The sequence below is a fragment of the Pongo abelii genome, chromosome 21 (assembly GCF_028885655.2).
Source record: "Pongo abelii isolate AG06213 chromosome 21, NHGRI_mPonAbe1-v2.0_pri, whole genome shotgun sequence".
Lineage (NCBI taxonomy): Eukaryota > Metazoa > Chordata > Mammalia > Primates > Hominidae > Pongo > Pongo abelii.
This window is the reverse complement of record NC_072006.2, coordinates 67,901,045-67,969,343: the sequence shown is the minus strand read 5'-3', so window position 1 is coordinate 67,969,343 and position 68,299 is coordinate 67,901,045. Positions and strand designations below refer to the sequence as shown.

The following is a 68,299-nucleotide window of genomic DNA, read 5'->3' as shown; positions in this document are numbered from 1 at the left end:
GCCATGTTAATTTATACATTTAATGCAATTCCAATACAAATCTCAGCCACATTTTCTGAAGATATAGACAAGGAGTTCCCACGATTAAAATGGAAAGATGAACTAGAACAACTACAACAATTCTGAAAAATAACGATACAGAGGCCGGACGCGGAGGCTCACGCCTATAATCCTAGCACTTTGGGAGGCCGAGGCAGGTGGATCACTTGAAGTCAGGAGTTCAAGACCAGCCTGGGCAACATGGTGAAATCCCGTCTCTACAAAAAATACAAAAATTAGCCAGGCCTGGTGGTGCACACCTGTAATCCCAGCTACTCAGGAGGCTGAGGCAGAAGAATTGCTTGAACCTGGGAGGTGGAGGTTGCGGTGAGCAGAGATCACACCACTGCACTCCAGCCTGGGTGACAGAGTGAGACTCTACCTCAAAGATAATGATATAGAGGAATTAATGCTACCTCAATAATTTTTGTTGAGGTAAAATTCCCATATCATAAAATTAAGCATTTTAAAATATGCAATTCAGTAGCATCATGGAACACTCACAATGCAGTGCACCCATCACCTCTGACTAGTTCCAAAACATTTCATCTCCCCAAAAGGAAACCACACCCATTAAACAGTCTCTTCCCCTGTCCCCGTCCCCAGCCCCTGGCAACCACTAATATGTTTTCTGTGTCTCTGAATTTACCTATTCTGAACATATCATACAAATGGAATCATACGAGTTGTGCCTTTTGTTTCTGTTTTTTCACCCAGTTTTCTAGATTCATTTTTTGTGGCTGAATAGCATTCCTTTGTGTGGATAGACCACATTTCTCTCTCCATCCATTGATGGACGTCGGTTGTTTCCACCTTTTGGATATTATAATTAGTGCCATTGCAAACATTCCATGTATAAGTTTTTGTTTGAATACGTGTTTTCAACTTTTTTGGGTCTGTACTTAGGAGTGGAATTGCTGGCTGACACATTGCTGTCTATGTTTAACTTACTGAGGAACTGCCAGACTGTTTTCCGCAGTGGCTGGAACATTTTATGTTGCTACCAGCAGTGGAAGAGGCTTCCCATGTCTCCACATTTTTGCCAACCTTGATATTTTTCATATTTCTGATTATAGCCACCTTAGAGAGTGTGAAGTGGTGTCTTACTGTGGTTTTGATTTGCATTTTCCTAATGACTAATGATATTGAGTATCTTTGTATCTGCTTATCGACTATTTGGGCATCTTCCTTGGATAAATGTTTATTCGGACCCTTTGCCCATTTTACTTTGGGTTTTTGTCTTTCTGTTGTTGAGTTGTAAGAGTCCTTTGAATATTCGGAACGCTGGACCCTTATCTGCTGTGATTCGCAAATATTTTCCCCCATTCTGTAGATTCTCTTTTCATTCTCTTGACAGTGTCCTTTGATGCTCAAAAGTTTTTAATTTTGGCAAAGTCCAGTTACCTGCTTTTTCTTACTTTGCTTGTGGTTTTAGTGTCTTATCTAAGAAGGTCATGAACAATTTACCTATTTTTTGAGACAGGGTCTTCCTCTGTTGCCCACGCTGGAAGGCAATGGCACATTCTCAGCTGACTGCAGCCTTGACCTCCAACGCTCAAGGGATCCTTCCATATCAGCCTCCCTGGTAGCTGGGACTACAGGGGCACACAACCACTCTCAGCTAATTTCTTACTTTGTTGTAGAGATGTGATCTTTCTATGTTGCCCAAGCTGGTCTTGAACTCCTGGGCTCAAGTGATCCTCCCACCTTAGCCTCCCAAACTGCTGGGGGATTACAGGCATGAGCCACTGCATCCAGCCTACACCTATGGTTTCTTCAAATGGTATTATATTTTTATTAGATCACATATTGATATATAGGTGAGAGAAGAACCCGGCTTCATTATATTGATTGACAGGTGAGGGAAGAACCCGGCTTCATTATATTGATTGACAGGTGAGGGAAGAGCAGGCTTCATTATATTGATTGACAGGTGAGGGAAGAGCCGGCTTCATCGTATTGATTGACAGGTGAGGGAAGAGCCGGCTTCATCGTATTGATTGACAGGTGAGGGAAGAGCCGGCTTCATCGTATTGATTGACAGGTGAGGGAAGAGCCGGCTTCATTATATCGATAGACAGGTGAGGGGAGAGCCGGCTTCATCGATTGACAGGTGAGGGGAGAGCCGGCTTCATCGTATCGATTGACAGGTGAGGGAAGAGCCGGCTTCATTATATTGATTGACAGGTGAGGGAAGAGCCAGCTTTATTATATTGATTGACAGGTGAGGAAAGAGCTGGCTTCATCATATTGATTGACAGGTGAGGGAAGAGCCGGCTTCATCATATTGATTGACAGGTGAGGAAGAGCCGGCTTCATCATATTGATTGACAGGTGAGGGAAGAGCCTGCTTCATTGTATTGATAGACAGGTGAGGGGAGAGCCGGCTTCATTATATCGATATACAGGTGAGGGAAGAGCCGGCTTCATCATATTGATTGACAGATGAGGGAAGAGCCGGCTTCATCGTATTGATTGACAGATGAGGGAAGAGCCAGCTTCATCATATTGATTGACAGGTGAGGGAGGAGCCGGTTTCGTTATAGTCCAGGTGGATATGCAGATTTCCCAACATCATTTGTTGAAAAGACTATTCTTTCCATATAGGACCTCATTTTATTTTATTTTACTTTTTATTTTATTTTTTTGAGATGGAGTCTCACTCTGTTGCCCAGGCTGGAGTGCGGTGGTGCAATCTTGGCTCACTGCAGCCTCCTGGGTTCAAGCGATTCTCATGCCTCAGCCTCCCGAGTAGCCGGGATTACAGGCATGTACCACCACGCCCCGCTAATTTTTGTAGTTTTAGTAGAGATGGGGTTTCACCATGTTGGCCAGGCTGGTCTCGAACTCCTGGGCTCAGGGATCTGCCCGCCTCAGGCTCCCAAAGTGCTGGGATTCTGGGCGTGAGCCACTGCACCCGGCCATGATCTCATTTTAGAAATTGCTACAAAATCGCAATATTCAAGACAGTGTGCGATAACAAGATGTCTTAGACAAACAAAAATAACAGAATAAAACAAAACAAGACAGTGAGGGCCGGACACCTGCCCAACATGGTGAAACCCCATCTCTACTAAAAATACAAAAATTAGCTGGGCGTGGTGGTGCGTGCCTGTAATCCCAGCTACTTGGGAGGCTGAGGCGGGAGAATTGCTTGAACCCAGGAGGCGGAGGTTGCAGTGAGCTGAGATCATGCCACTGCACTCCAGCCTGGCGACATAGCGAGACTCTGTCTCAAAAAAAAAAAAAAAAAAACAAGACAGTGAGGTGTTGGTGAGGAGACAGACACAGACATCAGTGTAACAGGTTGGAGTCCAGAGACAGCCTCACACAAATGCGACCAAATGTTCTCTGAGGAAGGCACTATAGTGATTTGACAGAGCAAGTATAATCTTTTTTGCCAGGCACAGTGGCTCACGCCTGCAATCCCAGCACTTTGGGAAGCTGAGGCGGGCAGATCACTTGAGCCCAGGGGTTAGAGACCAGCAGGGGTAACATGGCGAGAACTTGTCTCTACAAAAAATAGCTGGGCTTCGTGGCACGTGCCTATAGTCCCGGCTACTCAGGAGGCTGAAGTGGGAGGATCGCTTGAGCCCAAGAGGCAGAGGTTGCAGTGAGCTGAGATCATGCCACTGCACTCCACCCTGGGCAACAGAGTGAGTCCTTGTTTCAAAAAAAAAGAGTATAATCTTTTCAACAAATGGTGCTGGAAGAATTTGACATTCACATGCAAAAATAAAAATAAAAATAAAAAAACCAACCAACCAAACAAAAACCTTGACCTAAATCTCACATATTATACAAAGATTAACTATACAAATGGATAATGTATCTAAATATAAAATGTAAACTATAAACATTTAGAAGAAAGTACAAGAGATAATCTTTGTGACCTGAGTAGCCAATATTAAAAGCATGATCCATTTAAGAAAAATGTGGATAAACTGGACTTCACTGAAATAAAAAACTTGTATTGTGAATGACCCTGACAATGAGATTAGAAAGACAAGCCACAGACTTCGAGAAAATATGTGCAAATCACAGAACTGACAAAGGACTTGTATCCACAATACATAGAAAACTCTCAAGACTCAACACCAAAAAATAAAAATAAACAATTCAATTTAAAACTTGGCCAAGGGGCTGGGCGCCGTGGCTCACGCCTGTAATCCCAGCACTTTGGGAGGCCGAGGCGGGCGGATCAGGAGGTCAGGAATTCGAAACCAGCCTGACCAACATGGCAAAACCCCGTCTCTACAAAAAATACAAAATTTAGCCGGGTGTGGTGGCGTGTGCCTGTAGTCCCAGCTACTCAGGAGGCTGAGGCAGGAGAATCACTTGAACCTGGGAGGCAGAGGTTGCAGTGAGCCGAGATTGCGCCACTGCACTCCAGCCTGGACAACAGAGTGAGACTCCATCTCAAAAAAAAAAAAAAAAAAAAGGGTCAAGGATTTGAATAGACATTTCTGCAAAGAAGACATGCAAATGGCTAAAAGTTACACGAAAAGATCCATAGGGTTAGTCGTTAGGAAAATGCAAATCCAAACCCCAGTGAGACAGCACTTCACACCCAGCAGAGCGCTGATAAAAAGACACACAATAATAAAAGCAGAGGAATGGAAACCCTGCTACACAGCTGCTGGGACTGTGAAATGGTGTAACCACTTTGGAAAACATTTTGGCAGTTCCTCAAAAGGTTAAATGTAGTCACAGGATTTTGCTCTTCAATATCTACCCGGGATAAGTGAAAACATGTGTCCACACACAAAAAACTTGTACGCCCATAGAGCATTATTCATATTAGCTAAAAAGTGGAAACAGGCTGGGTGCGGTGGCTCATGCCTGTAATCCCAGCACTTTGGGAGGCCAAGGTGGGCGGATCACCTGAGGTCAGGAGTTCGAGACCAGCCTGGCTAACATGGCGAAACCCTGTCTCTACTAAAAATACAAAAATTAGTCGAGTGTGGTGGCAGGTGCCTGTAATCCCAGCTACTTGGGAGGCTGACTGAGGCAGGAGAATCGCTTGAACCCGGGAGGCAGAGGTTGCAGTGAGCCGAGATTGCACCACTGCACTCTAGCCTGGACCACAGAGCAAGACTCTGTCTCAAAAAAAAAAAAAAAAAAAAAAGTGGAAACAACCCAAATGTCCATCAACTGATGAATGATGAACGAAATGTGGCCCATCCCTACAGCAGAGGATTGTCTGGCAATAAGAAAGAAGAAAGCACTGACACAAGCTGTGACGCAGAGAAACCAAACCCGGAAGCAGCCAGTCAGCAAAGACCACACACTGCGCGCGGTTCCGTTCATACGAAACGCCCAGAACAGGCAAATGCATGGAGCCAGAAGGCAGATGAGTGGTTGCCCAGGGCTTGGTTAGAGGTGGAAGAGGAATGGGGACTGATTACTAAATGGTACAAGGTTTCTTTTCGGGGTGATGAAATGTTCTAAAATTAGATTATGGCGATGGTTGCTCAGCTCTGTAAATATGCTAAGAGCCATTGCATCATGCACTTTAAATGGGTGAATATTATGGCATGTAAATGATATCTCAATAAAGCTGTTTTTAAAAAAGGATAAAAGGCCGGGTGCAGTGGTTCATACCTATAATCCCAGCACTTTGGGAGGCCGAGGCAGGTGGATCACCTGAGGTCAGGAGTTCGAGACCAGCCTGGCCAACATGGAAAAACCCTGTCTCTACTAAAAAAAAAAAAAAAAAAAAAAAAAAATTAGCCGGGGTGGTGGCGCACGCCTGTAATCCCAGCTACTCAGGAGGCTGAGGCAGGAGAATCGCTTGAACCTGGGAGGCGGAGGTTACAGTGAGCCGAGATCACACCACTGCACTCCAGCCTGGGCAACAAGAGCAAAACTCCGTCTAAAAAAAAAAAAAAAAAAGGATAAAAGACTTAATGGGAGCTTCACCAAAGACCATGAAATGGTCTAACCAGCCCATGAAATGTTCTTCAACAACATTAGGGAAATGCAAATTAAAAGCACCATGAGAGGCCACCTATGAGAGCAGCTAAAAAAAAAAAAATTCCAAACACCAAGGACGCCAAGTGCTGCAGCGGCCGTGAGGCTCCGGGAACTCCCCTGGGGGTGCAGACGGTGCGGATTTCCCTCCCGAAGCCAGGTCGGTGGCTTCTGGTGAAGGGAAACCTGTGCCTGGCGTATGACCCAGCAATTCCGCTTCTGAGCATTTATCCAAGACAAATTCAAACAGGTTTACATTAAAAGACGGTACACAGATGTTTATGGGAGCTCTATTCATAGCTGCCCAACCTGGAAACATTGCAGGTGTCCTTCTGCAGGTGAACAGAGACTGTGGTGTGTTGTGTACGAGATACTGCTGAGTGACAGAAGGAACGAGCCGTCGATCTGTGAAACCCCCTGGGTGGGTCTCCACAGCGCTGTGCTGAGTCAGAAAAGCCAGACCTCAACGCAACCCGGTGCGTCTATGTCCTGGGCCTCGTCCAACATTCTTAGAACAAATGGGGTTTCCAGGGGGAAGAGGAGGGGTGACCGCAAACGGCGCGTCTAGGGAGATTTCCGAGTCGTGGGATGTCCTGCTCCCTGCGTGCGGCGGTGGCCACGTGTGTGTGAATATCCACAGAGTCGCACATCTTCCAAAAGAGTCAACTTACTGTGTGATAATTCAAAAAAATAACGACAGATAAAACAGTGGTTTAAAACGCACAGCCATCGTAGTAAACACTGATCCACGAATCATCCACGAATGTTAAGTCCAGAGATGGATTCTGATGAGGGACAGGACATTTACCTAACCCAAAGTGAGACAGGACTACGACAGGGTGGCCTCAGGAGAACAGACGATTCCAGGCAGCAGTTTCATGGCTATCAAAAGGGAGCTGTTGAAAAAGCTGCTGAGGCCAGGGGGTGACCAGACCCTGAAAACCAGGACATGGGCCAAGCTGGCCGAGACGACTGGACCCACTGGGCCGAGCTGGCCGAGATGACTGGACCCACTAGGCCGAGCTGGCCGAGACGACTGGACCCACTGGGCCATGCTGAGCCAAGACGACTGGACCCACATGGCAGTGGACTTGACATGGGTTTCACCGATGACCTAATTGTATGCTCATTAACACACAAATCACACTCAGCAGTGCCATGACAGTTCCAGGAACACACATATTTGGTGTAAAAATGGGTGGCACCACAGTTCCTAGAAATCTTCACCTTTTTCCAGAAATCTTTATGAATATTCCACTCCTTGGTTAAAGAAACCCATTAAAGGTAGGAGTCCCAAACCCTGCCTCACGACTCACTCTCTTGAGAACACCCGCAATCCCCTTTCTTCTTTGACTTTTTTTTCTATTTACTTGTTTATTTTTACAAGGCAGGGTCTCACTATGTTGCCCAGGCTGGTCTCGAACTCCTGCCTCAGCCTCCCAATGTGTTAGGATTACAGGCGTGAGCCTTCACACCTGGCCACACTCTGCTTTCTTGAGGGGGTACTTTTTGCTTTGCAATAAATCTCTACTTTCATTATTTTTTAACTCATCCTTGAATTCTTTTTGTGATGGTGTTAAGAGGCTGGACACTGGCCTGGGTGAAGGTCCCATTCGCATTTGGGGACCTCCCCTGGCCACCGGTATCAAAAATACTTCCTTGTTAATTTTCATTTTTTTTTTTTTGAGACAGATTCTCACTCACTCTGTCACCCAGGCTGGAGTGCAGCGGCATGATCTCGGCTACTGCAACCTCTGCCTCCTGGGATCCAGTGATTCTCGTGACTCAGCCTCCTGAGTAGCTGGGAACACCGGCATGCGCTACCACGGCTGGCTCATTTTTGAATTTTTAGTAGAGATGGGGTTTCACCATTTTGGCCGGGCTGGTCTCGAACTCCTGGGCTCAAGTGATCCACCCGCCTTGGCCTCCCAAAGTGCTGGGATTACAGGTGTCAGCCACCACGCCCGGCTTACTTATCAGTTACAGAGGGAAAAGTGGTAACTTTACTGTGAGAAATTTGTGGATGCCAGTTTAACCAGAGGATCAAAGGTACTGTTGCCGCTGGTGGGCAGCCAGCATCCTGAGCGCTGGGAAGGACGCCTGGCTCTTGTGCCGATCTGTTCATGCAGAAATGTCAGGAACACTCAACGCAGGGACAATCTACAAAACAACCGGTTTGCATTCTTCAAAAGTTTCAGTGTCATAAAAGATTTTTAAAAAGACAGGCCCAATGTATATACCGTGAAAATAGTAAAACAATAAAATATAAAAATAAAAAAACTGAACTAACCTTGTCTTTATATTGATGTGGAGTCAACCGCTGCTTCCAGTTGTGGAGGAGTAGCTGCTGCCAGGTACGTCTCCCTCCAGAAACGACTCTGAGACCAGACAAAATTCGTGCGCTGCTCTCTTTAGGCAGTGGGATGAGGACAGCACAAGACCGAGAGGGTGCTTGGAGGCGCCCACACTCCCAGCTCTCCTCGGCCATAACCCCACAAGCAGGGCTCCAGGCAGAGCACGGCGGTCCCCCTGGGATGAGAGGCAGAGACTGGGGTGAGGGGCTTAAGTGTGCCTGTTGCTGGTGGGGAGTGCTTGGGACCTCTGCAAGCCTGTGGCTGAGGGTGAGGAGGCGCTGGAGGCTCACCAGAGAGCGGTGACTATAGGCCCTGTGCTGTTATCCGTCACTGCATAACCAATCAACACCAATTTAGTAGCTTTAAAAAACATGCATTTATTCTCAGTTTTGGGGGGTCAGGAGCCCACAGACAATTCCGCTGGGTGGTTCAGGGTTTCAAGAGTGCCACCAAGGTGTTGGTGTTTCTTTCTGAAGCTTGAGGTCCTCTTTGAAGACCACGTGGTTGTTGGCAGAATTCAGTTCCCTGTGGCTGTAGGACTGAGGTCCCTGCTTTCTTGTTGGCTGGCAGCCTGGGGCCACTCACTGGTTCCCTGATACAAGGCCCCTCCCAGGCCTTCCAACAGCCATATCTTCACAGACAGCAGGGGTGTCTTGCTGCTCCATCCCCCAGGACAGAGCCTGGAATGATGCAGCCAATCACAGAGTGACTTATCACCTTTCTGTGTTCTACGGGCTGGACACAAACCATAGTGTTTCTCAGAGGAAAGTACTCAAGGCTGCGACTCACCAGGGATCACCTGAGGTTGTGTCCACCGAGGTTAGGGCAGAACAAAGATGGTAGAGGACAAGCTGTGTCGGGCAGTATTTTGGCATTTGGCATTTGGACCTGGCCAGAGTGGAGAGACCTTACTCTTTTTTTTTTTTTTTGAGGAGAAAGGACTACAATGTACAATAATGCCTACTCCACACTCATCTAACGAAAGTTCAGAGCAAGCCCCACAGAGATCTGCAGGGGAGACTGAGATTGAGGGTTGAATCTTACCAAGGTAGCAGGACTTGGGAAACACTTTGGGCTTTCAACATCAACACTGACAAAACATGAGAACAAGCCCACAAGGGCCTAGCAGTGAACCAACCTGCAAAGGAAACACCGACAGCTTCAGAGGGGGAAGCAGAATAGACTCTCCACACGATGTTCAGTATTCAGTCAAAAATCACTAGACACACGAAGAAACAGGACAATGCAACCCACGGTCAAGGGGTAAAAGCCAATTGTCAATGGATTTATTCTCAGCTGCAGATTCACCCTTTATTGCCTTCCTCAAAAAAGTGAATCTCAGCTGGGTGTGGTGGCTCGCGTCTGTAATCCCAGGGCTTTGGGAGACCAAGGCAGGTGGATCACTTGAGCCCATGTGTTGGAGACCAGCCTAGGCAACATGGCGAGACCCTATCTCTATAAAAAATACAAAAATTAGCTGGGCGTGGTGGTGTGTACCTGCAGTCCCAAATACTTGGGAGGCTGAGGTGGGAGGATCTCTTGAGCCTGGGAGGCCGAAGCTGTGGTGAACCATGATTGTGCCACTACTCTACAGCCTGGGGGACAGAGTGAGACCCTGTCTCAGAAAAAAAGAAAAGAAAAAAATGAATCTGCCTAGTGTAAAGGAGAAATGCTTAAAGTAATTCTGTCCACTGCTGTGGAGCAGGTATTGAAGGTTAAATTTCGAGCCGAGAGACAATAAACTAGTGGTTGGCATCATGCACTATCATGTGGCTGAAACATCCTGGGGTGTGTACTCAGCAGGTACACCCACACAAGAGACACGAACACAAGTGTTCATAGCAGCTTTATTTGTAGTCGTTCAGAACTGGAAGTGGAATGCGGTACAGTGATGAAAATGAACAAATGCCTACTGCACGGGACGGCATGGAGGCATCTCACAGACACCGTCGTGTGTGAAAGGAGCCACACAAAAGGACACACTGTGCATTGCGTTCCCTTTATATAAAGTTTAAAAACAGGCAAACGTGATCTGTGCTGTCAGAAGTCACCTGTACCAAGGGGCAGGAGGGAATGTTTCTTGGTCTGGGTGTGTTCTCCTGGTGGTAACTCATCAGGCACATTTGCAGAGTGTCACTTTTCTCTATGTATGCTCAAAATCACGTCTTTAAAAAGGCAGACGTCCCCTCTGTGTTCTCCCTGCCCTTCCGCCTGCCCTGGCCCAGCTGCTCGGTTCCTGGTGGTGTGGGGAGGTCCCTCCAGGGGTGGGGAGGCTGTGAATCTCTGTGGGAGGTGATGGTGGGCGGCGGCCCCTGGGAGGCTCATCCCCAAGGTGCAGGCAGGGTCCTCTTATTTCCTTCATAAGATTCCCAGCTGCCTAATTGAGGGAAGGGCTATTCAAAGAGGTGAAAACAGGGCCTCCAGAGCTGCTAATGAACTTCGGTTTCCCCAGGGCAATTTCCCACCTCGAGAGATCCCCCTTGAACCTGGTGCCGGCTACATAGGAGAGGAGATGGGACCTTGGGTGGGGCCCAGGGAGGGAGCTCTGCTTCAGTGGACCCTTGAGGGGGCCCTGACCACAGACACTGGATCCCCCCATTCTCTCCAGACCTGACCACAGACACTGGACCCCCCATTCTCTCCAGACCTGACCACAGACACGGGACCCCCATTCTCTCCAGACCTGACCACAGACGTTGGACCCCCCATTCTCTCCAGACCTGACCACAGACACTGGACCCCCCATCCTCTCCAGACCTGACCACAGCCACTGGACTCCCCCATTCTCTCCAGACCTGACCACAGACACTGGACCCCCCATCCTCTCCAGACCTGACCACAGACACGGGACCCCCCATTCTCTCCAGACCTGACCATAGACATGGGACCCCCCATTCTCTCCAGACCTGACCACAGACACTGGACCCCCTCATTCTCTCCAGACCTGATCACAGACACTGGACCCCCCATTCTCTCCAGACCTGACCACAGACACTGGACCCCCCATTCTCTCCAGACCTGACCACAGACACTGGACCCCCCATTATCTCCAGACCTGACCACAGACATTGGACCCCCCATTCTCTCCAGACCTGACCACACACGTTGGACCCCCCATTCTCTCTGGACCAGCTGCAGAATGAGACACAATTGATGGCCCCCTCTTCCTCTGGGGCCCAGAGGAGGCAGCTGTAGGGTCAATGGTCTGCAGACCCTACCCAGGCTCTCCCCTCTGCCTCCGGGCACTGGAGGGCACAGTGCCCCTGTGCCGGCACCAGGGTCTGCCCTTCTTGGGTCCAAGAGGTGACCCCACCTTGGTCGGTGACCCCGGCCTCCTGTTTAGCCTCCCAGCCTGCAATGGGCTGTAATGGCCAGGGGCCGGGAGGGGCTAGCGGGCACTGCAGCTGGAAGCCCAGAAGCCCAGAAAGTGCTGCTTGCGGCAGGAGCACGTGCTGTCTGCTCCCCACCAGGGTGGGTGCTGGGCTCCCGGGCAGCAGGGCCTGGAGGGAGGGGCATCCTGCTGCTGCTGCCTCTCACCATGGCAACGCTCCCTGCTGGGGCCTGCAGGTGGGGGTGGCAGGCCAGGCCGCCCTTCCCCCTGGCTGAGGGGCTGCATCCCTCCTGGGCCTCCCTGGTAGACTCAGGTCTGCCTCAGGCACACCCAGACACCGGGTTGGAGGGTGGGCTGTCGGGGCCGTAGCTGGCCCTGGTCTGTGGCCTGACCTGCAGGCATGTTTGCCCACTGCCAGCCCAGCCCCAGCTTCTCTGATCTGGGGGGACATGAGCTGCTCCTCTAAGGAAGGCTCCAGAGGCAGGAGTTCCTCTGCTGCCATGGAGACTGTTTAATTCGCTGCCTCAAGGGCATGCTCAGTCCCCTGGGAGCCAGCCCCAAGGCATGGCCGAGGGGGAGGGCCTTGTCCTGGTGGCCGTCCAGGGGGCCCAGGTGGGCCAGCAGATGAGATGCTCCGTGACCGGAAACTGAATCCACACCTGCTCTGGGGCCAGGCCAGGGCTGAGGTCATCCTGCCACACTGGGGGCCAGAGAGCCGCCTTGGCCTTACTCCCCACCCTGCCTTCAAGCCCTGTCTGCCTCTGGGCTGCCAGCCTCCACCTGCCTGCGGCGGTGGCCCCGGGGTGATGGCCTGGCTGTGCCCCATGCACAGGTGGTTCGTTAGGCACTCGGCGGCTATTATTAACCCGGCAGTGACGTCACCGGCAGCCAATGGGAGGCAGGTTTATTTCCGGGGCTGACAGCTTGATAGCGGTTAATTTTAGCTGCATCTTCTTTCCCGAGGCTCGTGAAACCCTAGCCAGCCAAAGAAGGGGTTGCCTGTGTCTCCCCAAACAGCTCAGGGATGGGTCCTGGGGGCTCTGGGAGGGGGCAAGGAGGGGCGGGGCCTGGGGGCTCTGGGAGGGGTCGAGGAGGGGCGGGGCCTGCCCCCAGGGGAGCCCTGATTGGCTGGTGCCCTCTTGACTCGCCATTCACCCTCCCACCCCCGCCCCCCAGGTTGTTGGTGAGGAGGGCACTGTGACCAGGGACTCAGATGCAAGAAAAGGGGCCCAAGTCCTGACCTGGGGGAGGGCAGGGAAAGCACAGGCCACAGGCCCCTCTACTTGCTGTGTGTCCTTGGACAGGAATCTTGGCCTTTCTGTGCCCAGTTGCCTCACGGGTTCTCAAGGTCCTCCAGGCAGCCCTGTGGGGCCTACCTTGTAGCCTCTGTCCCCGCAGCCCCCATCCCCGCACACTGTGCACGTGCACGGCCCCTGTCCCCCGTCCCCCACACTGTGAACTCACACAGCTGGGCGACTTGGCTGTGACTAATTAGGATGCTTGGTACTTGAAGTCATTTGGTGCTACCCGGCCATTGACAAGTGTTTTGCCTGCTTGTTGTGCTATGACAGAATACCTGAAACTGGGTAATTATACATTACTTTTAATTTTAAAAATTTACTTTATAAAGTTTGCTTTATAAATTTATAAATTATTATAAGTAAACGGAAGTTTATTTCTCAGTCTGGAGGCCGGGAAGTCCAGGATCAAGGTGCATCTGGTGGGGTCTTCTTGCTGCGTCCTCACGTGGGAGAAGGTGGAAGAGCAAGAGAGAACCCGCTGCCATGAGTTCTGTTTATAGGGCACAAATCCATTCGGAAGGGCAAACCCTTTATGACCCAGACTCCTTCCCGAAAGCCCCAGCCCCCAACACTGTTGCATCGGGGGTTAAGTTACAACTCGTGCACTTTGGGGACGTGGTCAGGCCACTGCCGTTATTCAGCAGTTAGCGTTCCGTAGTTAGTAGTCGTTCAGTCCTGTTCAGTCTCCGCGGTGTCTCGGAACCATCAGTGTGTTAGCGTTTAGCCTTGTGACCGCAGCGCCGTTAGCTGTGTGTTCCAAGTGTCTCCGGAGAATGAGTCAGTGGCTCCCAGGACCCCGAGGGGCCACACCGTGGACCAAACGTGTCCTGGCGTCTGGGAGACCCTTTGGAGCAGCCACCGACACCCTTGCCCAGAGTCAGCACACAGGTGCTTTGGGGAGGATGCCACATTCCATCTCTCAGGGGCCACTCCTGTGGGTGGCAAGGTCTCCCGGCACATGTGAGCCCCTGGCACTGCTGTGGGTGAGCCGGGAGCCGAGGGGGAAGGGGTGTCTGGAAAAGGTAGCCCAGAGTCCTGGTGATCCCTTGAGGGAGTGGGGTGGGTATCCCAGGGACCCTGGCCTGGGCCACTCGAGCACCTGCAGCAAGCCCACTTCCCAAATCCCTGCCTAACCTTCAGGCTGCAGGGGAGGCGTCAAATATAGAGACCAGCTGGGTGGGGTGGGGCGGGCCTTGCTTTCTCGCCAGGAGGTTATTTTTATTCCTGGCTCCTGTTTGACGGCATCAGCAGCACTCGGAAGTGCCGGGGCACCTAGCAGGCCCTCCCTGCCTCCTCTCCTGCCTGTGTCCCAGGAGCCCAAGGCCCTGGACTCCTATGGGGCAGGCGCAGCCACAGACCAGGGTCCTCCTGAGAGGCCCTCTCCACAGGCTGGGGAGAACTGTTCGGTCCCGACCCTGGGCCCCCACCTTTCCTTCCTCCTCACACCTGCCAGCGGGCCAGGTAGGGGTCCAGTCGCTGGGGATCCCCATGGATTTGCCCAGTGGCAGGTGCCGGGCCCGACCCGGGGCCTCCATGTCAACACCCAGTGGGCACTCAGGGCTGAGAGAACAGGTGCCAGGGCTCTGCCCCCACTCAGCACACACCTTCCGAGACCCCGCTGGCAGGAAGATCTGAGTGCGTGGGAGGGGGGCAGCGTGGGGGGGCAGCGTGGGGGGGCAGCGTGGGGGAGCAGCGTGGGGGAGCAGCGTGGGAGGGAAGACCTGAATACCTGGGTGAGACCACAGGATCTTGGGGTCTGGGAGAAAGCCCCTGACCTTGGTCTTCACACAATACATGGCCGCCACATCCCCTTCCTCACAACCCACGTTGGTCATTACCCGCGTGTGCCCAGGACCTCAGGGACTCCCCACTTCCTACAGAGCGTGGCCCGGTCTTTGGCTTGGCATCCTGACCCCATATGAGGACCAGCCTCAAGGCGCTGAGGTGTAGCGGGGTGGGGCGCTGGGCGGGGGGGCCTGGGTCTGTCTGGATCTGACTCGCCCTTGGCTGGCGCTGTTTCCCAGCAGCAGCCGGAGGTAGGCGCACCTGGAGGGGAGGGTCCCTGGAAGATGTCAGTGGGTCTGGGAGCGGGCTTTCGGCGTTCCCTGCACCGTGGGAGACCAGCCTCTCAGGGGGAGGGTGGTTCTGCGCTGGATCCTCGGGGCCTGTCATGGTGCGCCCAGGAGGGCAGGCACGTGAGGACAGGGACTGGAAACCAGCAGACTCCGGGGTTCCACCCTGAGGCCTGCACCCCCGGGCCTCATTAGGGAGAGCCCCTCAGAGCTGGGCTTCGTTGGTTCTTGGGCGTCCCCCATGAGCAGGGCCGGGGAGGGGCCGGTAGACCCAGGCTCTTCTCCCAGGCTGCAGCCCACCTGCTCCCCTCCCCCGCCTGCCGGCTCCGGTCCTCGGCGTCTGCCCTGTCCCAGGGGACCGCTTTTCGCGGCTCAAGCGTGTTCCTGCCCTGAGCCGGCTCTCGCCCCGTCTCCCGGGCCCGCCGCGCTCTCCCCGCGCCGTCTCCATCCCCGTCCCTCCCTCCCGCCGCCTCCCTGCCCTGCCCCCCGCCCCGCCCCCGCCCGCTGCGCGTTTCTCTCCCGCCTCCCGCGTCCGTCTTTGCAGCCCGCGCCTCCCGCATCCCCTCGCGTCCCCGTGGCGCCCGCCCGCGCGCGTCCGCGCCCCGCCCCCTCCCGCGCGGTTCCGCATTGGCGTGCTGCAGGGCGCGGTGCACTGCGCCGCCACCGTCAATAGGTGGACCCCCTCCCGGAGATAAAACCGCCGGCGCCGGCGCCGCCAGTCCCTCTGGCTGAGACCTCGGCTCCGGGTAAGGACGCTCGGCCCCCGGGCCTCCGCCCCCGCCCCCGTCTTCCGAAGAGGGACCCCGGGGGCCGGTCCTGGGGGGCAGAGGGCGGCCGGGCCCCGCACCCGCCCCCGCGCGCGCCCGGATTCCGGCTCCCGGGGGTCCCCGCGTCTGCCGGGCTGGGCCCGGGGTGGGGGGCGGCGCGGGGCGGCGGGGCCGGGTCCTGGGCGGCGATCGCCCCGTAGCCGTGACCTTGGGGCCGCGGGGACCCTGCGGGCTGGGGGCAGGGTCTTCAGTGCCGGGGGCTGGTGGGGGTCGGGCTTCGGGGCGCTGGGCCAGAGGACGCTGAGGGAGGTGGTGAGATCTGGGGGCCCTGGCCTCCCCACCCCCACCCGTGTTCCCACCCCAGAGTGGCTTCTGTCCTCCTTCCCTCCCCCAGTCGCCTGTCCCCGAGGAGCAGCGTGGGTTTCTCCACTGACCTCTGTGATGGGACGGGGCTGTGACCCAGGGCCCTGACCAGAGGGAAGGGGGGAGGGAGGGTGCCCCCTATACCCCCACGGGGCCGAGGGCATCTCCACCTGGCACTTGCTGGGCTCGGCAGGGCCGGGTCCTCCTTCCTCGGGCTGGAACAGGGACCCCCACCTCCCGGCCGCTGTCTGCCCCTGTGAGAGTCCGGGAGGGGGGTGCCTAGAGCTATTCTGGGTCCTTAATCTGGGCAGCGCATCTCCGTCGGGGCTCTGGCCCAGCCTGCCGGGCAGGGATGAGGGGAAGATGGCGCCGTCCCTGCCTGAGGAGGGGAGTGGGGAGCAGTGGCCATCTCTCCCTGGTGGCAGCGGGTGGGGGTGGGGCGCCGTGTCCCTGGCCCTGCCGCCGGGGAGGGGAGCGCGCATGCAGGACAGGGCCCTGGAGCGCTGGGCAGGTGACTCATCACCCCACTTTGCTGGTCACGGACGTACCCAGCCTGGCGCTGCGTGGTCTCTCCAAATGGTGGCTAACCCCTTCCCAAGGAGCAGCCCGCGGGCTCCAACGCCCAGTTATTTACAGCAGATGGGGCTGTTTGGGCTCAAGTGTGGGGTGGGGGCAGTGCACAGCCTCTGCTTGCCCTGGCCAGGCCCAGCTGTGGGTGGGGGCCCTTCCCTCCCGACCAAACATGGGGGCTTGGTTTGTGGGCAGGGATGCGTGCCCAGCCTGTGCCAGGACAGTCTCTGCTGGTCTCTCCCCCTGGGGCTCCCCATCACCGGTCTCCCCACCACCACTGGCCCCACAGAATCACTGCAGCCCCCCTCGCCCTGAGCCAGAGCACCCCGGGTCCCGCCAGCCCCTCACACTCCCAGCAAAATGGGCAAGGAGAAGACCCACATCAACATCGTGGTCATCGGCCACGTGGACTCCGGAAAGTCCACCACCACGGGCCACCTCATCTACAAATGCGGAGGTATCGACAAGAGGACCATTGAGAAGTTCGAGAAGGAGGCGGCTGAGGTGAGCTCCCCGGGCTATGGTCTTGGCCCCCTGAGAAGGAACCCCCAACTCCCGTGGTGGCCAGGCTTGGCATCTCCCAGCCCCAGGGCATGGGGCTCAGGTGACCTCCTCCAGGGCAGGAGGGACCCCTGCTGTGGGGCACTCAGGCCTCAGAGGGTCCGGTGGGGCAGCCTCTCTCTTGGGGGGAGCTTGGTGGGGGAGGGGTGGCCATCGAGCTGCCGGACTTGCCCTGTGGTGAGGGAGGTGGCCTGGGAGGGTCCGCAGAAGGCTCTGGAACTCTGCCATGTTGAGCGGGGCTGGAGGGCCCTGGAGCCTTGCCCCCTTCTCCCCAGGGCCAAGGCTGGGGCTGGAGATGGTACTGCCCTCACTTGTCCTAGGGCCCTGCCAGGGCGCATGCTACTATTAATAGCTGATTGATGGGCAGCCGGCCCGTCTGCTCCATTTTCTTGTGCTGGGCTGTGGAGGGCTGCTGTCCAGGGCAGCCCTGGGGTGGGGGTCCTGGATGAGGTGACCCCCTAGCTGACCTTTTGAAGCGATTCCTCTTTGGTGGCTGAGACGGTGGTGGGGAGCAGTCATGAGATGGGGTCTGCTCTCTGGTCCCCATCCCCCACCCAGGGCTCTGGGGAGAAGCCCACTTCTGGGAGGGCCTGTGGGAGCTCTCACCTGGTTGAGGGCGGAGGCCAGGGCCCGAGGTGGGGGCACTCGCTGTCCTGGGCTGAGCCTCTGCCCTGGCGGGGTTGGGGGGTGCGCTGAGCTGCACCCCTGAGTTTGGGCTGCATCACCCTTTACCTGGCCTTGTCGGGAGGAGGCGGGGGTTTCAGAGGGCCGCTGTTTCAGGCCCCAGCTGGGTCCTGTCTGGGTCTGCTCCAGACTGGACAGCCTCCTGGAGGGCAGTCCTGTCTGTGCGAGGCCCTGGCGGGGAGCTCTGCCCAGCTGGGTAGTGACCGCCGCTGCTGCCCTGACCGCAGCCCGTCCCCTTCTGTGGGGGTCTCACTGGCCGAGGCCCCCCAGCTTCCCGTGTCCGGCAGAGCGAGGAAGGGGAGGAGAAGCCTCAGAGGGATGGGGAGGCTGGAGCAGCGGGAAGGAGCTGCGCCAGGCCCTCCTCCTGACCTCATTCCGTTTTCCTTTCTCCTTACCTTAAAAACACACACACACACAGAGGGTTATTTATCTGACAGCCCCAAACACGGTGGTATTCTTGGCCTCTGGTTGAGGAAGGGATCTGGGGGCGTCCGCAGCTTCAGATAAAGGGGAGCCCTCGCCCGGGAGGGGCTTATCCCATCTGGCGGCTTCGCTCGGAGAGCGAGCGACTCCCAGGCCCTTGCGCCACCTGCTGGTGGACGTGCGTAGCCGCGCCCATTTCGGAGCAGGTGCGGGGGCCGGCCCGGGGGGGGGGGGGGGGCAGGGTCTGGGTGTGGAGTCCCGACGGAGGGGGCCGGCGTCCCACGACCCCGGCGGGGAGCAAGGGGGTGCTGGAGCCCATCTCCCGCCTCTCGCGGCCACTCTGCTGTAACAAGCAGCTCGCACCACCGGGGACTCCTGGGTCCCGGGTCCCGCCCTCAGTCGTGACCCTTACCCACTCCAGATGGGGAAGGGATCCTTCAAGTATGCCTGGGTGCTGGACAAGCTGAAGGCGGAGCGTGAGCGCGGCATCACCATCGACATCTCCCTCTGGAAGTTCGAGACCACCAAGTACTACATCACCATCATCGATGCCCCCGGCCACCGCGACTTCATCAAGAACATGATCACGGGCACATCCCAGGTGAGCAGGGCACAGCAGGTGGGGCTGGGGGAGAGGCTGCTGCACCCTTCAAGGGACACTGGGGGACCCTGGGGTCGCTGGGATGGTGGGGTCTCCTGTGCTTCCTGTGAGGGCAGGGGACCCCTCACCTGGGCCACCTTCACCCAGTCTGGGTCAGAGTCCCCCCCAAGGATGAATCCAGTGCTCTGGCATCTGAACTAGTGCCTGTGAAGACACCCAGCCAGTGTCAGAGTCCCCAGATACACGGGGGCGGATGGGGACATGGACACACCTTCATACATGGAGGGGTTAGAGGCCAGGATGGGGACAGTGGGCAGTGGGCAGAGATGCCACCGGCCAGGTCTAGACCGTATGACGTTTCAGGGCACTCACAGAGACACACGGACACCCCAGACACAGCACCCTGCAGACAGCAGGACACATGCCACCACCTCCAAACTGCTTTGATAACTGTGACTTCAATCTGTCCTCAAGTGAGGAACAGGAACAGAGAGGCTGAGTGACTTGTCCAGGGACACACAGCCCACTGGTGGTGGAGCCAGGGCTGAACCTCGGTCTCCTGACCCAGGGCCTGGCGATGAGCCCCCATGCTACCCTTGAAGTGGGGACTCCCATGCCTCCCTCCCCAAGGCCCCAGTGGGCTGCTCAGGCCCCAGCCCACTGCCTGGAGAGGCCTGGAAGTGAGCTGGGGCCGGGCTCGCTGTGTCCCCTGCCGGGCAGGTGGGGCAGGGCTCACTGTGTCCCCTGCCGGGCAGGCGGACTGCGCAGTGCTGATCGTGGCGGCAGGCGTGGGTGAGTTCGAGGCGGGCATCTCCAAGAATGGGCAGACGCGGGAGCATGCCTTGCTGGCCTACACGCTGGGTGTGAAGCAGCTCATCGTGGGCGTGAACAAAATGGACTCCACGGAGCCGGCCTACAGCGAGAAGCGCTACGACGAGATCGTCAAGGAAGTCAGCGCCTACATCAAGAAGATCGGCTACAACCCTGCCACCGTGCCCTTCGTGCCCATCTCCGGCTGGCACGGCGACAACATGCTGGAGCCCTCCCCCAATGTGAGGGGCGGCTAGGGCGGGGCGGGCCACGGGGGCTGGCTGGACCCCCTGGCCCAGAGGGAGGCACTGGCAGGTGGCAGGGGGAGGTCGAGGGCCTGTCCCCAGGAAATGCAGGTTCCCCTTGAAACCTGCTGGGTTTCCCTAACTGGCTCAGGGCCCGGCGGGGAGCCCCATCCCCCTCAGCACCGGGCTTTGCTTCTGCACTCAGCCTCCCACGCAGCTGGCCAGGGCCAGGCCCCATCCCCGATGTCAACACAGCAGGGGCAGCGGCCTCCAGTACCAGGCCCATGTGCTTGGTCTCCAGAGCCCTGCCATGAGGGGGCTGGTTTCATCTCTGCCAGGCCATTGTCCTGGCCCTGGACACCGTGCCGGCGCTGCAGGCTGGGCCGTGGGGGCCTCCTGGCTGCCTCCCCTGGGGTCTTGGAGCAGGGTTGAGCTTTGGGAAGTGTGCATGCTTCTGGGCTCGCTGGGAGGGCCAAGGGTTGGCTTTTGGCTGGTCACCTGGGAGCTCAACGTGCAAACAGTCTGTAGCCCGGGGACTCTGCCTTGGCTGGAGGTGACACGTGGAGACACTTGCAGAATCTGAGACTGTTCCCAGGGTTCTCCAAGCCAGAGGAGACCCCAGAATGGCCGCCACTGGGCTCTGCCAGCACTGTCGCTGCCCACAGTGAGGGTGCAGGTGTGGAGTCTAGAGACAGCAGGGAGACAGACCAGCAGCACTGAGCCTGGAGCTGAGGTCTGGGGACAGAGCTGAGAGGGACTCCCCAGCCCCGCCTCCATCTCATGAGACTGGGTGTTGTTTACCTGTGATGGCGTTTTCCTCACGGTGTATCATGTGGCGAACGCCATTCTCCCCCTCTCCAGGGAGGCCTCCAGTCATCAGGGACCCCGCACTCCCCTCTGGCCTGAGCTGCTACGTGGCCCGTGCTTACACAGGCCCTGGGGGGCTGGGGCACAGTGCTGCCGGCCCCCTCCCCTGCTCCCTGTTTGTGGCAGGTGGCCCAGAGGGAAGCTTCATGGGGTGGGAGCGGGAGCTGCATTAGGAGAAGCTCCGGACAAGGCTGGGCCAAGCTTGGAGGCAGCACAGTGTCCAGAAGCTAGGGTGGGGCGAGGCTCCTCCTCCAGCTCTGTCCCTGGCCTGGCCCTTGACCAGACTCAGCATCCTCCTAGTCAAGTCACCTGCCCTGCCTGGAGCTGATGGTCAGGGGCCCGGGGTTTCGGGGACTTGGGGCTGGACTGGGGGTTTGTTCACAGTGTCAGCAACTCCTGAGCAGCCCGGGCTGGGAAGGGTGCTTTCTCTCTTTGTCCTCCTCCTTTTAAGAGGGATCTCCTTCCCAGAGTCCCTGTGATGCTGGGGCTATGGGCTGGGGAGGAGCAGGGTGGGGAAATTCCTCATCTCAAAGGGCACGAGGCAAGTTTAGCCTGAACAGCAGTACTCCTGGAAGCACCCTGGGGAGGCCTGAGGGTCGGGAGGCCACCAATGTCTCTTAACGGATTGATTTTCTCCCTTCGGTCCAGATGCCGTGGTTCAAGGGCTGGAAGGTGGAGCGTAAGGAGGGCAATGCAAGCGGCGTGTCCCTGCTGGAGGCCCTGGACACCATCCTGCCCCCCACGCGCCCCACGGACAAGCCCCTGCGCCTGCCGCTGCAGGACGTGTACAAGATCGGCGGTGAGCAAGGGCACCGTGCTGGAGCTCCTGCCTGGCCAGCTCTGCCCGCCCTAGATCAGGGGCCTCTACGAGGCATCTCAAGACTGGGCTGTCTCCAATCTCTCCCCTTACCACACACTTTCTGGGGGACAGTCGATCCCACATCCATCCATCCATCCACCCACCTCCCCACCCATCCATCCTCTGTCCGTCCATCCATCCATCCATCCATCCATCCATCTATCTACCCATCCATCCTTCTGCCCATCCATCCATCCATCTCCCCACCCGTCCATCCTTCTCTCTATCCATCCATCCATCCATTGTCCCACCCATCCATCCTTCTCTCTATCCATCATCCATCTCCCCATCCATCCATCCATCCACTCACCTACCTCCCCACCCATCCATCCTTCTGTCCATCCACCCATCCACCCACCTCCTCATCCATCCATCCATCCACCCACCTCCCCCATCCATCCTTGTATCCATCCTTCTATCCATCCATCCATCCATCCATCCACCCATCTCCCCATCTAACCATCCATCCATCCACCTCCCCATCTATCCATCCATCCACCCACCCACCCACCTCCGCATCCATCCTTCTGTCCATCCACCCATCTACCCACCTCCCCATCCATCCATCCATCCACCCACCTTCCCACCCATCCATCCTTCATCCATCTGTCCATCCATCCACCTCCCCACCCATCCATCCTTCTGTCCATCCACCCATCCACCCACCTCTCCATCCATCCATCCATCCATCCATCCACCCACCCACCTCCCCACTCATCCATCCACCCACCCACCTCCCCACCCATCCATCCTTCTCTCCATCCATCCATCCATCCACTCACCTCTCCATCCATCCATCCATCCACCCACCCACCTCCCCACCCATCCATCCACCCACCCACCCACCTCCCCACCCATCCATCCTTCTCTCTATCCATCCATCCATCCACCCACCTCTCCATCCATCCATCCACCCATCCACCCACCCACCCACCTCCCCCACATCCACCCATCCATCCATCTATCCATCCCTCCCCATCCATCCATCCATCCATCCATCCATCTCCCTACCCATTCATCCTTCTGTCCATCCACCCATCCACCTATCCATCCATCCACCTCCCCATCCATCCACTTCCCCATCCATCCATCCATCTCCCCATCCACCCGTCCACCTCTCTATCCATCCATCTCCCCACCCAGCCATCCTTCCCTCCATCATCCATCCATCCATCCATCCATCCATCCATCCATCCATCCATCCATCCATCCCCCCATTCATCCATCTATCTATCCATCCATCCATCCATCCATCCATCCACCCACCTTGCTACCCATCCATCCTTCTGTCCATCCACTCATCTACCTCCTCATCCATCCATCCTTCCATCCACCAATCCATCCATCCATCTCCCTACTCATCCATCTCCCCACCCATCCTTCTGTCCATCCACCTCCCCATCCATCTACCACCCCATTCATCCATCCATCTATCCGTCCACCCACCTCCCCATCCATCCATCCATCCATCCATCCTGCCAAGAAGAGAAACCATAAACAAATCTGAGACCCCAGAGAAGGGGCACTGATAGGAGACCCCCAGCCAGTGGGCTGTAGCCAAAGATGTTGCAGGCATATCTGTGTGCACAGTGGGGGTGTCATGCTCACCCCAGCACAGAGCACAGACACCAGCCTCAGTGAAGTCGGCTGGAGGCTACAACGGGCCTCCCTCACAGCCCTGGGAGGTGAGGGTGGAGACCCAGTAGCCTGGGGGAGACAAGACCCCCATGTGGCAGCTGCACAGTTGGTATAAGCAGATCCACAAGAAATGCCAGGGATGCTCAGGTGCCGCTGTGCCTGTGCTGCGTCCGGCTGAGAGGCCCCTTTAATGATAGAGACCTGTAGCATCCAAGTGGGGCCCAGAGAGCCTGCAGGGAGCAGGGAGCAGGGCCCACAGGGAGCAGGGAGCAGGGCCACCAGGCCCCAGGCAGGAGCAGTCAGTGGCCCAGCCCACACTCACAGGGAGGAGTCCTCAGACAAAGGAGGGGTCCCATAGTGCCCCCTTCGAGGGAAAGTGCTCTCTGGGGGCATGGATGGGACCCCAGGTTCAGACAGCCCCTCTCTGCCCATCGTCCCCCTTCTCTGTCCCTGTGGCTTTTCCTTGGGTTCCTGGGAGCTCTGCTGCTCAGCCTCTTATTTCCCCAGCTGGGTGGGGGAGCCCCCACTTCCCTTGGAATCTCTGTGTCTGCCTTGTCCCTGGCTTCCCCTCCCCTGCACTCCGCCCATGCGGCCCCAACCCCCAGGCCTGTCGGGGGGATCCAGTCCCAGGCTTTGTTGGTTTCCAGGCTCTGTCCCCAAATATCCTGCCCCAGCATCCCCTTGGGCCCCACCTTCCCCTCACACCCCCTCCCCTCTGCAGGCATTGGCACGGTGCCCGTGGGCCGGGTGGAGACTGGCATCCTGCGGCCGGGCATGGTGGTGACCTTTGCGCCAGTGAACATCACTACTGAGGTGAAGTCAGTGGAGATGCACCACGAGGCTCTGAGCGAAGCTCTGCCCGGCGACAACGTCGGCTTCAATGTGAAGAACGTGTCGGTGAAGGACATCCGGCGGGGCAACGTGTGCGGGGACAGCAAGTCCGACCCACCGCAGGAGGCTGCTCAGTTCACCTCCCAGGTGGGGGGCTGCGCCGGGTCCAGGGGGCTGGCGCCTGCTGGACAGCAGCAGGACTGTCCTGGGTGAGGCTGCTGTCGGCAGGTGGCCTGGCGTGGGGAGAAAACCGGACCCTCAGGCTGGGCGCAGTGGCTCACGCCTGTAATCCCAGCACTTTGAGAGGCCGAGGTGGGCGGATCACGAGGTCAAGAGATCAAGACCATCCTGGTCAACATGGTGAAACCCTGTCTCTACTAAAAATACAAAAATTAGCCAGGTGTGGTGGCACGTGCCTGTAGTCCCAGCTATCAGGAAGCTGAGGCAGGAGAATCGCTTGAACCTGGGAGGTGGAGGTTGCAGTGAGCCGAGATTGTGCCACTGCACTCCAGCCTGCGCGACAGAGCGAGACTTCATCTCAAAAGAAAAAAAAAAAAAAGAAAAGGGACCCCCATTCCACCAAGGGGGCCACTGAGCACTCAACGGGGGGATCAATCAGTTCTGGGAGGGGTGCAGGCCCTGTGGCTCCCAGCCTGTGTGCAATCCCGGGTCTGTCTTCCAAGCCGCACCGCTGGGATGCCCAGCCTTTGAGGTCCTACATTCGTCCTGGAAAAACGCTTTTGTTAACTTACTGCCTGAGACATCTCTGTCATACTTTTATTCTCTACAGTCTTCATTGCCCTCTTTGCTGGCCTTTTCATATGATTTATTATTATTTTTTGAAGCCTCCCAGGTTCAAGTGATTCTCCTGCCTCAGCCCCCCAAGTAGGTAGGATTACAGGCATGCACCACCACGCCTGGCTAATTTTTGTATTATTAGTAGATATGGGGTTTCGCCATGTTGGCCAGGCTGGTCTCCAACTCCTGAGCTCAAGTGATCCATGTGTGTCGGCCTCCCAAAGTACTGGGATTACAGGCGTGAGCCACTGTGCCCGGCCTCTTCATATGATTTTTAAAAGTGGCTTTATTGAGATACAACTGAAACACAGGAATTGAGGTCCAGTTTTGTCACCCCCCCCCCTTAGTTCCAGCTGGGGTTGGCCGTGTAAGTGCTGCCCCTGCCCCTTCGAAACAATGAATCTCAGTTGTTTATCTTTTGCTTAGTGAGGATGTTGAGGTTCAGGTCTAGGGGCTGGGTCCTCAGAGCCTGAGCTTCCTCCAGTGAGCACTCCTGGCCCAGGAGCCCGTGGAGGGGGGCAGGTGACTGGGCCTCCCAGCCCCGCTCTGGCGCCCTCCCGGTGCCCGGCGCCGATGTGCCTGATGGCCGCCTGTGGCTCGGCTCACAGGTCATCATCCTGAACCACCCGGGGCAGATCAGCGCCGGCTACTCCCCGGTCATCGACTGTCACACAGCCCACATCGCCTGCAAGTTTGCGGAGCTGAAGGAGAAGATTGACCGGCGCTCTGGCAAGAAGCTGGAGGACAACCCCAAGTCCCTGAAGTCTGGAGACGCGGCCATCGTGGAGATGGTGCCGGGAAAGCCCATGTGTGTGGAGAGCTTCTCCCAGTACCCGCCTCTCGGTGAGCCAGGGTGGTCCGGGGAGGTGCATCCCCCAGGCCGTGGCTGATCCAGGCTGAGGGCAGAGGACTGCGGGGATGGGGCGCTGGGGACAGCAGCGGGCCCCCTTTCCTGCGGAGCTTGGCCCAGAGCATGGCAGGAGACCCACGGCCTCCGTGTCACTGAGTGCAGGAGACCCTGCCCGGACGACCTGGGGTGGGTCCTGTGTGCAGACGAGGCCCCGCGAGCGAGGAAGGCCCGCAGTCATCCAGTGGCAGCGTTAGGGCCGCCCCCGCCCCGTGGCCGCCCCGCCGACCGTGGAGCAGCCGCCCAGGCAGGACTCCGGCGAGGCCCGCCGTCTTCACAAGGGCGCGCTCTGCGCTAAGCGTGTTCCGAGGACGTTCCCGACCCGGCTTCGTCCCCGCGGCCACGCCCCCGCCCGGCGAGAGCCCTGGGGTTGTGGGGGGACAAGTCCTCCGGCCCCGCTCACACGCCGCCCGCCGCCCCCCAGGCCGCTTCGCCGTGCGCGACATGAGGCAGACGGTGGCCGTGGGCGTCATCAAGAACGTGGAGAAGAAGAGCGGCGGCGCCGGCAAAGTCACCAAGTCGGCGCAGAAGGCGCAGAAGGCGGGCAAGTGAAGCGCGGGCGCCCGCGGCGCGACCCTCCCCGGCGGCGCCGCGCTCCGAACCCCGGCCCGGCCCCCGCCCCGCCCCCGCCCCGCGCGCCGCTCCGGCGCCCCGCACCCCCGCCAGGCGCATGTCTGCACCTCCGCTTGCCAGAGGCCCTCGGTCAGCGACTGGATGCTCGCCATCAAGGTCCAGTGGAAGTTCTTCAAGAGGAAAGGCGCCCCCGCCCCAGGCTTCCGCGCCCAGCGCTCGCCACGCTCAGTGCCCGTTTTACCAATAAACTGAGCGACCCCAGAGCCGTGTGCGCCTGCTGCTGGGGGGTGGGCCCCTCACCCCCCGCCCCCGCCCGCGGACCCCCTCCCTGCCCAGGTGGCCGGCCCAGCATCCTTCACTCCCTGCCCAGGGACCCCAGGGTGGGCGGTGGGCCTGCAAGAGTGGCCTCCTGCGCTGCACAGGGTGAGCGCTGAGCCCTCGGTGAGGAGTGCCTGGTGTCCCCCAGGCCGTGGCCCAGCACCAAGACCCCATCCGAAGGCCAGGTGGCCTGGGTGGCTGTGAGGGGCTTCTCCATGGCTACCCAGGGCAGAGAATGGTGCCTTCAGACCCACAGAACGAGGCTGCGGGTTTTGGGATCTCTGGGGGCCGCATGAGAGCTGAGGGCTCCTCCACCGCGAGTGACTGTCACACACACACACACTCATTCTTCCCCTGGCCCCGTACGCCTGGTCTCACTCTCCTCCTAAGCCGGTCACCTGTGGCTGCAGCCTGTACCTATCCATCCTGCTCCCAGGTCCAGGCCCTCTGTACATAGTTGTAGGAACTCCAGCCCCCGAAGCTGGGAGGCTGGTGACTTCAGTCAGTGGGCTGGGGGCTTTGGGTCTTCCCTGGTCTCTCTGGGCTAGAACCTGCCCCGACCTTGGCTGGGAAGGGTGGAGGGGTGGGGAGAGGGGAGGACAGCTCCTTTCCACCCCTCCCTGCTCTGGGAAAGCGGCCCTGGCCCACAGCCAGTCATGCTGCAGCAGGAAGAGGTCGGGGTGGAGGGTGGGCAGGTTCCCCGAGGATGCAGAGGAGGGTCGGGTGGAGGGTGAGCAGGTTCCCCGAGGATGCAGGTGAGGTCAGGGTGGAGGGCGGGCAGGTTCCCTGAGGATGCAGAGGAGGGTCGGGTGGAGGGTGGGCATGTTCCCTGAGGATGCAGAGGAGGGTCGGGGGTGGAGGGTGAGCAGGTTCCCCGAGGATGCAGAGGAGGGTCGGGGGTGGAGGGTGAGCAGGTTCCCTGAGGATGCAGAGGAGGGTCGGGGGTGGAGGGTGGGCAGGTTCCCCGAGGATGCAGGTGAGGTCAGGGTGGAGGGTGGACAGGTTCCCTGAGGATGCAGAGGGTTGGGGTGGAGGGTGGCAGGTTCCCCGAGGATGCAGAGGAGGGTCGGGTGGAGGGTGGGCAGGTTCCCCGAGGATGCAGGTGAGGTCAGGGTGGAGGGTGGGCAGGTTCCCTGAGGATGCAGGTGAGGTCAGGGTGGAGGGTGGGCAGGTTCCCCGAGGATGCAGAGGAGGGTCAGGGTGGAGGGTGGACAGGTTCCCCGAAGATGCAGAGGAGGGTTGGGGTGGAGGGTGAGCAGGTTCCCTGAGGATGCAGAGGAGGGTCGGGGTAGAGGGTGGGCAGGTTCCCTGAGGATGCAGAGGAGGGTCGGGTGGAGGGTGAGCAGGTTCCCTGAGGATGCAGAGGAGGGTCGGGGGTGGAGGGTGGGCAGGTTCCCTGAGGATGCAGAGGAGGGTCGGGGGTGGAGGGTGGGCAGGTTCCCTGACCCTGTACACAGCACTGAGGCGGGCCTCTCTGTCGCCCAGCCCCCAGCTCCCAGCCTGCAGCTGGGTACCCGACTGGGAGGGTTCCGCAGAGCAGGCAGGCTGACCACAAGGCCTCATAGTGCGTTAGTCCCTTAGGGATGCTGCGACCAATGACTGCAAATGGCGAGGCCTCCTGGGGCCAGGCCAAAACCAGCCTCCCTGCCAAAATCAAGGTGTCGACGAGGCTCTGCTCCTCTGGAGGCCCCAGGAGAATCGGTTCCCTGCTTCGCCCCTTGCCGTGGCCGCCGACACCCCGTGGCTTGTGGCTGCATCACTCCAGTCTCTGCCTCTGTCGTCACACTGCTCTATCCTCCTCTGTGTCAAATCCCCTTCTCATGAGGATGTGAGTGACTGCATTTAGGGCCCACCTGGGATAATCTGGGATTACCCCCATCTCAACATCCTCAACCAAATCTTCAAGATCCTTTCCTGCCACATGGAGTCAGCCACAGATTCCAGGGTTGAGGTCCTGATATCCTTGGGGCATGTTGGACCCACTATGCTGGGTGAGGATGGAAACAAGGCAGCCCAGGTGGCAGGCAGTGGTGACGGGGGCACTGTCTGGGGGCACCCTTGGAGGGCCTGCTCGTGTCTCCCTCCATTTCCAAAGTGGGGTCCCTCAAACCCACACAAAAGGGAGGTGGAATGGGAGGAAGAGTGGAGCAACCAGGCAGCTTGAGCTCCCAGGTGGTGCTGGCAGCCCACGGCCCCAGATGGGGAGGATTTGAACCCACGAACATCAGAGCCACGAGGCCTCCAAGGAGGGGATACAGGACCCAGTCACGTCGGGACTTTGGATATATATCAAATAATTGTTTACTGTAAAATATTTGGGGCATATTTACACAAAAATGGTACTCCTTATTTATCTAAAATTCTGATCTGACTGTGTGTCCTGTGTTTTACCTGGTGGCCCTGCCCAAGGACACAGGTGTTCCTGCTGGACCCCCGCCCATCCAGGGCCTCTGTGGGGCCACACTGATGGGAGGGGCCTCGTGGGACCTGCAGGGCCTGTCTGGAAGGAAGCTGTCCTTTCACGCGTGACCTGGATAGAACTGGGGCCAAATGGGAGAAATCTGCCAGCCTGAGATGGGACAAAAGTGAAAAACAGCCCCCAGTTGGAGTTGCAGGAAGCCCCCTTGGGTGGTCCCTGAGGTGCTCAGGGGGTCCCCTCACCCCCATGTCCCAGTTGCAGTTGCAAACTCTGGATGACTCTGGCAGCCTGGGTCACCCAGGCACTGCTAGTGGGGGGCAAGCCCAGCCTGCCGGCCATGGTCTGTGCTGGAGCCACAGTGCCCCCTCCAGGTGGGTGTGTTTCTGGGGTGGGGAGGAGCACAGGGAGGGCAGAGAGATGGAAGCACTCCCTGTTCCTACTGGGGTCCTCAGCAGATGAGAGTCCTGGCTGTGGAGGGTGGGTCTCCAGGGAGGGTCTCTGACCTCGGCTCCCCTTCTGGGGTAATGAAGGCAGGCCCAAGTCCTGGGGTCTGATGCCTGGCAGGGCTCCGGGCCTTGCTGCGCCCCTCGTGCTCAGGTGGGGAGCTGTGGGATGGGGACCGGCAGTGGCTGGAGGAGGCCGGGATCTGGGACTGGGCTCCTAGTGTCCATTGTGGGCGGGGGCAGCACACACAGGGTGCCAGGATTGCCCTGCTGGATGCCGGGCAGGGGATACCCTGTGTCCAGCCCGCTGTCAGCTCTGGGGAGGGCAGGGGCCTGGCCAAAGCCACCCTGGGGTCCCCAGCCCTCGGTCTCTGGGGAGTTCTGGTGCCACCCACACCGAGGGCAGAGGAGCTTCTGGCAGGTGAGAGACCCAGGGAAGCAAGCTGTGCTCGTTAATCAGGAAGGGGGGCTGGGGGGACACCAGGCAGAGCTCTGCGTTGCCTCCAGGACAGTAATGCTCAAAGCTTTCGTGTTAGGACCCTTGCACAGTGTTAAATGTCAGGGAGGTTACATCTGCCGCTGTTTAGTGTGCTAGAAACTAAATGTGTGAATATTTAAGACACAAGAAAGCAGGGGAGTATCACACCTCTTATGGCCTCTGAGAACTCCATTGTCCAAGCGAGGACGGGAGCAAGAAGCCTTGGCATTATTGTGAAAACAGGTTTTGACCTTGGGGCTTTCTGGAAGGTTCTTGGGAGCCCCGGGGGGCCTGGACGGAGGCTTTAGGCGGCAGAGCAGTGGGGAAGGCGAGGGTTGGGGTCCCAGCTCTGGCACCTGAGGCTGGGCAATGGAGCCAGAGACGCCGTGGTGCCCCTTCTCCATCGGTGAAAGGGGGTTGTGTGGCACCTGCCCTGAGGGTCAGGCCAGGATTAAAGGAAACCGCGGCCTCATAGGGCCTCTGCAGCTGCCTCTCCAGCTCCCTGAACAGGGGCTGCAGTGGAGGTGTGAGCTCTGGCTGCTCCCTGGGGCCCAGAGGAGGGTGGGTTTCTCCCCATAGCAGGTGGGGGTAGGGGGGTGGGGAGGGGCAGAGCTCACTGGGGTTGGGGTCAGGACAGAACGCTCCGTGGGTGTCGGCTTGGGGAGCCTGAGGACAGCTGGAGGGCGGTGGCCGGGGGGAGGACAGGGGACCACAGCCAGACAGTGCCCTGGAGCCCTGCAAGGGTGGGACCGTGCAGCCTCAGGACCCCAGCGGGGTGTTGATGGATGCTTGCAGCTGGCTGGACACCTGGGCTGCTGTCTGGCTGAAGGGGGCCCCAAGGCTCAGAGAGTGGCTCTGACTGGCGGCCACTGGGACTCAGGGTCAGTCCCGGAGCCGCTGAGACCCCAGAGCAGGTCCTGAACTCAGGGAGAGCATGGGTAGCAGAAGGAGCTCCACCCTACTTGGGTTGGGGAATAATTGTTTTTTTTGAGTCTTGCTCTGTCGCCCAGTCTGGAGTGCAGTGGTGCAATCTGTGCTCACTGCAAGCTCCGCCTCCCAGGTTCATGCCATTCTCCTGCCTCAGCCTCCCGAGTAGCTGGGACTACGGGCGCCTGCCACCACGCCCGGCTAAGTTTTGTATCTTTAGTAGAGACGAAGTTTCACTGTGTTAGCCAGGATGGTCTCGATCTCCTGACCTCGTGATCCGCCCGCCTCGCCTCCCAAAGTGCTGGGATTACAGGCGTGAGCCACCACGCCCGGCTGGGTTGGTGAATAATTTAAAACAGGATCCACCAAGACACCCTATTGGCAGCTTTGGTCTGCACTTTGGACATCACTGAAAAATTCCTGAGGCCTCGAGAGGCTGTGGGGCCCTGCTGAGTGGCCGAATGCCATCTGTCCCTTGCCCTTGTCTCACCCGGGCTCCCGGTGCCCTCCTGTAACCCAGGCAGGAAGGACCTTCCCACCCCACTCCAGGTTCCCAGGGTGGCTGGAAGGGCCTGGGTGCCCCTGGCAGTCCCTTGAGCAGCGGCTTCTGGGCTCCCTGCCAAGGGGCTGGGCTTTGCGGCAGCCAGTCAGGCCTCCACAATGGGACCCCGGGGATTTCCTATGTGCTGTGACTGTGGGAATGACTGTCCTTGTGGGTGACTTAGTGTGTCCCGGAGTGGGACTGCAGGCACGGGGTTACATCTATACTCTGGTGTGTGTGTGTGACCTGGCTGAACTGTGCATACCTGTGGGTGGCTGTGTGGGGTGCAGGGGAGAACTTGGCGGGGTGTCCTGGAGCCCCTGGAAACGGTCAGGACGTATGTGCTCGTGCGTCTGTTCATTTGTGCCTGCGTGTCTGTGTGTCGGGCATCTGGCTGTACCTGTGCTGCCGGCTGGCCACCTGGAGTCAGGGCTGAGTCTCTGGGGGGTGCCCACCAGGTGGCTGGACTCAGGAAGCACTGGGCAACGGTCCCTGTCCCGAAACCAGGGAGGGAGAAGCCAGCCCGGGGGACAGGCTGGACTGGTAGGTGCATGGGCCTTGAGGCAGCTCTTGGCTCTGCTGAGGGGAGAGAAGCCCCGTCCCCATGAGAGGGTCAACCAGGAGCGTCAGGGGTCTTTGGAGGAGCTGTGGGATCTGGCTTATTTCCTGGCTTCATGCCGCTCTGGCATCTTGCTTTGGGGGTCGGCTGGGGGAGGTGGGGAAGACCCTGAGGAGGATGTGTAAGGCTGAGAACAGCTCCAGGATGGAGAGCAGATGCAGGTGGGGTCAGCGGCCCCAAACCAGGGCCCTGGCTTGGTCTGTGGGGGCTCCAAGGCAGAGGCAGGAGGTACCAACACCCAGAGGAGGGGAGAGAGGGTCCGGGCCCTGGATGGTGTGGGGTGGGAGCAGGAAGGAAGCCGTTGCCCTTGGACCCCCTGCCCAGACGTGGGGCCTGGTTGCAGGCCTCCTGCTGCAGGACAGCAGTTCCTAAGAGCCTGTGGGCCTCCTGCAGGGACAGGACTGGAGCCGTGGGTGTGGCAGGAGGCAGAGCTCCCAGGCAGGACCAGCCCGGAGGGGTTGGAGGGGCAGGAACCCATGCCCCCTGCCCTGCCCATCTCCCTGAACATGTGGGGCGAAGGAGCCCCAGGCTCTGCCACACAGCCTGTCATGGGGAGGGGCTGGCAGTTCTGCCCCAGGCTCTGGCTATGAGGATCCTGCCAGCCACTGTCTGAAGCCAGGTCAGGCCAAGCCAGCTGCCAGCTGTGGGGTTCCAGGGCTCAGCTGCCCGGGGGGAGGGGGCGGTGCTGAACTGGGCAGTTGGAGGGACGGGCGAGGGGGAAGGAGAAATCCACTGAGTCCCACGGTGAGAGGCAGTAAGATCTCCTCTCTCCATTTCCTAGTCTCTGTAAACCTTTTACCCTTCAGGGTGTGGGGAGCAACCTTTAAGTATAAAAAGGTCCCTGTGGCCCCGCCCTCCCCAGAGGCTGTGGCTGCCTCCAGGGGTGGGGGTTTCTGGCACTTTAGGGGCCTTAACCGCCTCCCACTGCCCTTTCTTTACTCTGCATCTCCCGACACCCAGGCCTTCATCTTGGGTGTGAGGTGGGTGGCACACAGCAGGGTGCAGTACCCATGGGGCAGCCAGGAGCTGACTCAGCATCTTCACCTTCCCGCTCACGTGTCGCCTCCTCCTGCCACCGCTGGAGACGCTTTACAAACCTCGCGCCCTTCCTCCATCACCGCAATCCTCTATCTACGGTCAGCACCCTCACTTCATAGGTAAAGAGGCGGAGGTGCGGAGAGATCCCGCAGCTGCCCAGAGCCACACAAACTAAGCTCACAGTGAGTGAAACACGGCAATGGCTCCAGTGTCCTGCGATGATGTAAAAGCAGCATTTTTCCATCAGGCTAGGAACCAGCAATGCAGAACGCCCAGGGTTCCTTTGCTGAACTCCACGGCTGCCCTGACCCAACCTCATTCCTTGGGTGCTCCCCCACCCAGTGCCCGGACTCCTGGCTCCTTTCTCATGAAGATTCTCAGCCCTTGGCTTACGTATTCAGGAACTCTTGGGAGGAAGTCCATTTATTTATGCTGTTTCATGCTAAAATGTGAATGGCTAACATACCAGAACTATTTGCTTTTATTTTTATTTTTATTTTTTTGAGATGGAGTCTCGCTCTTGTCGCCAGGCTGGAGTGCAATGGCACGATCTCAGCTCACTGCAATCTCCGCTCCCAGGGTTCAAGCCATCCTCCTGCCTCGGCCTCCCAGGTAGCTGGGATAATAGGTGCCCACCACCACACCGAGCTAATTTTTGTATTTTTAGTAGAGACGGGGTTTTGCCATGTTGGCCAGGCTGGTCTCCAACTCCTGACCTCAGGTGATCCACCCACCTCGACCTCCCAAAGTGCTGGGATTACAGGTATGAGCTACCTCACCCGGCCTATTTGCATTTTAAGAAAGGATATTGTTAACTTACACCGTCTTTTCTTTTCTTTTCTTTTTTTTTGAGACGGAGTCTTGCACCATCGCCCTGGCTGTGCAGTCCCGCGAACTCAGCTCACTGCAACTTCCGCCTCCTGGGTTCCAGCGATTCTTTTGCCTCAGCCTCCTGAGTAGCTGGGATTACAGGCGCCCACCACCATGCCCAGCTAATTTATTGTATTTTTAGTAGAGACGGGGTTTCATCATGTTGGCCAGGCTGGTCTCGAACTCCTGACCTTGTGATTTGCCCACCTCAGCCTCCCAAAGTGCTGGGATTACAGGTGTGAGCCACCGTGACTGGCCTTACACCATGTTTTCTTAATGTCAGCATGACTGGCATTTGGGCTGGATGATGCTGTGCTCTGTGGAGGTTGCCCTGTGCCCTGCAGGGTGCTTGGTGCCCCCCCCACCCCCGGCCTCCACCCACTGGATGCCATAGCATCTGCCCCTCTGCTGTGATGACCAAAACTGTCTCCAGACTCACTAGATGCTCCCTTGGGAACAAAACCCCTGGGTGAGAACAATTGACCTAAATGGATTTCATCTCTGCAGGTGGGATGCCAGGAAGTGTGATTAAGCAAAAGGCTGGTCTCCAGGATGGGGCCAGCTCGTCCGAGCTGCAGGGATGGACACATCATGCTCTCTTCAATTCAACCAGTGGGAGGATCTGTGAGAGACCAGGGAAGAGGGGTGTGTCTGAGCCGGGAACTGGACTCACCTGGGCACCTTCCCGCGAGAGACCAGGGAAGAGGGGCCTGTCCGAGCCGGGAACTGGACTCACCTGGGCATCTTCCTGCCCTCCTCCCGACACCCTCTCAGAATGAGGCTCTCGCTGTCTCTCTCCCATCCCCACCCTCCCTTGGCGTGGGGGCCGACTCTCTCCACTTGTCTGAGTAGCATGAGGTTCTGTCTCACTTGGGCAACTACAACAAAGTAACTTCGACTTGGGGCCTTAAACAACAGAAATTTATTTCTCACAGTTCTGGAGGCCAGAGGTCAAGATCAAGGAGCGGGCAGACTCGGTTCCTGTGAGGGCCGGCTTCCTGGCTTGCAGACCATGCCTTCCCATGTCCCCACGTGGCACGAAGCAGAGAAGGGGACCCAGCGCTCGTGTCTCTTCCCCTGAGGGTGCTGGTCCTGTTCTGAGGGCTGCACCCTCCTGACCCAGTCACCCCCAAAGGCCCCCTCCCCTAACACCATCACACTGGAGTGAGGGTTTCAGCATGTGGACTCTGGGGGCACATCCAGTCCACGGAGGCCTGAGTGGTCGCCTGGTCTGCTGAAAGCCACTCAGCTAGGGCAGGCCCATGGCGGCTGCCTGTGGGCCATACTCTCTGCAGGGGCTGAGGCAGAGCCTGCTGGGTGCCGAGGGTGGCGCCCTCGTGTATGCCGGTGGAGGTGGGGCAGCGGGCTGCCCTGGGAGCCTTGGGACTGGCCAGACTCCAGCTCTGTGCAGCCCCTGGTGTGCAGCTTGGAGAACCCAGCCTTTCTGAACCATCCACCTGGTGTGGCACTAGGTGACCTTGTCCTGGATGTGGGGTGGGGAGGGCTGTGACAGCCCATGGGCCTTGCCAAGGCTGGACGGCCCCGCCCAAAGCCTACTGGACATCTGGCCAAGCAAGGCCCTGGTGAGCCTGGGCCGTCAGTGGGCGGGCAGCCAGGGCACAGATGCAGCCTGCGTGGGCAGGACGTCTGGCCGCTCCGTTAGTCCTGAGCTCCAGCTGCCCATGTCCTCTTGGGGTCTCCCCGGCAGCCCTGAGCCACACAAGCCCCAGGCCTGTGACTGAGGCCACATCTGGCTGGAGGCTCCAGCGACGTCCAGCCCCAGGTCAAAGTGGCCATCTGTCATCTGACAGGTTGACATGCACCTTCCTTGGGCTAGGTGGGACTGTGAGTGTCTGTGCCCACCCGTCCCCCCACACCCTGTGCGCTCAGTGTGCAGTGGGGCAGCAGCGCCAGGCAAAACAGTTTCCCATCGGGATGAGGACCAGCTCCAGAGAAGGTGGGGAGGGGTCCCTGCGTCAGGGCCTCCCTGAGAAGACGCAGTGTCTGCCATCGTGGTGAGCAGAGCAGACAGCAAATGCAAGAGCTCCTTGCCTGCTCAGGGATGTGGGGTGGCCGTGTGCCCAGGCAGGGAGGACGGGGGCAGAGGGGCTGGTTGTCCTGAAGCGTGTGGCAGGGCCAGGTCTCAGGAGCGAGGAGGCCTCGATGAGGAAAGCGTTTGGGTAGCGTCGAGGTGCCGGGGAGTCTGGGTGTGTAGATCCACGGTGGGGCCTGGTCTCTCCCACGAGTGAGCGTGGCGCCTGCATCCCTCATGATGTATCTGCCACAGAACGGGGACGACTGTCACAGCTTCTCCATTTGCCTGAAGGCGTAGGAGAAGGGCGTGTGGGAGGGGGCGTGTGGGAGGCCACTTGTGACACCTGTGGACCAGAGATGACAGCATATGGGGTTTGGGGATGCCACAGCAGAGCATCAGGCAGAGAGTTCCCTCGAGGTCCCAGAGCTACAGGTGGATTTCTGCCCTTTCCGGATGCCTCCGGAGCCACCGTAGCTCCCCAGCCATCACAGCTGACCACGGGCTCCTCAACTGACGGTATTATTGGTGGCTGGGAAGTACAAGTCAACTCCCTCATGCAATTAGCCGGCTTGCCAGGGGCTAGGGAAGCTTATTGAGAGCCCTGGTCCTTCAGAAAAAACTATAAATTAAATTTTTATTGACTTTAGTGTAAGATGTTAAAAAAAAATCAATGCTTTCATATCTTAAATCTTTTCCTCACTCCCCTTCTCCCCCGCAAGCTGGATAAATACAGCCCTTCCTCCTAATAATGGAAAATTCCTTTGGGGGGGCTGGGCCTCCCTCTCTGGGGAGGCACTTCCTGTTGCCAAAATTACAGGGTTAAAGCCGCAGCAGCTCTGGCCCAGGTGAGATGACTGAGAACCTGTCTCTCCTCATCTCCTCATTTCCCCAGATTAAATCTTGTTCCTCCAGGCCTCTGTGGGGTCGTCTGTTTTTCTGAAGGCGCAGTGACGGGGAAGTAGCTCCCTCCGTTTCCACTGGGAGGCACGGGGTGGTGGCCTGGGAGGCCCTGCTTTCCAGCATCTGCAGGGGCCGTTGTCACTGGTGCCGAGGCCCTCGGAACGCAGGTGAAGCTGAGCACCCGGGCACAGATCCCACCCATGACAGCACAGCGTCAAAAGAGCATAAAATCTGGGCTGTTCTAGCAGGGGCCACAACCCGCCGGGGCCACCAGCACCATGTAGCCGTCCTGCACAAACTCACTGTGGCAGCCCCCGCCTCCCCGATCCCGCTGCTGACGTCTCCACACAGGAGGGTGGCCAGAGGAAGCCAATATGCCTCTCAACTCACTACCCATGCTTGGTTTCCTGGGGTTTTTGTTCGTTTGTTTTGTTTTTTTGTTGTTGTTTTTTGTTGTTGAGATGGAGTCTCGCACCGTTGCCTGGGCTGGAGTGCAATGACGCAATCTCAGTTCACTGCAACCTCCACCTCCCGGGTTCAAGTGATTCTCCTGCCTCAGCCTCCCGAGTAGCTGGGATTACAGGCGAGCGCCACCACGCCTGGCTGATTTTGTATTTTTAGTAGAGACCGGGTTTCTCCATGTTGGTCAGGCTGGTCCCAAACTCTCAACCTCAGGTGATCCACCTGCCTTGTCCTCCCAAAGTTCTGGGATTACAGGTGTGAGCCACTGCACCGGCCTGTTTTTTTTTTTTTCTTTTTTTTGAGATGGAGTCTTGCTCTTGTCGCCCAGGCTGGAGTGCAGTGGCATGATTTTGGCTCACTGCAGCCTCCACCTCCCGGGTTCGAGTGATTCTCCTGCCTCAGCCTTCCGAGTAGCTGGGATTACAAGTGCCTGCCACCATGCCTGGCTAATTTTTGTGTTTTTAGTAGAGACGGGGTTTTACCATGTTGGCCAGGCTGGTCTCGAACTCCTGACCTCAGGTGATCCACCCACCTCGGACTCCCAAAGTGTTGGGATTACAGGCATGAGCCACCGCTCCTGGCCCTCACTTTTGTTTTTAATTAATTAATTTTTTCTTTCTTCTTTTCTTTCTTTTTTTTTTTGAGACAGGGTCTTGCTCTGTTGCCCAGGCTGGAGTGCAGTGGTGTAATCAGAGCTCACTGTATCCTCCAACTCCTGGGCTCAAGTGAGCCTCCTGCCTCAGCCTCCTGAGTAGCTGAGACAACAGGTATGCACCAGCAAGCCCAGCTAATTTTTAATTTTTTTTTTCTTTTTGAGACCGGGTCTCTCTCTATTACCGAAGGTGGAGTGCAGTGGTGCCATCATGGCTCACTGCAGCCAGGACCTCCTGGATTCAAGCGGTCCTCCCACCTCATCCTCCCGGGCAGCTAGGATCACAGGCAGGCCACCAAGCCTGGATAATTTTTGCAGTTTTGTAGAGACACGGTTTCTATGTTGCCCAGGCTGGTCTCGAACTCCTAGGCTCAAGCAGTCTGCCCACCTCAGCCTCCCAAAGCTCTGGGCTTACAGGCATGAGCCGCCTGGCCTGGCCTCGGTTTTTCACTTTTGGTCCCACCATACCAGTGCTGAGCCTGTGAGACTGGAGTCATGACCCAGCAGGACTGCACCTGCACCTGAGGGAGAGCACAGGCGTGGGTTCCGGAGGGCACCGAGTCTGCTCTGTGACCTGCACCATATGGGCAGGGTTACCCTGTGGGTTCTCCCTGGCAGTGACCCAGATGTGCTTCAGTTTGTCCTCCAACAACCATCGACTCTGGGTCCCTCTCTGCGCCAGGCTCCAGGGAGGACAGTTTGGGAAGCCTGGGGTAGCCCGGGCAGCAGGCGGTCACAGCCCCTGTGGTTCGCTTTCTGCCAGGGAGGGAGCCCACAGGAAGACTTTGGGGACAGATGAGCTGGCCTTGATCGGCAGGAGCAGCCAGTTCTGGCAGTGCAGTCTTCATGTTCTCTGGTTGCTTAGTGCAGCCCAGTGATGTGGGAGACTGGGGAGGCCTCGAGGTTACTTGCCTGGAGGAGACCAGAGAAGGGGCTGGGCTTGCGGGTTCCAGGGAGAGGATGGTGCTGGAGGTGCTGAAGGGACAGCGCCCACGTGGAATCCGCTGCCGCCCTGGCCACCTGGGCGAAGACCGACTGTCTCCTCCGCTGGAGCTGGGTACCACGTACGTCTGAATTCTGCTCATCCTCTCTGGAGTCCTGTCGATGCAGTCTTGGCAAAGATTGCTTGAGCCTGAACGCTTTTCCCATCTATTTTTAAATAAATGGAATTCCTCCTGCTTGGATGAAATTTACCCCAACTGGGCATTTTCACGACCCACTTTGCCTGGGCGCAGAGGAAGGGACAGGGAGCAGGCATGCGGGTAACCAGATTGCTGACAATGTAGCCCGTGGGTGTGCAAGACACAAAATTAAAAACATAAATGATTAATGAGCTAGCTCTTTGAAAGGACATCCTAAACAAAGGAGGAAGCAAAGATTTTCAAGCCTTGATGCAGGATTCGCTTTCCAGAACCTTCCAAGGTGTGGCAAAGCTGCTGGAGCCAACGCCGTCTGTAGACGGGAGAACCGAGAGCTGCAGGGTGCAAAGCTCCACCTGCATCCCGAGCTGGCCCCTCCAGCCTGGCATCCCCATGGGGGCCACACTCTCAGCCACCCCCAGGAGGCTGTGAAGCCAGGCGATGGCTCCCCAAGACCTCAGCAGGTGTTCCCCTTTTTTTTCTGAAAAATAAGATGAACAGGTTTGTCTCTCCCAATGTCCTGGAACACCAGAGCACCTTAATCCTTGCTCCCATCTCAGCTCTGGTGCATCTGCTAAAGCGGGAACCGGGGGTCACTTTTCCTTCATCCTCTGTGGATCAGCCCTAACCTTGGGTCCCACTGGGCTCTGACATCAAACCTGAGAAGATTGCTTCCCCAGGAGGGGTCATGTGCAGCCCGGGCACGGCCGAGGGGCACCGGATAGTCTGGGGCTTCCCCCCACAGGATGAGGGGCCCCAGCCCTGCAGGGTTTACATTTCAAGCTACGGCTGCTCCCTCGGGTCTTCTGGTGAGTGGGAAAGACCAGCAGCACCAGCCAGCGTGTGCAGGGAGATGCCGCGGTGCTCTCTTCCTTCTGCACACTGAAGTCCTCTCCCTCCCCTGAACGCACCAGGCTGGTGCCTCCTCCCTTAACAATGGAGAGAAACCGCAGCCGCTTGGGGCAAGCCCACTTCATGCTGGTAATCACAGCCAACGTGTGGGCACAGAGGCAGGGAGGCGGGGATCTGGAACGTGCCCCCGGATGTGCACAAGCTTGTGTAAGTTGCCGTCTATCCCCAACATCCTGGATAATGTACAGGTTAGCATTCTGCCTGCACCAACCCTTCTGTTTTCAGCCTAGTTAAAAACAAAACAACAACAACAAAAACAGTCCCCATGGCCACTAGCTCTGGAAACCAAAGGGCAAACACAACCCAAGAGCTGACCCTGCGCCAGGGTTAGGGCTGTTTTATGAGCAGGTCACCTGTGAGGACGGCGCCAGCGATTCAGCAGAGGGCCTTTCTCTGGGTAGAATCCATGGTGCCAGGTGAACGCACAAACAGGCTGGATGTAGTCAGAGACGCACTCGAAGATGACACCCCTCCTGGGTGTGCAGAGGAAGGCCCAGTGACGGGGCACCTCATGGGGCGGGCAGCACTGAGTCACAGGGGTCCCTTGGTCTCCCAGCAGCAGCTCCAGAGGGACCCCTCCCAGGACACATCACTGCCGGCAGGGGGGAGGCCACCTCCGCGCACTTGCCCCCAAGGAAACACCGTCCAATCTGTGTCCAGGAGGCACAAATCTGCCTCCTTTGTCCTGAGGTGTGGCACTGGGCTTCCCGCTGGCCTGTCTGCTGCCCTGGGGCCACCCTCCAGTCCCTGCCCCTGCCACAGGCCCCTTCTGGGGTCTGCATAACTAAGTCCAGGCCCCTTGGGGGGCTTCAAGGCCCTTTAGGAGTGACTCTCTCCCATCCCCCACCCCATGGCCCTTGCTTCTCTTCCTGCCTCCGAGCCTCTGTGGCCACCCCCTTTCCCCCGGGCTGCTTTCCTTGCAGGGCGCCTCCAGCCTCCACAGACCCTCCCTGCACACACCCTGGGGTCTAGGGGGTCCTACTGCCTGGGCAACCCTGACACCGAGAGCATGAGGTCACCATGGGCTGAGCCCTAACAGAGTCTTGGGGAGAGCCCCTACCCCCACCCCTTCCGGGAGGCATCCACTCCCAGGGCCCAGCTGAGAAGACTCCAGTCCTGCTCAGGCGGCTGGGCACCGCTCTGGGACCCCAGGAGCACTGGGGTCACCATTCAGGTCCGCTTGGTTGGTACTACCGGACTCAAAAGTGACCACAGGGTCAGTGTGCACATGGCCGGGGGATTGGGCAGGCTCAGCCCAGAGCTCTGGTCCCCCGGGCCTTGGTCCCTTCCGCCTCCCCGTCCTCCCGCTGCCCTCCTCTCCCCCTCCCCTCCCCTCTCCTTCCCTCCCCCTCCCCCTCCTCCTCCCCTCCTGTCTCCCCTTTCCCCCTCCCCTCCCCTCCCCTCCCTGTCCCTCTCTCTCCTCTCCCTTCCCCCTCCCTCTCTTCTCCTCCCCTCTCCTCCGACTGGCGTCGCGGGGGTTAACGCGGGGCGGGGCGAGGCGGCGGGCGGAGCCGGCGCGGCCGCGGGCCAGGCGCCGAAGTGCGCGCGGAGCGAGGTGGCCGCAGCGTCTCCGCGCGCGGCCCAAGCCCGGCAGGAGCGCGGAACCGCCGCCTCGGCCATGCGGCTCCCGGCCGGGGGGCCTGGGCTGGGGCCCGCGCCGCCCCCCGCGCTCCGCCCCCGCTGAGCCTGCGCCCGGCCCGGGGCGCCTCCCGCCCGGCACCATGGTGCAGAAGTCGCGCAACGGCGGCGTGTACCCCGGCCCGAGCGGGGAGAAGAAGCTGAAGGTGGGCTTCGTGGGGCTGGACCCCGGCGCGCCCGACTCCACCCGGGACGGGGCGCTGCTGATCGCCGGCTCCGAGGCCCCCAAGCGCGGCAGCATTCTCAGCAAACCTCGCGCGGGCGGCGCGGGCGCCGGCAAGCCCCCCAAGCGGAACGCCTTCTACCGCAAGCTGCAGAATTTCCTCTACAACGTGCTGGAGCGGCCGCGCGGCTGGGCGTTCATCTACCACGCCTACGTGTGAGTGGCCGGCGGGGCCCCCGTGGCGACCCCCATCGGCGACCCCGGCCGGGCTGGCTGCGGCGGGTTTGGCTCCCTGCGCCTGGGTCTGGGTCTGGGGCCGGCGCTCCCTGGCCGGAGTGCTGGGCCGAGACCGGAGAGCGATTGTGCAGCTCGCGGGCAGGAAGGATTCCGGGGTCGGGGCCGCTCAGGTCGGGGTGGGGGCTCTGGGCCCGCAGGACGGAGACGTGCGGCCGCCCCAGCCCCCTCCTCAGCCTGGGAGGCCCCTCCCCGCGGCCGCTGCGCCGAACAAAGGGCCGGCCGGGGAGGGAGGGCGGCAGCGCTGGGTCTGGACTCTCCGGGACTCTCGGGGACCTGCGGGGCTGGGGCCGCCCGACCAAGCGGGGGCGGCGGGGGAGGGTCTGGCCTGTCCTCCGCCATCCTCCCGAGCCGCTCTCCCTCAGACTAGGGTGAGCTTTTGGGTTCCTGAGATGGGGGAGGGCATGACCCCCCCACCCCAGCCCGGGCTGAGCGCAGCTGTCTGTCCTGCCCCCTCGGCGCCGACGCCCCTCCCCGGCCCCGCGAACCCCCCTCAGCTCCTGCGCTCAGCTCCTGCGCTGACCCATCTCTGCAGCCGCCGGCCGCCCCCGTGCACATCCCGGGCTCAGGACCCCTCCTTGGCAGAGCGAGGCCCGGGGGAAGGGCTGCGGCAGACCCGGGACCCCCAGCCCTGGGCCTGGAAGGGGCTGTCCCCTCTTCCCGGGCGAGGCTCAGGGCACGGCTGCCTCCTGGGGCAGGGCTGGCGGGGGGCGGCCGAAGCCTGCGTCCGTGTGCACCTGGGTGTTCGCGTGTGGAATTTGCACTGCCCGCTGCGTGTGCGGCCTGTGCGGCCGGTGTGCACAGCCTCCCCGCGCCAGGGCGCTTGCTCTCCCATCCCAGCTGAACAAGGGACCCGCTGAGCTCCGGGACCGGCCATTTTGTGTGAGAGGCATTTTGGGATGGGAGTGAGGGGCAGACTCGTCACAAGCTGGCCGGGCGCCCACCTGGGCCGAAAGGGATGTGTGCCCCACGAGTGTGCCCCAGCCTGCGTGTGGCCTTGAGTGTGCCCTCAGCAGACCCTCCGTGGACTGTGTGTGATATGGGAGGGTTCTGGGGTAGGGAGAAGATCCCAGAGGGAAATGCCAGGCCGCTTACAGGGAGGGTGTCTCCGTGTGGAGGGCCCCTGGGCACCCAGCCTGGGACTCCCCAAGCAGAAGCTTCTCCGACCTCCTGGGTCCCGGAGGCCCTGTGGCCCCCAGGAGGTGAGTCTGGCTTTTCCAGTCCAGGGTTCATTCCCGAATCCTCAGATGAGCCTGTGTGTTCTCAGGAATGGTCTCTCCCGATGGTCCCCACCTGACTGGGGGCCAAAGGGGCTCTTGGTGGGCCAGTACTGGTCAGCCAGGTCACTGCCCAAGGTGACTCCCCGGAGGAGGGCAGGATAGAACCCACCCCCACAGCCCTCCTGCCCTGACAGCCTGGCCGGCGCCCTGCTCTGCGTCTGACCCGGGGTTTGTTCTGCTTTGAGTCCATGATCCAAGAGCCCAGCCTGGCTGTTCCTGAGGTTTCCCGTTGGGTCAGCAGCTCTCTGCATGGCCGCCCCCTGCCCGGGCCTGCGTGGGTCAGCCCCTCTGTCTCTCCTTCCTGTTTCTGCCTCCTGAGAGCGGCAGTCCAGAACTGGGGCAAAGCATGGGGACGCTTGCACATGTGGGGTCTGAACCATCTCCTCCTGACCACCCCGAGTCCGGACCCGCCACTCTAAGATAGAGCAGCAGCATGTGGGGGCTTCAGGCGAGGCCCTCAGTGTCTGAACAGCCCCGCCCTCCAGGCTGCACTAGGCCTCTCAGCTCCTTTGCTGTGGGCACGGAGCTGCTTGAACCTCCCTGAGCCCCCAGCTCCCAGGCTCTCCTCAGCTCCTTTGCTGTGGGCAGGGGTGGCTTGGACTCAGGGAGGCGGCCCCTTTGGGAGGGGGATTTTTTCTGAGGGGCAGGGCTGGAGAGCAGGGTTTCTGGTTCTGCCTCAGGTTGGACACTGGGGGCTGGTCTCAGAACCTCTGCAAACCTCAGTTTTCCGTCGGTAAGGTCGGCACAGCTGCTCCTTACCCCAGGGCTTTGTGAACACCACTGCTGGGGGACATCCCACTCTTCCAGGCCGGCCCAGTGCCCTCTGTGAAAGGGGACGTGGCTCAGCACTGCTGGTGCAGCTCACCGCCTGGCCCCCAGACCGCTGGTGTGGCGTTCACTGCTGTCCCCACGGCCCAGCCCATCCTTGGAGTGCAGCCCCCACCCCGACTTGGGAGGCCTGATGGCCCCGTGTCCTCTGCCTGGCCTGGCATGGACTGGCCCGTGTTGCGCGTTAGGCAGCATTTGGTCTGTTTGTTCATCAGCTAAACGGAGATGGAGCTGAGTTGGGCCTGGGGCAGCCGGGAGTTGGAGGAAGGCCAGGGCTCCTTGTGCTGCCACACCCAGCTGTGGCTGGACACAGGTCCCCAGGCCCACCTGCCTTTTGCCTGTTGCCACCAGTGTCTGGCTTCGGAGAGGTCAAGTTGTGAGAACCTCTCTGGACATCCCTGTTGGACCCGGGGTGGCCACTGTCTGGGGTAGAGAGGGCGGTGGCTGCTGCCCCATGGCCCCAGGGCTTGGTGGGCGTCAGGCCAGGCCCCCGCTGCCCCTGCTCTGGGGAGGTGGGGACGTCCAGCACTGAGTTAGAGAGGGGCTTTCTCCACTGTTGCTCCTCTGTGGGAGCCGCGGCCTCTGCTCGCACTGCCTGGGTGCTTTCCCAGAGGCTCTGGAGACAGGGCCTTCTCTGAGTCAGAAGGGCGTCAGACCTGCTCTCTGCCTGGTCGGGGCGGGGTGCTGGCCCACCTCTCCCAGACCTCCCAAAGGGAGTGTGAGCTGCAGAAGTGGCCCGAACTCAGCAGATGATGTGCCCCTGGGGCTGCCGCAGGGGACTCTGGGCCAGAGCACCATGGGGGGCCCTTCGGAGCCTGAATCCCGGGCTCCAGCCTCTCTCCTGCTGCCCATCTGCGCACAGGACTGGAGCCGGGCACTACTCCACCACGGAGTTGAACCTCCTCGTCCAGGATCCCCGCGTGGGTTGCTGGGTGTGGGAAAGGGAGCTCCACTCTGTTCCCACTGGGTGCGGGCCTCAGTTACCGCTCAGTTACAGCCTGCCAGAGGGTCACGCAGCCTCGTTCCTGTGGACAGGGAAACTGAGGCAGAGGAAGGTTGAGTGAGCTCCAGAGTCGTCCTGCTTAACTGAAAGGGAGCCTGAGATGAGAGCTTGGGGGTGCAGATTGCTTGATCTTGCCAGCAGCCCAGCCATGTGGAGTGGCCAGAGTGAAGCTGTGTTTAAAATAGGCCAGATGGGAAATCTGGCACCGGGGAGGGCGTGACCCTGGGGCTCGCTGTGCCATCTTGGCTTTTGGGCCAGGCCTTGGATGGGGTCCAGGGTTTCAGGGGCTTGTGGCCCTGGGCTGCTTGACCAGGTGCTGTGTCCCATTTCACTGCAGGGAAGGGCCCGGGGCTGGAGGGCCTATGTTCAAGTCCCCCGGTGCCGGGGCCCAGGTGCTTCCCCTCACAGTCCTGGAGAACTCGGGTGGTGCTGAGCACAGGCCACTGGGCCCCTCTTCCACCCCTGCATTCAGCTCTGAGGCTGGTGTGAGCCCTCAAAGGGCTGGCTGGGGTGGGCAGGCGCCCGGCACAGTGGTGGGGTTCAGACACTCTCTTCTTGGTCAGGCTGCTTTGAGGGGTGAGTGCAGGCCTGGGCTTTACCCAGCACAGAGCGGGGGCCCTGGCAGGACCAGGGTCCGGTCTCTGCTGATGGAGCATTGTGTGCCGAGAAAGAGACTTGAGTGCTTGAACGGCCACATTCCCCTTCTTCCTACAGCCTCCTGCGTAGGAAATCTTAAGGAAATTTCCCAAAAGGTGAAGAAGCCTCGGAGAGTCGTGGTTTCCAGGGAAACCTGGATTTCTCTGGTTTCTGGGCCCCTCGGGAGGTCTCGGGCTTCCTCGCAGGATTTCTGTCCCTCACCAAATAATTGAAAGTGAAATTACTCTGCAGTGATAAGACATTGTACATGATGCTGCCTAGTTACACGGTGGAGTCAATCTCTGTGCACATTCTGCGTCTGTGAGAGGACAGGAGCTAAAGGAGAAGCAGGAACTCTCCTCCTGACCATCCCACAGTTAGAGCAGAGAAAATCTGTTTTATTAGAAATTGCTGCAAGCCAATCTCTGCAGAGACGTGGTCTCTCCAGAGGTGCCGGTACCCTGGATGTGGGCACTAAGGATTCTCGGCCCCCAGGATGCTGACCATGTGGGAGTCCTGTCTCCAGTTTTGAAAATGCTTAAATCCTGGAGTGTTTCAGAACTGTGGTCATTTCTCAGGGCACAGGCTGAGTCCAATGGTGGAGAATGGCTTAACATAGTGATTTTCCCAGTTTGTTTTAGTCAATAAACGAATGAACCTATGGATCTCTGTTAGTCCCTGTGCTCCTGACACGTCCATGGCCCCTGTGTGCACACTCAGCAAGTCCGTCTGGCAGCTGCTCGCAAGAGCACGGGGCTAGCCTCTGCCCTGTAGGAGTGACATTCCATAGCCTCACAGGAGCCGGGCTAGCCTCAGCCCCATAGGAATGACATTCCGCAGCCATAGAGGAGCTGGGCTAGCCTCAGCCCTGTAGGAATGACGTTCCATAGTCGCACAGGAGCCGGGCTAGCCTCAGCCCTGTAGGAATGACGTTCCGCAGCCGTAGAGGAGCCAGGCTAGCCTCAGCCCTGTAGGAATGACGTTCCGCAGCCGTAGAGGAGCCGGGCTAGCCTCAGCCCTGTAGGAATGACGTTCCGCAGCCGTAGAGGAGCCGGGCTAGCCTCAGCCCTGTAGGAATGACTTTCCCCAGCCGTAGAGGAGCCGGGCTAGCTTTAGCCCTGTAGTAATGACGTTCCATAGCCGCACAGGAGCTGGGCTAGCCTCAGCCCTGTAGGAATGACGTTCCGCAGCCGTAGAGGAGCTGGGCTAGCCTCAGCCCTGTAGGAATGACATTCCGCAGCCGTAGAGGAGCTGGGCTAGCCTCCGCCTGAAGCTGCTTCCAGTGTGGGGAGATGAATCTGCTACACAGAGTGGGTTCCCTTCTAGGAAAATGGGCAAGTCTGGAGGACCAAGGGGGACCTGTGGGGGCCTTGAATCTGGGGAGAAGGGATATGGGACGGCCGAGCTGCCTTGCCCAGAGGCTAGGGAGGGGCAGCCTGTGCCCTGGGCCCTCCGAGTGTCCACTTGAGGTTCGACGGGAGGCTGGGGCCAGTGGCCAGGCCGTGCCCTGTTAAAGGCTCAGGCGAGAGCAACGTACCCGTTTTGGGAGGATGGGGGGCAACGATGGTGGGGTGATGCCTTGCAGTGTCCCCCGGGAGAAACCTTGGCCTTGTGTCCGACATCTCGTCATCACAGACAGAGCCCAAGCGTGTTACCTCATGGGGGGCTGTCTTAACTATTTTCCAGTGTGCATGCCGGGCAGCTCTGAGACGGGAAACTGCTCGTGTGTGCGCTGTCCGTGGACGCCGCCCCGCTGAGTTTCTTTGTCTGCGTGGTGCGGGTAACTGTTCTGCGTCTGTGTCACGTGACCGCCGCCGGGCTTCAACGCGTGAGTCACTCCACACGACGCCTGATGCGTGCGATGTTCACCAAACTCGTAGCTGTCATCGCCATGACCGTGAGGCTCGTGCAGCAGAGTGGGAGGCCCGTGAGGCTCGTGCAGCAGAGTGGGAGGCCCGTGAGGCTCGTGCAGCAGAGTGGGAGGCCCGTGGGGCTCGTGCAGCAGAGTGGGAGGCCCGTGGGGCTCGTGCAGCAGAGTGGGAGGCCCGTGGGGCTCGTGCAGCGGAGTGGGAGGCCCGTGGGGCTCGTGCAGCAGAGTGGGAGGCCCGTGGGGCTCGTGCAGCGGAGTGGGAGGCCTCGCCCCGGACGGAGCGCGGAGGCCAGGAGGGAGGATGGCTGGCCGGTCGGGGACGGCGTTGCTCTGCCCCTGCGGCCGATTCTCAGTCCCATTGGTCAGAGGCTGGGCCGTACGGAGAGGCCTGCGCTGCTGTTGAGGGCCAGGTCGTGGGTCGAAGCGCGGGGCCCAGCTCGGGCGTCGGAAGCTTGCGGAGGTCGCGGGTCGAAGCGCGGGGCCCTGTTTGTCGTGTGGGACCGGCCGCGGAGATGCCGGCTGTTTACCTGGAGGGAAGCTGCCCGCCCTGTGTGTGCCGCGTGTTTGGGGGATTGTCTTCCCGTTTGTGGCTTCCGGCATGTTCCCAGCATCCTGAGAGTTGAGGCTTGGAGGACAGGAATGATCTTCGGCCTGAAAAACCACTGTGGGCAGGTTTTACCAGGGAACCCCTTAAGCTGTGAAAGAGCTGCAGTGCAAGCTTCTAGTTTCCACGCGGACCGCGCCCGAGAAGCCGCCGAGACGCCTCAGGACCGCGCCCAGCCATGAAGCCGCCTTTAGCACGGAGCGTCGAGCGGAAACGGCAGTGCCCGGAACGCGGGTGCCCTTTGCAGGGCTGGAGCTCAGCTCTGCCTTCCGACAACACTTGGCTGACAGCTTCGGGAGTCTCAAAACGGCGCCTTGGTTGAGAGGAGGCCCTGGACGTGCTCAGAGGAGGACGCGCGTCCTGCGTGGGGTGGGCAGCACCTGTTCAACACGCCCAGCAGATCCAAGGTCGAAGGAGGAGGGGCCTGCAGATCTGAGCTTGTCCCCGAGGAACTCTCTGGAAATGGTTCCCACTGGCTCCTGCGTCCGATCCCTGCGCTCCCCAGCCCGTGTGCCGAGCTTTCCCTGCTGATTTCGGAGTGGGTTCTGGTTCCTGCCTCCCCGGTGGGCTCTGAGTGGCAGGGCCCTGCCGACCGCCGGCCTCAGCAGCGGGTGCTAGAGTGCGGGCCCTGCAGGAGGAGGCTCTGTCCTTGATGGCTCCTGGGTGAGAGGATGTGAGGGAGGCGGCCAGCGCAAGGCGGATGGGCCCTGAGAAGCCCGTCTGTTTCCCCTTTAGCCTGAGAAAGCTGTACTCGCAGAGCTGGAGGAGGGAGTGGCTCGGGACGCTGCTTAGCAAATGGGTTGGTCTGGAGTCTGCGAAATGGAGGGTTAGACTTTTTGTTGTCTGAAGCTGGGATGGGTCGTGCTTTTAATTCGTCCGGGAGGACGTGGGGCTGAAGAGCTCTCTGCTCTTGTGGCCCCTGATGGGAGTGCTCTGAGGTCTGGCAGGCCACAGAGCTGCTGGGACGGCCTCAGCCCCAAACCCGTGCCTGTCGCTTCCGGGGCGCCAGGCCAGAGGTTTCCCAGTGAGAGCTTTGGGGTCGACATTTCCAGGAGAAGGCACTTCTGAAATAGCGTGCCCTTGGTGAGCTTGTGTGGCTTTTCTTTCTCTGTAACCCGCTCTGAGTTGTCCCATTGAGTGTTCTGGGGTTGTGGGCACCTGGAGCCCGTGGAGAGGATGGGACTGGGGGTGCGTGGGGGAGACGCCCCTGCCAAGGGCAGGGGAGCCCCCCTTAGTCCCACCAGGGAGAGTCTGTGCGCGGGGCTGTGGTTGATTGGCTGGCAAGTTTGAATGCGGATTAATGTGCCACTTGTTTCTAAGTCAGCAGGGCCCCTGCCCCCACACACTGAGTGGCTGGATTCTGGGAGCCCTTTCCTGTGGAGAGTGGAGCCGGAGTGTGGGGTGCAGAGCTATGGCCCTGTTCCAGCGTCAGGGAGCCAGCGTGCAGGTGCTTCCTCCTGTTAGCAGTGGGCCTGTGCTGTGCTCCCTGTGGGGTTAGGCGGCCCCGGTGGGGGCTTCAGTCTTGAAAGGGGCTCATAGCCCTGGGGTGCAGGCTGCCGTGGGTGGGGGGGCGTCACACGCAGGTCCCCAGGATGATGTGTGGTGGAGGACAGGGTGACGTGAGCTCTCCACAGAGCTTCACGTCCCTTATGTCATCTAAACCACAGACCCCGTGCCAGGTGAGGGGCTGGGGTGGGTGAGGCTAAGGTACCTGTCCGAGGCCTCGGGGCACTTGGCGGCCCCTCCACCACCACAGGAGACATCGACTCGAGTGGAGAGGCCGGCCTCTGAGAAGGCTTCTCCCTGGCCACCAGCTGCCCAGAGCTCCCAGCCTAGGGCCAGCAGCTTGTGCTGGCCCCAGACAGGGGATGCTGGGCGGCCTCTTGCAGAGGAAGTGGTGGTTTTCGGACAGTGGCTGCCTCGCTTTGGGGATGAGGATGTTTTCCAGACGTGCTCTGGAACTGACATTAGGCTCTGCTGCCTACCCAGCTTGAATAAAATTAGGTCTTTAATTTTTTTGGGTTGCTGGGAATGGCTTTGTGGATGCACAGGAGAGCATGGTTGCTCCAGGAAGTCCGGCGGGGAGTGGGTTGAACACTCGGAGTCTCCCATCCCTGAATCATCTCAGTGGGGGCGGACGGGCAGCTCCTGGGGGTGTGGCAGAGGCTGGGCTCCAGGCTGCCCGGCCTGCAGGGAGCCTCCTTCTAGATTCTTGCTCTGTATCTGTGGCGTGGAGGCATCTGCTGCGTCTGCCTGCCCCCGCCTCGTCCTCCAGGTCTTCTCTAGTTCTGTTCCTCCCCATGGAGCCCTTACCCTTGACCTAAGCTGAAGACCTGAGAACTTTCAAGCTTGCTTTTCTGTTTAGGTTTGGAAAAAACATGGGAAGGGTGAGTGGGAGCAAAAGGCCAGTTTCTGCCTGGCTTCCCGTCCTGGGAGGAGGTGGGGAGAAGCCTCGGGCAGGGATGAGAGGTTGGGATGCCTGCCCTGAGGGGCTGTGGGTGAGAGGCCGGAGGCGCCTGGTTAATGTGTTTCTGCCCCTGTGTGCGGGTGCAGGGTTCTAAGCTAGGACTCAGGGTGCAGAGGGCACGTGTGTGGAACTTTAAAGTTTGTCTGTTGTGGAGGCTGAGCCCCGGGGAAGGGCAGCAGCACTCGGTCGGCTGGGCTTCCTTCTCCTGGAGGAGGGCGGTCAGGGAGGCAGGGATATCAGGGAGCGCCACCCCAGGATGGAGCAGGAGGCAGCCTGGAGTCCCCTTTGTAGACCAGATAGCTGCCAAGCAGGGCCTGATGTCCATATTCTGTTATTTATTTTAAGTGTAGGGGTCTCACTCTGTTGCCCAGGCTGAGTGCAGTGGTGTGATTGTAGCTCACTGCAGCCCAGAACTCCTGGGCCTGAGCGATCCTCCTGCCTTGACCTCCTGAGTAGCTGGGAGATGACCCCCTTCTTACCTGTTCTTCCAGAATAGGTCAAATTCACATGACATGCATGCGCGCGCGTGCACACACACACACACACACACACACACACACAGAGAAAAGACACCCACGGGAACCCTGGAATATATAAAATGAGGTCCAGCCAGTACGATTTGCCCCCTCTGCGCTGCCCCATCTCCACACCGGGTCAGCCATGGCCCCTCTCCTGGAGCTGTTCTCTGCATGCGTGCCGCGGTACAGCATGTGTGTGTCTGTGTGTGTTCACTCACTTCTTTTCACACGTGTGGAGTCACTCCGTGTCCTGCCCTGTGTGTGTGGCCCCCTTTCCCTGCGTGTCCCCCTCTAGACTCCATCGGGCGCTCACGACTTCTCTGACCAGTTTGCAGTGATGGACCTTGAAGCAGGTGCTAGGACTTTGCCGCTGCAAACGTTGCTGCATGGGGCTCCGTGCACATCTTCACGCAAGGTGCGGGTCTGCAGGGTGAATTCCTAGAAGCTGCCTGGTGGCTGTAAAAATGTTCTCATCCCAAAGGACCAAATATGCAGAGAAGTTTAACGCTCACTTTTCCTGTCATTGAAAAGTTACATTTTTGTGGAAACCCGTCCAGGCTGGAGACAGAAGGTGTGTGCAGGGAAAGGAGGCTCTGGGGCCCCACTCTAGGCTGCCTGCTGCTCAGGTGGTTGGTTGATGTGGGGGCAGATGCCCTGTTCCCTGGGGTAGGTGCCACCCCCTCCCTGCTGCCTGGGGTAGGTGCAGCCTCCTCCCTGCTGCCTGGGGTGGTGCCACCTCCTCCCTGCTGCCTGGGGTAGGTACAGCCTTCTCCCTGCTGCCTGGGGTAGGTGCCGCCTCCTCCCTGCTGCCTGGGGTAGGTGCCGCCTCCTCCCTGCTCCCTGGGGTAGGTGCCGCCTCCTCCCTGCTCCCTGGGGTAGGTGCCGCCTCCTCCCTGCTCCCTGGGGTAGGTGCCGCCTCCTCCCTGCTCCCTGGGGTAGGTGCCGCCTCCTCCCTGCTCCCTGGGGTAGGTGCCGCCTCCTCCCTGCTCCCTGGGGTAGGTGCCGCCTCCTCCCTGCTGCCTGGGGTAGGTGCCGCCTCCTCCCTGCTGCCTGGGGTAGGTGCCGCCTCCTCCCTGCTGCCTGGGGTAGGTGCCGCCTCCTCCCTGCTCCCTGGGGTAGGTGCCGCCTCCTCCCTGCTGCCTGGGGTAGGTGCCGCCTCCTCCCTGCTCCCTGGGGTAGGTGCCGCCTCCTCCCTGCTCCCTGGGGTAGGTGCAGCCTCCTCCCTGCTGCCTGGGGTAGGTGCAGCCTCCTCCTCCCTGCTGCCTGGGGTAGGTGATATCTCTGCCCTCCTACTTGGTTAGGTGCTGGGGCCACTCGGGGATGAGGGAGGAGGGCGGCGCCGGGTGCTGGCCATGGTCCTGACCAGGAGCTGCAGTTGTGGCTCCTCGTGGGCCAGAAGGTCCCCTTATGTGATTCTTGTTTGGCATCCACCCAGGCCATAGAGTCGGGCTTGGCTGACCTCTGGGCAGCTATGGGGAAGGGGCTGGTGTTTGGGAGGTGCCCGAGGAATGATCGGGGCGTGGCTGCTGGGGCAAGGTACACGGCTGCCTTCTCTTCTTTACAATTAGCACTGAGCCAGCTTATCCGAGACCATCCCTTCCCGCGGGTGCCGTTTAATTAGCGAAGAGCTGAGTTAAGTGAAGAAAGTGGGCGGGCCTTGGCCTGAGCGGCGGGTGGACAGGGCTGCGTCTGTCAGGGTGAGGGGGTCTGGCGGCCCCTGCCGCCCTCGTTTCTTAAATAAATGTTTGGTTGTGGCTTATTTTCTTATGACTACAAAGTAAGCACATCCACCGCAGGAGACTGGGAAAGGTGGAAAATAGGGAAGAATGTTTGCTCTTCCTGGTTTCTTTCCAGGTGTCTGTGCCTGCCTGTGCGTTTCTAAACAGAATAGGATTCAGGTGGTCCCCGTCCCTCTGCGGTGTTAATGGCATACTGTCTGCGCTTCTCACGGGCAAGATGAGTCTCGCTTGCCAGGTAGTCGGCCTGTCTCTGACCTGGGGCTGCCGCAGCACCTGTCCAGCCGCCTGTGGACACGGGTGACGGCAGAGTCCCCGTGTTGTGTGGTGTCCCTGCGTGGATGTCGACACCACAGCTGTCTTGGGGACGTGTCCACATGAGGCTTGGGGAATCCACATGTGTCCCATCCAGGGCCGTCCTGCAGGCCCCGGGTCTGCCTGAATGTGATTAGGTGATGAGGCCACCCTGGCCAGGAAGGCTGGTGAGGGGAGAGGGAGGATGCAGGCTGGCCCAGGAGGGGCTTGTGTTGGAACGAGGTTCTTTCTATGAGGTGAGCCCTCCGTCGCCAGAGGTGTGCAAGTGGAGGCCGAGAGAGAGCACTCACTAGGACGTTTGTAGGGGGCCAGGGACTGGAGCTGTGAGCCGTGGACCAGCTGAGGGCACTGGCCTGCTTAGGAGGGGGTTAGGCGTGGCTGTCTTGGGGGACTATGGGGGGAAGGCCTGCTGGGAGCCTCAGTCAGGAGCGCCACTGTTGGGGTGCCCTCAGCACCTGAATGGGTTTCGGGTGGGGCTGACAGGCAGCTTGAGCCCACGAAGGGAGTGTGGGATGTCTCAGGAGGAGCCCCCTTGTTGAGGGTCGGGGGAGCCCCTCTCCACCCCAGCTCCCCTGGGACCTCATGAAGTCATGAAGCCTTTGCTCCCTGAAGCTGCCAAGGGCTTGGGCAGGGCCAGGGAGGGACCTGCAGGGTCAGGAGCCCAGGCCAGGCCAAGCAGGGGTCCCCAAAGGTGCTGGGGATGGGGGTGTGCATGACAGGGAAGCTCTGGGGCTCGGTTTTGGGGAGGAGTAGGCTGGACTGGGACGGGGGCACTGGCCAGGGCCAGAGCCAAGCTTCAGCCCCAGAAGAAGGGGTGATTCCACAGCTCACAAGGTCCCGGGTGCCGTCTGCTCCCTGTAGTGTAAACGCACCTGTCCACATTCCAGCTTTCCTACTGGGACGACAGCACCATGGACTGGAGGAGTCTGGAGGGGACAAGGTGTGGTGAGTGTTATCTCTCCCCACCCAAAGCTATCCTATTCAGAGAAACTGAGGCACAGGTGGGTGGACACCCTGGGCACAGAGCCACTGATGGGCAGGCAGGTTGCCTGTGTGCGCTTGCTGTCCCAGACCTTGACAACATGGTTTATTTTGTTTTTTAAAAATAGAGGTTAAATTATCGTAACGTACAGATAGCATTTCAAAGTGAGTAATTCAGAGGCGTTTAGAGTGGAGGATTTAGTGATGGTCTGCCACCACCAGCCCTATTTGAAAACTTGTCACCCCATGCGGACACTCTTGCCCTCTGCCGTCGCGCGCCCCACCCTGTCCCCAGCAGTTGCTGGTCTCCTTCCTGTCTCTGTGATGTGCCTGTTAATTTAATTTAATTTATTTATTTTTGAGGCAGGGTCTCTTTTCGCCCAGGCTGGAGTGCAGTGTCTCAATCACAGCTCACTGCAGCCTGGACCTCCTGGACTCGAGCCATCCTCCGGCCTCTGTCTCCCGAGTCGCTGGGACTGCAGGTGCCCCACCACATCTGGCTAACTTAAACAAATCATTTGTAGAGATGGGGTCTCACTATGTTACCCAGGCTGGTCTCGAGCTCCTAGGCCCAAGCTATCCTCCTGCCTTGGCCTCACCAAGCTCTGGAAGTACAGGCGTGGCTGCCGTGCCTGGCCTGTTTGCTTCGGACGTTTCGTGTAAGTGGAGTTGTCGTTGTGGTGCCGTTTTGTGCCTAGCTCTCCTTGCCGAGCCTGCCCTCAGGTTCCTCCGTGTTTAGGGTACTCCTTCATCCTCCCCGTGTCTAGGGGTCGCTGCCTCGTCCTTCCCGTGGCCGCACGGACGGACCTCAGTTTATCTACCCACTCACCAACTGGATGTTGGGTTGCATCTGCTGTGAGGCTGCTGTGGACACGCAGTGAGTGTCTCTGGACACATCGTCATTCCTCTTGGGACGAAGCCTGCGTCACATGTGGCCAGGTGCCCTGGGTGGGCCGTGCTCTCCTCATCTCAGCCCCCCAGACCCACCCAGGCCCCCTCCCGGAGCCCTCGCCTTGCTCTTCTCGCTGTGTGGAAGGCGGTGCAGTGACGCCCGAGTGTGGGCCCCAGGCCCAGCTGCCGGCCCGGGCTCTTGAGCAGGTTCACCTTGGCCAGGGCAGGGTCTTGGCTGCTGCCTGCCTGGATGTGGGGTGACCCCTCCACGCAGGTTCTGGGCTGGGCACTTGGGGCGACTGTGAGCAGAGGATGTGGGGTCCTGCCTCCGGGAGGGCGAGCAGACCCCTGCCCTGAGGGGACAGTGCTCAGTCGGGCTCAGGGTCCTGGAGAGAATACACCAGAGAGAGTTGGGGGCTGCCCAGGGAAGGGAGGGTCAGGCAGCCTCTCAGAGAAAGTGACCTGAGATTGAAGCCTGGGGGATGAGGGGGCAGATTGAAGCCTGGGGGATGAGGGGGCGGCCCTGGGACCTGTGGGTAGGAGAGGATTCCAGGCAGGCAGGAAGTGCATGTGCAAAGGCCCTGGGGCAGGGAGGGCGTTTGCTGAGGACAGGAGGGGAGCAGGGTGGATGGGTCGCTTGGGGTCCACCATGAGGGACTGCAGCGGCCTCGAGGGCCAGGCCAGGGCGGGGTCTGTCCTCAGGGCCTGGGGCTTGCCTATGCTGGCCGTCATTCCCACCCAGCTTCTCTGCGTGCTTCTGGGATTGAATTGGCTGGTACAGGGATGCTTCTCTGCGGGCTCAGTGGGTTGGAACGGGGCAGTGGAGAGTGGGCAGCCGGGGCATGCTGGGAGGAAGAGCAAAGTCCAGGGAACCCCAGGCCAGGGGCTGCGAGCCCAGTGAGGTTGCGGGGTCGGGGAGGGAGGGCCAGGACCTCTGCGTGGGGCTGGGCTGGGCACTTTGGTCAACCCTGATTGGTGCACCTGCTGGGTCTCTGTCCAGCACCTGTGGTCTGGGTGGGACAGGTGACTAATGGAGAACAAATGAGCCCTGCGGAGCTTCTGTCTCCAGGGACCATGAGCAGGCGCTGCTAAGTCACGAGGCAGTGCCCGGGGAGCTGATTTCACCACGTGCTGAGCCAGCGGGTTTCCTGCCAGGGCCTGGAAGTCCGCCCACAGCTGCAGCTCCCAGAGCCCCTGGGGTGCATGACGGACGCCCCCTCTTTCTGGGCTGGGGCGAAGGCCCTGGAAGGACCTGTGGTTGCTGCAGCAATGCAGGGGGCTGGGGGTCCCTGTGAGCCTTGGGCGTCTGCTGCGGGAGTGGTTAGGGAGCAATGTGCAGGTGGGCAGGACCCCCGCCTCCAGCTCCTCTGCTCCTGTTCCCGAGGGAGCCACAGCTGGCTGAAGGAAGTGGCCATCCTGGGGCCATGGTCAGTGTGGGGCATCGAGAGCCCCCTGAGAGCGCCTCCCTGCCCAGGATGTTGGAAGGAGGCTGTAGGCGCCAGGTGGGCACAGGTGGGCACAGGCAGGCCCAGGCCGATTGGAGGCCGTGAGCACCAGGCCAGCAGCTGGGCCTTCTGAGGGCCTGAGACTTCCTGACCTGTGTCCTGTCAGGGTCCAGTTGAGCACCCAGTGTTTGGGAGGCTTGGTCCCACCTGGGTCACCTCCCATCCCTGCCCCATGGCCTTAGGCTCAGGTGGGTGCTGCCAGAAGCTCTGAATGAGGGTGGACTCCGGCCTGGCAGGTACAAGCCACGCAGTGCTCAGCATGAGGCGGCTCCATGCGAGAGGTCTCCGTGTGCAGGTCTGCAGGAACGTGGCCCGTGTCCCCTCCAGCCCTGGCGGTCTGCGGTGATCCATCACGCTTGGTTCATGCCTGGTTCACGCCTGGACTCTGTCAGCAGCACCCGTGCCCGTCAATTCCGAGGTGGGAGGTGGCGTGTGTCCTGGAAACAGAGCAGTTCATTAGACGGTGAAATTAGATTCCAGGTTGCAGCGCAGCGGCCGCCTAATGGACGAGGCGAGCGGGGCCCCCAGGGAGGCTCGAGCAGTCCTGGACCTGGTGCCTGCTCCGGCCTCACGCTGGCTTCCTGCTCACCCCCGGGGCCCTGCTGGGCTCCCAGATCCCCAGCCCCGGGGAGGTGCAGCCTCATCAGCATGGACATTATTCTGGACAGGGAATTTCTGCCTAAGGAGGCCGCATGGGACCCCCCAGGACCCCCTGCAGTGGGAGAGGGGTGCATGGTGGGGGCCGTGCAGCCAGCCTGCTCTGGCCAGTCCGCGCGTGGGCCTCTGAGAGTCTGCAGGGCCTCTGTTTTCCCGACTGTGAAATGGGCACGTGAGCGTCTTCCTGACTGTGGGGCTGCTTCCCTCCTGGCAGGTCGTGGGTGTGCTGAGAAGCTTAGCTCATGGGGCTGGGAGTGGGGTCTTGATGTCAGGGGCCCCTCCTGACCCAACCAACCCCGGCTCTGTCTGAGGCAGGGGCTGAGGGTGGCAGTGAGGTGGCGACGCCTTCCCTCCTGCTTACCCATCCTTCACGTGCTCCGTTTTCATTTGACTGCGCAAGATGAGATGAACAGCCCCGGCCAACTCGGAGTCAGCCTCTGGGGAAGGGGCCTGACTGGAGGATCCAGGGTCACAGAGCGAGGGGGCTGGCTGTGGGACTGACCTCGGGGGGCCCAGACCCCTCCTGCGCCGAGTCCTCTTCCTCAAGTGCATGAAGCGAGTGAGGAGCGGGGTGGCGGCATCTGTGTCATGCTTTCCCAGAAAAGAAATATCCCCTTCAACCAGAATGGGGAAGGAAGGCGGGGGAGACCTGGAAGCACAGGAGTCTCCCGGAGGTGGGGGGGGTCCGTGAGCAGAGGGGTCTCCCGGAGGTGGGGGGCCCGTGAGCAGAGTTGTCTCCCGGAGGTGGGGGGCCCGTGAGCAGAGGGGGTCTCCCGGAGGTGGGGGGCCCGTGAGCAGAGGGGTCTCCCGGAGGTGGGGGGGCCCGTGAGCAGAGGGGTCTCCTGGAGGTGGGGGGTCTGTGAGCAGAGGGGTCTCCCGGAGGTGGGGGGGCCCGTGAGCAGAGGGGTCTCCTGGAGGTGGGGGGTCCGTGAGCAGAGGGGTCTCCCGGAGGTGGGGGGCCCGTGAGCAGAGGGGTCTCCTGGAGTGGGGGGCCCGTGAGCAGAGGGGTCTCCCGGAGGTGGGGGATCCGTGAGCAGAGGGGTCTCCCGGAGGTGGGGGGTCCGTGAGCAGAGGGGTCTCCTGGAGTGGGGGGCCCGTGAGCAGAGGGGTCTCCCGGAGGTGGGGGGGTCCGTGAGCAGAGGGGTCTCCCGGAGTTGGGGGGTCCGTGGGCACAGGGGTCTCCCGGAGGTGGGGGTCCCGTGAGCAGTGGAGTTTCTGCATCTCAAGGCCTGAGGGTGCCAGCAGTGGGGGCCCCAGGACTGTGGTTCGGTCTTAACTGGGCGGTAGGGACCCCAGGACTGTGGTCTGGCCTTAACTGGGCACCCCTCTGGCCTGGCGACCCTTTGGTCCCTCCCACGGGCCCCTCCCTGCCCCAACTTCTCCTCTTTGCACTTGGGTCCCAGTTCCCAGGAGGGGACCCCCCACTGCTCCACGCTCAGGCTGTGGCTGCGTTCGGGGTGCCTGATCCCCACCATGGCCTTCTCTCTCTTGTGATCTGGGGCCGTCTGATGGGCACGGGGCTGGGCTGTGCGTCAGGGACGTGTGGTGAGCCCCAGCCGACGCCCCCGGTCCAGGTGTCCCCCTGCCCCTCTGCTCAGTGGTGGGTGCCAGGGCTCTGTGGGTCCTCCCCGCCCCCACTTTGCCTCTTTCCCCGAATCTGGAGCTGGGGACCAGCTACTTGCCTCGTCTCCTTGGCAACGGCTGCCAGGGAAGCTCCTGAAGTTGAACCCATTATCATAATTAGCTTCGAAACCCTTTGAGTTGTAATTCTGGGCTGCAGAGAAGCTGCCTGGTCCTCCCACTGTCCTCCCATCCGTCGTCCTCCCCTCATCCTCCCCCATCCTCCCGTAGGAAGTCTCTTCTTTCTTTCCCTGCAGACTTGGCCGCTGCCTGGGCAGGAGGGGGCGGGCAGCCCTTGCCGAGCCAGCGAGACCCCAGCTGAGTGCCCCGCGGTGGGCTGTGTTCCCCAGCTTAGTGCAGGAGGGGCTGTACCCACACTGTGGACCTGGGTCTGAGGTGGTGATGGCCCCGTCCCGGGAGGCCCCTGGCGGCTGGCCCTCAGGGAGTGTCCCACATCTGGACGCTGGTCGTGCCTGGGACCCTGAGGCCGCATGGGCAGGGAGTGTGTCCCAGTGTTCCCGGGGAGCCTCGTCTCCCGAGGCCTGGGGGATGCCATCAGGGGTCTCCTGCCGCCCTCTCCCTCCCCTGGTTCAGAGGCAGAGGCCCTCACCTGCCTCAGTGAGCCTCAGTTTCCCCTTCTCTAAGATGGGCATGAGTGTGGATGTCTTGGGGACACCGTGGTTTGTGGGCGGAGGCCCGGAAGCCCCTGTGTCTTCCCCAGGGTTCGGCTGACCGGATGGCTGGCCAGCGCGTTTCGGAACTATCTGCAGTTTGGAGGTTTCTTCCCTGGTCTGTCCCGGGGCCTGGAGCCACGGCCGAGGCACCGGCATCTTTGCGTCCCCCAGACGGGCCCAGACGCACCCCGTGCCGCCTCCTCCCTCGTCCGCGGCTCTTCTCGTGCATCCGTCTCTCTGCCTCCCTTGCACCGGCCGCCCCCGGCAGCGCCATCTGTGCCATCTGTTCCAAAAACTTAAAAAACAAAGCTGTTGCCTGCACTTTCCGGGTGGGGCTGTGGCAGGAGGGGCAGCGGCAGGAGGGGCAGCTGCTTCCTCCATGCAGGGTCTGCGGGCCGGCGAGGCGGGGGCAGACGGGCGGAAGCTGAGCTGGAAGGAGCCGGAGCCTTCTGAGGGCCTGGCTGCGAGATTCATCTCCCTGAATTCTGGCTTTATTCCTCCTGGTCCATGCCTGCTGGGAGGAGCCGCAGATCTTGGCCGCATCCGGGTGCCTTCTGTCTCCAGGGTTTCTGGAATGCTCTGAGATGCCTGCTCGGAGCCACCTTAGGAAGCAGGCTGAGTCCTGAACATTCGGGATCTGGACCGCGTGCTTTTTTAATTTAGAGGAAGGTTCCCTGCAGCCTGAGGAGCTGCCTTCCTGGATGCAGCACCAAGGACTCAGAATTCAAGTCTGTGGGGCTGTCCTTGTCCCCACCCCACCCTGTTCTCAAGTCTGGTCAGCCTCATCCTCGGTGGGAGGCAGATACGCCTGCCCTTCTCTCTCCAGGCCTCCCCACCTGCTCCTCCCTCTGCTGGGAATGCCCTTCCCCTTCTCCCCTTGTGGCCAACTCCTCTGTACCCTGTAGCCCCCCTGCCCCTGTACATGCCTCCTCCGGGAAGCCCACAGGATTATGTGCGTGGCTCTGCTGGGCTGAGCTGGGTCCCTGAGCCGCTCCTGTGATGTGTGATGCCCTCTGTGTCCCCGCTGCGCCCCTCCTGCCTCCCAAGCCTCTGGGCTCCTGACTGGGAAGCCAGGGACCCCCGCGTCCTCCCCTGCTCCCACCCCACTGAGAGTCCAGAGAAAACCCCGTTAGGCAGACAGAGGATCGCCCGCAGAAGGCGCACGAGATGTCTGCGCATTTTTCCCAGGGCTCAGTTAATTGAAGAACTTGGCCAACGAGCACAGGAAATTAATCGCGGCTTGGAAATGGGACGTCCCTTGCGTGTGGTTTGTTTGCTTGGGCCTCGGCACCGCTGCCAGCGCCCCTGCTTGGAGCCGGGAGCTTCGGGGCCTGGCGGAGGCCTCTGGGTTGCACACGTGGGTGGGGCCGAGTGCCCCCTGGTGACGGTGCCTCAGGGCCAGTGCCTTCGAGCTGGAAGCCGTGGGCCTGTGGCGGCGGGCGGAGGACCGGTGTCTCCTGGGGTGCCTAATACAGGGCCTTCCGCGTGCTGCTGTGCCTATGTCCACTGCGGGGCGGCAGCTGAATAGGGCAGGACCCGGCTATGGCTTGTGGTCTTGCGGGTGGCGGGGAGGGGTGCAGCGTGGGGCAGGCGCTGGCTCTTGGACCCGCCCGGCCTCCACATGCGGTGCTGCACTTCGAGCTTCTCATGCGTCCCTGGACCCCTCCCCTTAGCCTGCAGGGACTCTTCTTCCTGGAAGCCCCTTCCCCAACCCCTGCCCCTGCAGCTGGAGCTCCGGCTGGCGTGTCGTCCCGGACTGAGGTGTTCTGGCTGGCCTGTGTGAAGGCTCCCAGTTCCCACGAGGCGGGTCCCGGTGGGGCCTCTCTCTGCGGCTGCAGGCCGGCTGGTGGGGTCCTGGGCGGGTGTGTGGCCTGGATCTGTCGGGGAGCCGAGCTGCCGGCGAGAGACCTGGCTCTCCCCACCACTGTCCTTGAACATCAGTCAGGGTGTTGCGTGCCTGCACCGCTGAATCAGCCTGTTCCTGCTGCAGTCCCAGGCCTCTGGCCGAGGCCCCTGTGTCCTCTCCCAGCCCGTGATGCCCACTTTATGCATCCAGTCAGCCCCGCCACGGTGCCCGGCTGGTGGCCACGCACCTGCCTCGACGCTGCTGTGCAGGTGTTTTCCGGCGTGAACACTTAGCTCAGCGGACTTCAAGTGAAGCTAGTGTCCCTCTGCCATGGGGCTGGGCCTCGTCCCAGCAGCTGAGGCCTTGAGAGCAAAGACTGAAGTTTCTGGAAGAAAAAGGATTTTCCTCAAGACAGCAACGTGGAAGTCGTGCCGAGTTTCCAGCCTGCTGCCCTCAGCTCAGAGGCAGGCACTGGATTACAGCTTCTTAATGGCATTGGGCTGGGACGTCCTCGGGGTGTGTGTGGGTAGAATCTGAACTTGGGCTCATGCTAGAGATGCTGACAGTTTTCACATGAGATGCTTTAAAATGTGGCTTTGGCTCCTGCGCCTTCATCTTTGGTTTGGGTGCTCGGCCAGAGCCTTCACAGGCACAGTTTCTGCCGCCGCTGCCTGTGGCCGAGCAGTGCCAGGCCTCAGTTGGCTCTGGTGCTGGGATGGGCAGGTGGTGGGGCTGACCTTGGCCGGGCCGCCTGTGCCCAAAGCCTCCACCTCTGCTTCGGACCACATGGTCCTGAGTGCTTCTGAAACACGGCCATGGTCCTTTCTGGGGCAGATCTCGGGAGGACCACCCTGTGCCCTGCCTTCCCTGCCCTGGACGCCCTGGGCCGTGCAGCAGAGGCCGCTGCTGGGGAGTCAGAAGGTGGAGCTATGGGGACTGCGCCTGCCCAGGCCGGAGGACTCAGGCTGCCTGGACTTGGGGGTCTCCAGTGAGTGGGAGGGCGGCTGCAGGGGGCCATGCCGGCCTCCCCACATCCAGAGGGTGTTCGTTGGGGAGATGACTGGGTCCGGGCAGAGGGAAGCCGTTGGGGTGTCCGTTGTGAATCGAGCCTGGAACAGCACAGCCACCCTCTTGTTCTTGGCTGAAGGGAGCTTGCCCGAGGCCCCGGGTCCTGGAGGCACTTTGCACATAGGACGGGCTTGACATGAGGTCCACGCGGGTTTGTGTCTTTCCACAGGGTCAGGCTTTTATTGATGCCGTTTCAATCACAAAAGCCATGAGCTACGTGGAGTTCCCAAGCAGGCAGGTTCTCCCTAGAGCTTCTGGGTCATGCTGCGGTCACAGCCACTCCATGTTGGTCAGTGTTGCAGACTGTACATTGCCGTGTGCTCATCTGGTCAAGTTCCACTTTCCACCCAAAGTGAGGTTTAACATCACGAGGAAAAAGACACAGAACAGAGAGTTAATACCAGCCCAGAGGCCTGGCCTGGGCTGCTGCAGGCGACTGTGAGACAGCGGCGGTGAAGACAGAGGGCTCCAGGGAGAACTGAGCATGGAGGACTGGCTTGTGTGTGTCCTTATCTGGTTGGACTTGGTCTTTACTTTTTTATTTGTTTGTTTCTTTTTTTTCTTTTTGAGACAGAGTCTTGCTCTATTGCCTAGGCTGGAGTGCAGTGGCATGGTCTCGGCTCACTGCAGCCTCTGCCTCCTGGGTTCAAGCAATTCTTCTGCCTCAGCCTTCCAAGTAGCTGGGATTACAGGCACGTGCCACCATGCCTGGCTAATTTTTGTATTTTTAGTAGAGACATAATTTCACCATATTGGCCAGGCTAGTTTCGAACTCCTGACCTCAAGTGATCTGCCCACCTCGGCCTCCTCCCGAAGTGCTGATGCATGAGCCGCCATGCATGGCCAGTTTTTCTTCTTCTCTTCTGTTTTTTGGTTCTTAAACAGACGTCTTATCCTTCTTGGTAGAGTGCCCTGTGAGACAAAATGGAGTCTTTTTCTAAGATGGAGTTAGTTATGCCAAGGGCTTTCTGCACAGGTCTGCCCTCCCCTGTTTCCGAGCCCCCGCAGCCTCGGCTCCACAGATGCTGCTCTGCCAGCTCTCACCTGGGCGCCTGCCACTCTTGTTCAACCTTGACCCCACCTGGCCCTGACCCCACCTTGACCGTGTGACCTCTGGGCTAGGGATCTCCTGGCTTCCCCCACCCCCCAGCAGGTCTTCCCCGACCCTGCAGCAGTCTTCTCCCACCCCCCAGCAGTGTTCCCCCCACCCCCCAGCAGGTCTTCCCCCACCCCACAGCAATCTTCCCCCACCCCACAGCAGTCTTCCCCCACCCCCCAGCAGGTCTTCCCCCACCCTCCAGCAGGTCTTCCCCCACCCCCCAGCAGGTCTTCCCCCACCCCCCAGCAGGTCTTCCCCCCACCCCCCAGCAGGTCTTCCCCCACCCCACAGCAATCTTCCCCCACCCCACAGCAATCTTCCCCCACCCCACAGCAATCTTCCCCCACCCCACAGCAGTCTTCCCCCACCCCCCAGCAGGTCTTCCCCCACCCCCCAGCAGGTCTTCCACCACCCCCCAGCAGTCTTCCACCACCCCCCAGCAGGTCTTCCCCCCACCCCCCAGCAATCTTCCCCCACCCCACAGCAATCTTCCCCCACCCCACAGCAGTCTTCCCCCACCCCACAGCAGGTCTTCCCCCCACCCCACAGCAGGTCTTCCCCCACCCCACAGCAATCTTCCCCCACCCCCCAGCAGGTCTTCCCCCACCCCACAGCAGTCTTCCCCCACCCCACAGCAGGTCTTCCCCCACCCCACAGCAGGTCTTCCCCCACCCCACAGCAGGTCTTCCCCCACCCCACAGCAGGTCTTCCCCCACCCCCCAGCAGTCTTCCCCCACCCCCCAGCAGTCTTCCCCCACCCCCCAGCAGGTCTTCCCCCACCCCACAGCAGTCTTCCCCCACCCCACAGCAGTCTTCCCCCACCCCACAGCAGTCTTCCCCCACCCCACAGCAGTCTTCCCCCACCCCACAGCAGGTCTTCCCCCACCCCACAGCAGTCTTCCCCCACCCCACAGCAGGTCTTCCCCCACCCCACAGCAGTCTTCCCCCACCCCACAGCAGTCTTCCCCCACCCCACAGCAGGTCTTCCCCCACCCCACAGCAGGTCTTCCCCCACCCCACAGCAGTCTTCCCCCACCCCACAGCAGTCTTTCCCCACCCCCCAGCAGGTCTTCCCGCACCCCCCAGCAGGTCTTCCCCCACCCCACAGCAGGTCTTCCCCCACCCCACAGCAGGTCTTCCCCCACCCCACAGCAGTCTTCCCCCACCCCACAGCAGTCTTCCCCCACCTCCCGGCAGGTCTTCTCGGGCTCTGCCCCCAGGGGTGACTGCAGTGTCCAGTGCTGCTTCAGGGAGTCCCGGCCCTTGCCTGGGGCAACCACGGCCTCCCACACCTGGGGCAGCCCCAGGGCCCTGGGAGCCGGGGCAGGCATCAGTGCTGCCTTATTCCTGGAAGCCTAAAGCCACTTGGGGAGGGAGATCCAGCCCTGACCCCATGTGTGGTGGCCTTGCTGGGCCTCTGCGGCCGCCCTCGTCTGGCATGTGTGCTGGGCCGTGACCTCTGGAAGAGCAGCCAGGGTTTCGTCTAGGTCCCTCCGGAGCAGTGGGAGGAGGGTTTGGGGCACTTCGTCCCTTTGGGTGAGGGAGGGGTGGGGGAGGAGTGGTGGTGGGGGTGCGGGGCCTGAAAGTGAGGGAGGGGTGGTGAGGCCGGGTGAGGGGGGTGCGGGGCCTGTAGGGGGCAGAGGCAGCGAGCTCCTGTGGTGGCAGGCGGGTTCCAGGGGCGCAGGCAGTGCAGGGCTGTGTGCTGGGTGTGGGTGCTGGTGGTGGTACTGATGGTGCAGGACGGGGTCTGCTCTGAGCGCTGTGTGTCAGATGTGGGCCCAATTATGTGCTCCAATTGCTGCCACCACCCAGTGGGCTGGTCCTGGTTTGGGGGCCTGAGCCTGAGCCTGGGGTGATGGGGGCCCTGAGTTTGTGCCCGGATGGCCTGGCCCTGTCCTTCTGCCTCTGCAGCCAAAAGTCTGAGAAGTCTCCCTGCAGGCTGCAGACGCTGGGGCTTCCCTCTTCCCTCTTCTCCCAGGAGCTCAGATGCTGGAGCTTTTCCCTCTTCTCCCGGGCCGTGGAGCTCAGCCCTTGGTGGGTCCCTCCTCTCTCTGTGATGCTCCCCAGGGGCTCTCCCACAAGACAGTGAAGCCATGAGCAGAGTGGGGTCCTTTTCCTACCAGGCACCACAGCCAACGCTGACCTCTGCTCCCCAAACCCTCCAGGCACCGCGGCCAACGCTGACCTCTGCTCCCCAAACCCTCCAGGCACCGCGGCCAACGCTGACCTCTGCTCCCCAAACCCTCCAGGCACCGCGGCCAACGCTGACCTCTGCTCCCCAAACCCTCCAGGCACCGCGGCCAACGCTGACCTCTGCTCCCCAAACCCTCCAGGCACCGCGGCCAACGCTGACCTCTGCTCCCCAAACCCTCCAGGCACCGCGGCCAACGCTGACCTCTGCTCCCCAAACCCTCCAGGCACCGCGGCCAACGCTGACCTCTGCTCCCCAAACCCTCCAGGCACCGCGGCCAACGCTGACCTCTGCTCCCCAAACCCTCCAGGCACCGCGGCCAACGCTGACCTCTGCTCCCCAAACCCTCCAGGCACCGCGGCCAACGCTGACCTCTGCTCCCCAAACCCTCCAGGCACCGCGGCCAACGCTGACCTCTGCTCCCCAAACCCTCCAGACACTGGCCAACGCTGACCTGTGCTCCCCAAACCCTCCAGACCCTCCAGGCACTGTGGCCAATGCTGACCTGTGCTCACTAAATAGCTCCGCACACCGAGGACTTGTTTTTTCCTTTTTGATCCGTGGCAGCTTGTGTCACAGCCGCGTGGCTTGTCTGCCCAGGGGGGAGCTGTGGGTTGGAGTAGCATGTGGCCACTGCATGGTGGAGTCAGGCGTGGGTTCAGAGCAGGGACACACCCATGTCCGTCAGCTGCTCATAGCCCGAAAGGTCAGGGTCTTTTATTTGCAAGGGGCAGAAAACAAATCCAAAGAGTTGTAAGGAATGGGCTTACATAACCTGGAAGTCCAAGGGGCTTCAGGCACAGCTGGATCCAGGTGCTCACATTATGTGTCTTAAGGTCTCTTCTCCCATCCCTCTGTGCTGCCTTCCTCGTTGTGACCTCATCTTCAGGCAGGTTTTCCTGTGCTCACCCATCCTCCTGCCAGTGCCCCAGGCCTGCCTCCTCCTAGTTGACAACCTTCGTGGGAAGGGGGGGCCTTATTCCTGGTAGTTCCAGCAGAGGTTCTGGGGCCACCACTCTCTGGCCGTGGTTGGCCAGCCTCGATCCCATGAGCACCCCTGCACCCCCAGACTGGAAAGGAGATTGCAAGGCTGAGACAGGAGGGGTGGGTCTAGATAGGTGCTGTGATGCCCCAAAGCTCCAATGATGAGGGGGTGTGACCAGTCTGGAGAGACCCCCCCAGGATGCCCGTGCCTGTGCCCAGCATCTTGGCCCAGCGTCTCGGCCCAGCAGGTCAGGGGGGCATATCCAGGCTGGAGGGACCCCCCAGGATGCCCGTGCTTGTGCCCAGCATCTCGGCCCAGCGCCCCAGCCTGGCATCTCGGCCCAGCATCTCGGCCCAGTGCCCTGGTCCAGCAGGTCAGGGGTGGGCTTGTCCAGGCTGAAGAGACCCCCCCCCCCCAGGATGCCCATGCCTGTGGCCAGTGCCCCGGCCCAGCGGGTCAAAGGAGGCGTGGCCGGGCTGGAGGGACCCCCCCCCAGGATGCCCGTGCCTGTGCCCAGCGTCTCGGCCCTGCAGGTTGGGGCGTCCAGGGAATATTTCCTCTGTGGGAGTGGGGAGAGGGGAGCGGGGACAGTGCCCGGAACCCAGGCTGGACTGCGACACTGCTTCGGGGACAGAGGGAAGGAGATCCTAAGTGTGGGGAATCTCCCTCCCTTGACACCCACCTGGATGTGGGCACTGGGGAAGGGCTCGGGTTTGAGACACAGGAGGGCCCCACAGGCTCCGTGGCGGCCGTGTGGTGCTGCCGGGTGTGCAAGGTGATGGCGAGTGTGCACAGGGGCGCGGACATGGGGAAGCGGCTGCTCTGTGGCTCCGTCCCCGCCGGCTCCTGGTTCTGAGCACGGTTGGAACGAGAGGCAGCAACACGGTCAAGGTGAAGGCGTCTCTCACATTGCCTGGAATGAGGGCGTGTCCCACGCATGGCCTCCTTTATGGCTGTGACGAAGGACCTGGACGTTGGACACGTCCCCTTCACGTCCCAGAACACCTGCGAAAAGTGTAAACGAGACAAAGCATTTGCTTCCTGTGAAGTGGGTTTCTCTCTGGTGTGCGTTCAGTGACTTCAGCACGCGGGAGTTGGCTTTCCTGCCAA

The 68,299-nt window shown here is 60.1% G+C and overlaps 2 protein-coding genes and 1 long non-coding RNA gene across 8 annotated transcripts in view; 2 read left to right on the top strand and 1 right to left on the bottom strand.

Moving 5' to 3' along the window:
* Window positions 1-15,693: 15,693 nt before the first annotated feature.
* Window positions 15,694-26,828, top strand: EEF1A2 (eukaryotic translation elongation factor 1 alpha 2). Its single transcript, XM_024238794.2, has 8 exons — window positions 15,694-15,816; window positions 17,060-17,274; window positions 18,860-19,039; window positions 19,795-20,091; window positions 21,610-21,760; window positions 24,180-24,436; window positions 25,696-25,930; window positions 26,419-26,828. The coding sequence occupies exons 2-8, from the start codon at window positions 17,131-17,133 to the stop codon at window positions 26,544-26,546; spliced, it is 1,392 nt and encodes a 463-aa protein (XP_024094562.1). The 5' UTR covers window positions 15,694-15,816; window positions 17,060-17,130; the 3' UTR covers window positions 26,547-26,828.
* Window positions 26,829-41,917: 15,089 nt separating this feature from the next.
* Window positions 41,918-68,299, top strand: part of KCNQ2 (potassium voltage-gated channel subfamily Q member 2) — a 76,483-nt gene continuing 50,101 nt past the window's right edge. The window contains exon 1 of one of the 6 annotated variants that reach the window (XM_054542358.2): window positions 41,918-42,337. In XM_054542358.2, coding sequence (XP_054398333.1) covers window positions 42,042-42,337 — 296 coding nt within the window. In that variant the 5' untranslated portion in view covers window positions 41,918-42,041. The remainder of the gene's footprint in view (window positions 42,338-68,299) is intronic. The other 5 variants (XM_054542356.2, XM_024238773.3, XM_024238774.3 and 2 more) reach the window with 5 other exon arrangements.
* Window positions 59,449-68,299, bottom strand: part of LOC129052259 (uncharacterized) — a 10,394-nt gene continuing 1,543 nt past the window's right edge. Inside the window, exons 2-4 of the long non-coding RNA XR_008517227.2 lie at window positions 67,872-68,194; window positions 66,710-67,160; window positions 59,449-63,826 (exon numbers count right to left, since the gene is read on the bottom strand). This is a non-coding gene — a long non-coding RNA (uncharacterized LOC129052259). The remainder of the gene's footprint in view (window positions 63,827-66,709; window positions 67,161-67,871; window positions 68,195-68,299) is intronic.

Bases quoted from the DNA above. Each gene is read 5' to 3' on its own strand.
- EEF1A2 (XM_024238794.2), top strand. From the start codon at position 17,131: ATGGGCAAGGAGAAGACCCACATCAACATCGTGGTCATCGGCCACGTG. The intron at 19,040-19,794 runs GTGAGCAGGGCA...CCTGCCGGGCAG, and splicing joins TGATCACGGGCACATCCCAG to GCGGACTGCGCAGTGCTGAT. The intron at 24,437-25,695 runs GTGGGGGGCTGC...CTCGGCTCACAG, and splicing joins CTGCTCAGTTCACCTCCCAG to GTCATCATCCTGAACCACCC.